The following is a 72,089-nucleotide window of genomic DNA, read 5'->3' as shown; positions in this document are numbered from 1 at the left end:
CCAAATCACGTAGCGCGTTCCAATCCAATTCATCTTCCCTATGCCCTTCTCACTAGGAAGACCGAGCCCACGATGTGAGTTTTCCGAGGGAGCATGACATCACAGTTTCACCCGTCGATGTGCGCCCCTTCCCGAGCACAAACCATGCAAATTACATACCCAACTTAAATGGCTGTATCTACTGGCTCCCCTGGAGTATGGACACAGTTGTAGTATCTTTTGAAAGAAGACACTTTGGGCTTCACTTCTCAAGTTTCAGAATTAATATATGTTGTTATTTTAAAGAAAAAAAAAAAAAAAAAACTACAATCTAAAAAAAATTAAAAAAAAGGTTCTGGACTTTGAGATGGGCTCATTCTGTTAGAAGACTTCTTATATAAGATAATATACAGTTTTACAACAGGAACGCTGCCCAGATTGCATAGTCCGTCGAAGAACGACAAAGTGTCATTCTTCCAGGTGAGATCTCATGTACATTTACATTTACATTTATGCATTTGGCAGACGCTTTTATCCAAAGCGACTTACAGTGCAATTATTACAGGGACAATCCCCCCGGAACAACCTGGAGTTAAGTGCCTTGCTCAAGGACAAAATGGTGGTGAACATGGGGTTAGAACCTGTGACCTTCTGATTAACAGGCCTCTGCTTTAGCCACTACGCCACCACCACTACGCTGTCATGGACAATTGACCCGAGCAGGCTGAACTGGATTCATCTGGGGATCGCTAATTCTTAAGGTATGAAGTCCCGTTTTTGATATTGCATGTTGTCATCTGCACTTCCGGCACAAATAAACAAATTGCTGTTTCTGGAGGACTGCTATCATGCAACAGAGATCGGCTATCAACATCGAACACTTAGACCTTAGAAAAGATGTATAATCTGTTATCATTAATCACATATTCATGCATGCATATATCAGAATGCAAATATATTAAACGTAAGCAGAGTGACTTCACTCCCGAGTGCAAGCAAATATGTATCAACGGGTTAATATAGCCTTCACTAAGCCTTGTGAAAGAATTTACTTCATTCAGTACAACATTCGATGAGGTTCCCAGAGCGCCTCCAAGGGCGCATTTATGCGATCCATAAAACACAGAATATAAAGTGCGATACTGCATCTTCAGGTCGTAAAGGTGGGACATGAACAGCTGGAACTGATCCATGCTCGAGAATCACATTCTGAAGATCCTGATTCATATCAACACACATTCACAAAGCAGTCTCGTGCAAGATGATTTGCACAAACATGCACACATTCTTGTATGTTTTGGGGCACACCTCCTTCAAAAACTAAACTGTCCACTGTATATTCAGGGATCTATGCCGGGAGTACATGAAGACTCATGTTCCTTTCACAGCCAACAACCAAACTCATGAAGCTGAGACATTATTCTTCTCACCCTATTCACTCCAGCTCGAGGAATAAGAGGGAGGAGAGCGAGAGAGAGGAGGAGGAGAAAAAAAAAAAAAAACACAATGAGCCACGTCTCTAGAATTCTAGACATCACACACATTCTCTAACCATGCAAGCTTCCCCCCTAAAGAAACATGACAGGATCAGGTCTATTTTCACGTCATTCCCGTTTGGGTCTCCTAACGCAATCTCCAGCCCCATCAGTCCACCTCAATTTTGCCATGCTTATCATTCCTCAAGGCCACTCCGCCGTTTTTTCCGCCACCTCACACTAGCTCATTCCATAGACGGCCTGTCCTATCCACCAATCGATTAATTTCCGGATGACACGCCCCTATTTCTCGGACATGGCTCCCTCCATAGGATTCAGGGGTTGCCGTCTAGGGCCATGGTTCACAGGGGAATGGCCAGAATTATACTTTCTTCAATATAGCTTCCTACACTCCAGACACTCTCTTCGTAAGTATTCCCATTGCTAGATATTTCATAATTGAATGTATTTAACAAATGTTCTCGACCTACAATCCCAGTCTCGATGCGGCTCAGTGGAGGGAAGAAAGAAATGACACCGAGACCCAAGCTTCAAATCCTTCCTTGCCATTCGTACAGCACTTCATCATACGGTCCAGCAAACAACCTTCCAACTCTACCCTCCAATGAAATGGTTCTTTACCCTATACGGGGTAAAATATATGTTTGAGTTCAGAAATAGGAAATACACTCGCAGAACCACTGCAGCCTCGTTCCGTGATGACACAGCAAGCTACATCTACAAAAGAAGTTTAAAATGGGCCTTTCTTATTCCACACCCATCATCACGGCCAGCGACATATGGGTTCCCTCCAGAAACTCAAACACTGCATGTCTTCCAGATAGAAATGGAAGTGCAATGTAGAGCAGCGTAGTTCTAGCGGGAATACTACCAGCTGTACATCATCACTTCATTAGCGGGGTAATTCCTAGCCAATCGCATGTAAGCCATTGCTTTATAAGTCTGCTCACAATCTATCACATTGCTGTTTCAGTGCGCTAAAACACAGGCAACCTCCGCCACCCCACTACCACCAGCAGAGCCCTGTCCCGCACGGGGGTAGGCTCCTCGCCCCTGCCTCTTATCTCCGGCAGGATATGACAGTTCCGGGCACAACTCCCTCGGACTGCCGGACGGGGCATACGCCAAAGAGAGAGACATTACTTTGTTTTACATTAATCAAATAAATGGCATCTTAAACTTCACTCAAGCCTGCATGTCTTCCCGATAGAACAAGGGATATGCTAAAATGCCTGTGGAAACGTGTTCAATTGATGGCTGATGAATTGTGGTACAGATGGCACAAGGAATACATGAGTAATTTGCAATGTCGTGAAAAATGGACACTAAAAAGAGGGAGATGTAGTCTTCCTTAAGAAGAACCAAGCTAGAAAGAACAATGGACAGCATAGTGAAAGCCACTCCTAGGAAAGATGGGAAGATAAGGAAAGCTGAAGTGAAAGTAATTCAACAAAGATCTACTAAAGACCTATCTCAGAATTGGTCTTCCTAATGCTCGATAGCTAACGGTTTATAATATAGTTTGGTATCTCAAAGACACCAGGCTGGTGTGTTTTGGGCCTGCCAGTTATTTGTTCTTGTTTAGTCAAGCGACCTCTTGTGGTCATATGAGGAATAACTGTGAGTAAGTGACCTCATCAGTAAGAGCCATTAGCTAGTGATGTCATAAGTGTGCTGTAATGAATCAGTAACTTAGTCAGAAGAAGCATGAAGCAGTTTTTGTACTGTGCAGTCTGTGATTTCAGGACAACTTGTGTTTAAATATATTGACAAGGCATTCCCTGTCAGTTATTTAATTTGTTATACTTTATGACTGCATTAAGTGTGTTTTGAATATTGATTTAATTGATTGAAAACATTTTGTTATGCTCACTTGTATCTCAGAAAAGCTATGGCAAATCTGTATGTAACTTATCAGAGCATATATTTGTATTTTCAGTTTCACACCATTCATGTGATAAAGATACACTCTCAACATCACTTTCATTTACTTTTAGAATTTACTTTTATTAAAAACATTTTAATGCACTTTTACTTAGGTTAAATGGACAGCATTACTTTCTTTTCATAAAAAAATGCATAATTTATTGAGAGATTTTTAAATGGTATGAGGACCTTCTTATCAGAGCATGCTACACAACTCCTTGTCTAAGCTCTTCTTCTATCCAGGCTGAACTATTGAAATGTTCTTCTGGCAGGCCTTCTAGCATGTACTGTCAAACCTCTGAAATTGATCCAGAATGTGGCAGCGAGTGTGGTCTTCAATGAGCCCAAGGGAGCGCACGTCACACCTCTCCATCAAATTGCACTGGCTGCAAATGGTTGCTCACGTTAAGTTCAAGGCATTGATGCTTGTTTTCAGAACAACTACTAGCTCCGCACTATCCCACTATCTAAACTCACTACTTTAGACTTATGTGCCCTCCAGAAGCCTGCAAGCCTGCATTCTATGAGATGGCACCTCGTGGTGCCATCTCATAGAGGCACAAAATCACTGTCCTGGACCTTTTTCTTGACTGTTCCCCACTGGTGGAATGACCTGCCTAATTCTACCCAAGCGGCTGTGTCTTTAGCCTCTTTCAAAAAACAGCTAAAGATATATATATTTTTCGTGAACACCTAACCCATTCACACTAACACACAACCTTCATGTTCTTAAAAACTACTCAAATAAGAGTTAAAGAGTAGCTAATTTAAAAATACTCATGAGTAGTGAGTATTCAGTACTGAGTTGCAAAACCTATGGCCCATTATAATGAACACTGTATGCCAAATTTTTAAATACATCACATATCTATGATAAACACTACATTAATCTGATTCCAAAATATAAAAGGGAGACATGACTACAGAAATGACAGTATTTAAAAGTTATTTTCAATACACTGATCAGCATTTTAAATCATAATGTATGAAACAATTACATAACATTCCCCTTAATGCAGACAGAGTGATATTGTTGTGCATAAAACATGTTCAAACAATGCAAGGAATGCAACAACAAAAAAAAATGTCATGTCCTGCACAATAGAAGAGGTAGAGCAGTCATGGGAAAAGTTGTTTGGTACAGGGGCTACATCAAGCTTAAAAAGGAATAATTCACCTAAAAATTTAAATTCTCTAATAATTTACTTAACCACATGCCATCCTGGATGTATATGACTTTCTTTCTTCTGCAGAACACAAAGTAGGATTTTTAGAAGAAAATTTCATCTCTTTTGGTTCATACAATGAAAGTGAATTGGTGCTAAAATATTGAAGCTCCAAAAATCACATAAATCAGCATAAAAGTAGTCTAATCCATGTGCCTCCAGTGTTTTAATCCATGTCTTCATAAGTGATATGATAGATGTGGTGAGAAACAGATCAATATTTAATTCCTTTTTTATTATTAATTCTCCCACCTGCCCAGTCAATCTCCACTTTAACTTTCACTTTCTTTTTGTGTTTTTGGTGATTCACATTCTTAATGCATATTGCCACCTACTGGGCAGAGAGAAGAATTTCTAGCAAAAAAAGGACTTAAATATTGATCAATATTGTTTTTTGACCCACACCTGTCATATAAATTCTGAAGTCATGGATTAAACCACTGGAGTTGTATGTTTTACTTTTATGCTGCTTTTAAGTTCTTTTTGGAGTGTCAACATTTTGGCACCCCATCACTTACACTTACACTTCTAAAAATCTTAATTTGTGTTCTGAAGAAAGTAAGTAATAGACAGATGGCATGAGGGTGAGTTTAAGAGAAAGTCTAGGTTAAGAATGTAACCTCCGTTCCCTGATGGAGGGAATGAGACGTTGTGTCGGAGAAGCAACACTAGGGGTCTCTCTTGAGCACCGAATATACCTCTGATCTATGAAAAAAGGCCAATGAGAAGTTGGCAGCTAGTATTTGCATACCCCGTCCCAGGGCATACGGGTATAAAGGCGAGGAAATACTAGAGTTAATTTAGGATTTTTCTGAGGAGTCGGAAATGGTCCGGCCACTACAGCGGCTCGGCTCAGCGACATGGCCGGGAAGACACAACGTCTCGTTCCCTCCATCAGTGAATGGAGGTTACATTCATAACCTAGACGTTCCCCGTCTGTCGCTCTCTTCAACGTTGTGTCGGAGAAGCCACACTAGGTGTCCAATTTAAATCACTCCATGCGCTGAGACGTGTACGTGTTCTGCTGACACAGGAGGTAGGTGTTTTACGTGCCAAGACGTACTCGTCAGAACCGGCCGGCCGGGGGACAGTCGTGGGGCTGAAGGCGGATCTGGGACCGTGTCCAGCATGCCTGGACTGTTGAGATCTGGTGGCAGAGTGCCATGAGAATGGCATTTGCGGGCCAGATGACCCAGAGACCTCCCGGTCCTCCACCGGGGGATGGAGTGGTCTTACCATGGGAGCCTTCCGGGTCCTCGAGGGGGTCCATGAGACGGGGGCGTCTGCTTCCTGCGGAGCGCTCCACGCGTGGGCTGAGAGCTGGGCCCATGTTGAGGCGGAGCAGCTTGTTGTTTCTTCGCAGGGGGATGCCCTCGGCGAGCAGACGGGGCATGGCCCATGCCCCGTCTGGGGCCCGGGGGTGGCCATCGCCCGAGTGACTGCGTTGTGACCTTCGTGGCTCTAAGGATGAGGTCGGTCGCTGAGCGCAGTTCCTGCAGCACGTCGGGATCAGGGCTATCCACGTTCAATTCTTTAAGTGCCCCTGTCTGGTGGACTTGCAGGAGGGCCATGGCATGCAGGGCGAAGCGGCATGTCCGGTGGCGCTGTAGGCCTTCGCTGTCAGCGAGGATGTTGTCCTACAGGCCTTGGAAGGGAGTACAGGGCGACCCCGCCAGGTGGTAGGGTTTCCGGGGCATAAGTGGAGCGCAACAGCCCTATCCACCGGGGGAAATCGCCGTGTACCCGTGGGCCGCTCCGCCGTCGAGGGTAGCGAGAGCGGATGAGCAATTGCCTTTGTGACAGGTGGTGAAAGGTGCTCTCCACAGTGATGTCAGCTCATCATGCACCTCCGGGAAAAAAGGGACCGGGGGGAGGCGCGGCCATGAGCGGCGCCCAGACCCCAGGAGCCAGTCATCCAGCCGTGATGGCTGTGGGGAGGACGGAGGGTTCCAGTCAAAGCCCACGCTGGCGGCGGCCCGGGAAAGCATGTCGGACATCTGAGTGTCAGCCTCAGCTTGGGCACGCTGGCCCGAAGGCGGCAGCCCAAGGGAGTCATCCGCGTCCACTCTCCGATGCAGCGGCGAGCTCATCTGCTTCGAGCTTGAGAGGATAGGCAGGCTGGCTGTGAGGCGAGCTGCTGTTGCCTCGAGCACGGACGGGTGGTCCGAGGGGGGGGTACCCGACGGAGCCGCACCTGCTGTCATCCCCAGATCGCTTCCAGCGCCACTCGCACTGTCCTCAATCCCATGGGAAGGAGCAATGCGGGGGGCGGTTGGAGTGGCTTGCTTTCGGTTGAAACCGACTACAAATCCCAAGAAGCCTTGCTCAATTTACAACTGTATGAAATTCCAAAGGATCCAACTCTCAACTCCTATTGGATGAGGCACTCAACAGAACCCACCTCAACTATGATGTCATCAGGTGAAGAAAGAAGGATCCACTTTCCTCTTCAATCAAGTTGACGTCACTGATTTCTTCGCCAGACCGACGAGAATTAGCAGCCACCCGCCGACAGAGCGAGGAAACGGCTTCCCGTCATCACCCGAGCCTCGAGGAACCGAGTCGGAGTCAAATGACGGATTAACACGCATTCTAAATGCATCCTCATGTGATCCAAGTAAGAGGTTAATGTCTGGGCAGAGATAGAATATTTAGGTGTGTTATTCTTGTGGATCAAGTTTATTGTTTGTACAGTTTACGGACCGCCGAGTCCGCTCAATGTTGCTAATAATACTCAAGCTATTGATGTAACAAACTGTTATCACAAAATAGAGTTTGCTGTGTTGTATTTACACCATCGCGGATGAGACCTGCACACTATGTTTAACCATTAAAGAACCAAAGGCTGTGGGATGGGTTACGCGTTCACCGTGAGCCGTTCACCGCGTCTCTGAGTGATAAACTAACAGTTGCCTTCTCTCCCACGATCAAGAAACCGGCTTCGGCGCCGCCACTTTCTCTCTCTCTCTCTCTCTCTCTCTGTCGTACTAACCACACACACACACGGACCCCTCACAAACATTTGCTAGTTGATAACTTTGTGATAAAGCTCAACTTTGTCCCCAAGTTATCGTAAAATCGAAGACACGGCGTACACGGGCAGACACATTAACCGGCTTCTCTCCGCCCACATTCGCGGCCATACTCTCTGGCAGGAAATCTCACGTGACGTACTCTCCACGAGAGTCACGTCTGCCATTTTGTGCGTGTCACTCCTCTCTCTCTCACACACACACACACACACACACTTACACATACCGTCCTCTCATGTGTTATAGGCTTATTTTGGTTACCATATCTAATCACGTCACTGTTTAATTTGTAGTTGTAGGTCGGATGTTTATTAACTGCATTGTATTAATTATTAATTGATATTACTGCATCAATAAACTTTGTAATATTTCAAAGAGAAGTGTTTTGGTTTGTTTTGCATACACATGTGTCAAAGGCTGGCAGGGGATGCCAGTGCTCGAATTCAACCCTTCGTTGTTCCCTTTTTAATCTTGATGATCTACGGACTTCAATTTTCCTAAGATAACAATCTAATATTGAGTCTGTTATACTGTCTGGTTATTAGTCCCTGATTCCAGGGTGGTGCCCCGTCGAAATTAATCCTAATTAATATTCTATTTATTTTGATAATTATCTTTGATGATTGTTGAATTTGAAGGATCAATAAGCTAGTGTTATGTCTAATCAATGTTTAATTAATTTTAATAATTAATTATTATCTTGGATAATAATTCATATTCTATTAAATTTGATGATTGTTGATTTAAAGGATTAAAAAGCTAACATTGATTCTAATCAATATTCTATTCATTTTAATAATTGATAGTTATCTATGATAATTATTAATTATTGCTAATAACCAAACCCGCTCCTAAACTGTGAGCCCTACATCTTGTATCTTTTAAGCTCGGCAATAGTTGAGTTCACATTCTAATGCATGATGCACGATTTTCTGAAGTTTGTGACTGGTGGAATGTTCTGCAAATGTTGATACTTTTCTATCTAAGCACAATTATAAATCATTTGACCATCACTACATTCCTGGTAATTTATTATACCAATTAACACTCTCTACATCAAGGATCGGTATTATTACAAAACGAACAATATTTTCAAAAAATATTATTATTATTTTATTCTATTACATTAATACTTTTAAAGCTACTCAAGTTTTTCAGCCAACAATAGTGAGCGGTTTACTAGTTTTCTTGATATTGTTGTTTTATTAATAGCCTTTATATGACACAGCCTGCTAGACAGTGCTCAAGTCGGTTACATGTACACTTCAAATCCAACATTTTGATGCAAATATTCTTTTTGTCCCACTGTTTAAATTCATTTTGGACATAAACGACTGCTTTTACATTAAATCTTCACCAAGACAGGCATTGGCGGAATTATAAAGTGTATTTAATCATTTAGGTGCAAACCGCATTAGCGCTCAAATATTAGTCAATCTGTCAATGAAACAGCACACAGCTACAGACATGAGGAAATAAAAAGTAAATCTTTTAGATTTTATCTAGATCAACCAACCAGTGGTGCTCTTGCTATTGTGATTGATGTAATGAATGTATAGATTCTAGATGTATAACATAGGCTGAATATAGAAAACTACTCAAAAGTTTGATTGAGGAAATCTCTTTTTTCCAATAAACATCTAGATTATTTTTTTGCCCAACCCTATTCATAACAATGCATTGCCCAGCCCTATTGATAACGTTGCATTAATCTCTCACAGCAGCCCAATAATCTCAGTGATATATATTTAAATTAAAGTCTACATTATAGACAGAGAATCTAATAAGCAGAAATATGAATTTACCTCTGTGGTTCTTCAAATTAGAGGCAGGATTAATGCTGATGTCTTTATTCAGCAAGTTAAACTCCCATGACACAGTCAAGCAATTTCCCTGCGAATAGCCTTTTCAGGTGCGGCCGGTTATGTTCAGCTGTAAACTGTGCTCCATCTCCAGATCCATAACAGTTGCCGCCAAATCTGCAGCTGCCATTCAAGTTTTTTTTACATTCGATTTGATTTGACGGGATTTGCGAGACTCTCCCTAGCCATCATGTTGAAAGATAAAAATAATATCAGGACAGGGAAGTAGCTAACACAGACGGTGGGAAAATAGCGCAGTAAAAGTACAGTTAAACTACTTAAAAAAGTAAAATTCTTGGGAAAAAGTAGTTAATTACAGTAACGTGAGTATTTGTAATTCATTACTTTACACCCCTGCTACTGGAGTGCATCTGTGTGCGTGCACACAGCACAGCAACTTTTGATAAGGTGTAGTTTACCCTTACAATACAGAACTAATGATCTAAATTCTTTCCACATTGAAAATTCTGTAACTACACACTGAACTAAGAATCGATACAGGACTTTAAAAAGCTGTAAAACAGCAGTGGTAACCATTAATAAAGTCTGAATTTGCTTTATTCAGCATTACACTGTATATTATTTGGCCTGTGGAATATTGTTCATGTTTTCCACCATAATATTTACTAGAAACTGGTTTCCAAACATCTCTTCTAATTGGCAGTTTCGTCCAAATCTGACTAGCATCCTTAAAGTGATAGTTCAGCTATAAATTAATATTATGCCATCATTTCCACACCTTGATGTTGTTCCAAACCTGTGTGACATTCTGTATTTGCTGGAACCCAAAATATGTTTGAGAGAATGTTAGAGACCACCATTTGCATTTTAAAATATGGAGGAAAACAAACATGCAGTAAAAGAACTGTAAATGGTGACTGACATCTCTTTAATTGTGTTGCATTGAAGAAAGTCATACAGGTTTAGAACAACAAGTTATGATAATAATAATAATAATTATAATAATAATTATTATTATTATTATTCTGCAATAAATATTAAATGCATATTATGTAATGGAATATTGGGGAGTTAATGTCCATTATGTTTGAAAGTAACTAGTTACTCACTAGCTACTTAAGTATTCTTTAATTGGAAATACATCATCTCAAGTATTATTAACATATTTACTTTTTCTTCTACTTGAGGAATAATTTTTCAAGTAATTGTACTTTTACTTGAGTACAGTTTATGTCTACTCTACCCACCTCTGGTTACAATTAGTCAAATGTCCTCTTGTCATTCAGATTCACAGTTTAGATTTCACCAAGCTTGAACTTTGGTACACACCATTGTACAAAATTTCTCTGCATGATCTTGCATTGTGGCCTCCTATGTTCGGAAGCATTTGAATGAGAGCTAATGGAGTGTGAAGTGTAGTGTGACCACCAATTTTGTGAGGGATTCAAATCAATCTCAAAACCCTCACCACTCAGGAACAACGAACAATTTGTGGTAAGTCATGGCATCGGCTCATGTTATTTGTTCATGCATTGCATGTCACATGTTTAAAATAGCCTCCTCCGTCAGTAGTGAGGGATTCACTTGTGATAAATGTAAGGAATTAGTCAGGCTGACGGAGAAGGTTAATGAGTCAGAGACTCGCATCCGAACGCTAGTAGAGGTCAGTGAGAAAGAGAAGCTGTTAGATAGTGTTTCGGATGAGGGCAGTACAGAGAGCAACACACACACCCTGCAGCAGGGCATTTGGTGACGTCTCGGCGGCATACTCGTTCAGCAAAGAGACACCACTCTCCCGCTCCTGTTAGGGTTTCCAATAAATTCTCCCCACTCAGTGATACACCCACTGAGAATCATATTGAAAGAGCCCTTGTTATCTGTGATTCTATTGTAAGGAACGTGGAAATAGAGACTCCAGCCACTATTGTTAATTGCATTTCGGGGGCCAGAGCGTCTGACATCAAATCAAATTTACAAGTGCTGGCTAATGCTAAACGTAGATTTTCTAAAATTGTTATCCATGTCGGCACTAACGATCGTGGTGATCGTGTTTATAGTAGATTAGTGTCACTGAATGGCTGGATGTCTGAGTGGTGTCTGCAGAATAAAATATGATTTATAGACAATTGGAAAAGTTTTTGGGGTAGACCTGACCTGCTAAAGAGAGACGGACTCCATCCCTCCAGGGAAGGTGCCGCTCTCCTCTCTAGTAATTTGGCTCATAGACTTAATAATGCCCAGGTCAGGAAGCAGACAAACTGGTTAATCTGAACGTCAGCTAGCTGCCTTGTGACGTCACACAGGTCACATAAACTACAACACATAGAGACTGTATCACCTAGATATCTCATAGAGACTGTGTCTGTTCCACGAACTACGAAACACAATACCCTCACTAAATCATTTAGAAAAAATTTGATTAAGGTCAAACTTGAACAAAACAAATAAATTAAAAATACACATCATATAAAAATAGGGCTACTAAACATTATATCTCTTTCTACCAAAGCACTAATTGTCAATGAAATGATTACAGATCATAGATTGGATGTGCTCTGTTTGACTGAAACCTGGCTTAAACCGGATGAATATATTAGTTTAAATGAATCTACTCCCCCAGGTTATTGTTATAAACATGAGCCTCGTCTGAAGGGTCGAGGAGGAGGTGTTGCTACAATTTACAGTGAAGTTTTTGGTGTTATTCAGAGGACAGAATATAAATGTAAGTCTTTTGAACTAATAATGCTTAAGGTGACACCGTCAAATACAAATATAAATAAAAATTCTCTGTCGTCCTTTACCCTTGCTACAGTGTATAGATCACCCGGGCCTAATTCAGATTTCCTTAGTGAATTTGCAAATTTTTTATCAGATCTTGTAGTTACTGTAGATAGAGCCTTAATTGTTGGTGACTTCAACATTCACATAGATAATGAAAATGATACATTGGGATTAGCATTTATCGATGTTCTCAACGCTCTTGGAGTCAGACAAAATGTAACAGGACCAACTCATCGCCATAATTATACGCTAGATTTAATTCTTTCATATGGAGTTGATGTTGATAATATAGAAATTCTGCAGCAGAGCGATGACATCTCGGATCATTACCTCGTCTCTTGCATGCTGCAATCAGCTAATGTTACTCAATCTACACCACGCTATCATTCATGTAGAACTATTCTTTCGACCACTAAAGATATCTTCACTAATACTCTTCCAGATCTATCTCATATACTCAATAAACCCCAAAGCCCAGAAGAACTTGATGAAATAACAAAAAATTTAAATGCAGTCTTCTCTAGCACCCTTGATGTTGTCGCCCCACTTCGATTAAAGAAAATTTAAGAAATAAGCCCTGCACCATGGTACAATGATCACACTCATGCTCTCAAGAGAGCAGTTCGGAAAATGGAGCGCATGTGGAAAAATACAAAATTAGAAGTATTTCAGGGTGCATGGAAGGATAGTGTCTGTAGCTACAAACACGCACTCAAAGCTGCCAGGTCAGCATATTTTAGTAAACTCATAGAAAATAACCACAACTATCCTAGATGTTTATTCAGTACTGTGGCTAAATTGGTTAGGAATAAAGCCTCAACCGAACCAGATATTACGTCACAGCTCAAGAGCAATAACTTCATGAATTTCTTTACAGATAAAATTGAAATAATCAGAAATAAAATTGGAATTATGCAATCATCTGTCATAGCACCTCAGAAAACAGTGTAGAATAATTTCTGTCATGTGCAACTTCAATCCTTCGCTACCATAGGTCATGAAGAGCTAACAAAACTTATCGAAACATGAAAAGCCACAACTTGTTTGTTAGATCCTATACCAACTAAGCTCTTAAAAGAGGTATCTCCTGTAATATCAGAACCTCTTTTTAATATCATTAACTCCTCGCTATGCTTAGGACATGTCCCAAGAAACTTTAAAATGGCAATTATCAAACCGCTAATTAAGAAGCCACAACTTAATCCTGGAGAACTTGCTAATTATAGACCGATTTCAAATCTCCCGTTTATGTCAAAAATACTAGAAAAGGTAGTATCCTCCCAAATATGTTCATTTCTACAGAGAAATAGTATATATGAAGAATTTCAATCAGGATTTAGGCCTCATCACAGTACAGAGACTGCACTTATCAGAGTTACAAATGACTTGCTCTTATCATCTGATCGCGGCTGCATTTCTCTTCTAGTGCTTTTAGATCTTAGTGCTGCATTCAACACGATAGATCACGACATTCTCTTGAATAGGCTAGAGAATTATGTTGGAATTTGTGGAGTGGCATTAGCATGGTTTAGGTCATATTTAGCAGACCGCTACCACTTTGTCTATGTAAATGAGGAATTGTCAAACCAAACAAAAGTAAAATATGGAGTGCCACAGGGATCAGTTTTAGGGCCTCTGCTTTTCTCCATGTATATGCTTCCCCTGGGAGATATTATCAGGAATCGTAGAATAAGTTTCCACTGCTATGCTGACGATACACAACTTTATATTTCTTCAAAACCTGATGAGATTTCACAATTCTCAAAATTAGCAGAGTGTATTAATGAAATAAAAGATTGGATGGCCAGAAATTTCCTTCTACTCAATTCTGACAAAACAGAGGTTCTAATTATTGGACCAAAAAACTCTAAAAATAAGCCACTAAAATATAATTTGACTCTAGATGGATGTACTGTTACATCATCTTCAACAGCGAAGAACTTAGGTGTTATATTTGATACCAATCTGTCCTTTGAAAATCAAATTACAAATGTTTGTAGAACAGCATTCTTCCACCTAAGAAATATTGCTAAATTAAGGCATATGCTCTCGGTTGCTGATGCCGAAAAACTAATTCATGCGTTCATGACCTCAAGACTAGATTATTGTAATGCATTACTGGGAGGATGTCCAGCAAGATCAATAAATAAACTTCAATTGGTTCAAAATGCAGCAGCCAGAGTGCTGACGAGAACCAAGAAATATGATCATATTAGCCCCATTTTATCGTCGTTACATTGGCTACCTGTTAAATTCTGTATTGATTTTAAAATTCTGTTAACTACGTACAAAGCTTTGAATGGTCTAGCTCCGCAGTACTTAAGTGATCTTCTACCACGCTATATTCCAACACGTTCATTAAGCTCGCAAAATTCTGGCCTATTAACAGTTCCTAGAATATCAAAATCCACTAAAGGAGGAAGATCCTTTTCATATTTGGCTCCTAAACTATGGAATAGTCTCCCAAACACTGTTCGAGATGCAGAAACACTCTCTCAATTTAAGTCTAGACAAAAGACTCATCTATTTAGCCAGGCATGCACCTAATTTATCCTCCAACCCACAATTAGGCTGCTTTAGTTGGGTCTGCCGGAACCAGAAACCAGAAACATTGAGCATGATCTCTAACTCTGCAATAAATGAAATGGCATCTACGCTTATATCTTTTTATTTGTTTCCCTGTCTCAACCTCGGGACTCCTATCCTGAGGTCACCAGAACCGGCTGGATCCAGCACCATTCCTGCTTCATGTTGGACTCCACTGCTACATGTCGCAGAATGATGATGACTAAATGCAGCCGGTGCCAGCCAAACATCACTTCAATCTATTATGACGGACTTCAGAGGATGAAATGATGCCAACTCCAACCTGCATCACCTCGGTCTATTTATGGACTATGATCTTGAAATGAAATGCTTAGACTAACTATTGCCAACAAAAGCCTTCATCAGCCAATTAACAAGGACAATTGCATCTATGTGAACTTCTGCAATTAATCAAGATGGACTTCAAAGACTTTGGTCATTAATCTTACAGTTCAAACACAATCGATGTTTAATCACTGACCCTTAACACTTAGTTTAATAATTTTAAACCATAATTTTACCTATACATAATTAATATTTACATTACATTCATAATGTTAGCCAGAGGGAACTGGCCCCCACAGTGAGTCTGGTTTCTCCCAAGGTTATTTTTCTCCATTAATCTACATCTTATGGAGTTTTGTGTTCCTTGCCACAGTCAGCCTACAGCTTGCTCACTGGGGTTATTAATACAATTATCATTTAATTATTTTTAAACACTATTAAAAATCTTATTTTATCTAAATTACACAATGATGATTAGTCGACTTTATAGACATTACAGTTTTATCGTCTGTTAATGCTGATATTCTGTAAAGCTGCTTTGAAACGATGTGTGTTGTGAAAGGCGCTATACAAATAAAATTGACTTGACTTGACTTGACCACCCCTTTACTGTCATGCAAATAAAAATGTAGTTAGTAGTGTCACAACTTTTAGTAAGTTACAATACTATTGCTTTGGCTACCCATAATAAAATTTAGAGATCTGACAAACATTCAACAAATTGTCCACTCGTTGTTTTCCCATGCAAATGACCTTTGTAATTTTCTGTACATTATTGCCAGTAGTTTGCAGCTCTTTACCGGCAGTAGCCAGAACTTGCAGCAAACTTTTGGCAACAAAAGACCGTTTGTCACTGCTGGCAACTATTTCAATGGCAAACTGGTGGCAACAATAAAGAATTTGGTACAAAGGTAATTTGCATTTGAAATTAATGAGTGGCAAGTTTGCAGCATGTTTGCCACAGGGGTTGTCTTTGTAAGAGTATCACTCAATCATCTCTAGCAAGCAGTGGGAATGACGCATACTACTCCTACTTGGGGAATTCACTCCCCGAAATAACTTCCCAGTGTGTATATGACCAGAGAGTTAAGAGACTTATTCGTTCCTGAACGGTATCTCTGGGAACGTGTCCAATTCTCAAAGCAGAATGGTGGTGGCGTAGTGGGCTAAAGTGCTGAGCTGGTAATCAAAAGGTCGCTGGTTCGATCCCCACAGCCACCATCATTGTGTCCTTGAGCAAGGCACTTAACTCCAGGTTGCTCCGGGGGGATTGTCCCTGCAATAAGTGCACTGTAAGTCGCTTTGGATAAAAGCGTCTGCTAAATGCATAAATGTAAATGTAAATGTAATTACCACTGAGTCATCCAGTTACAAAGAGCCAGATTCAGTATGTGTGTATGTGTCCCAATCTCATTCAGGTCTACATTTAAAGGTATCTTCTCTCTTGGATTCCTTCGTATCCCTAATAACACATGTTATTAGGGATACCATGTATCCAACCCTTTTCATAATGTATGGATATTATGTGCCATAACAATGCCTCAAATGATATTCTCTTATCTGAATGAATAAATAAATTATTAAGAGCGACAAGAAAGTATAGCCAGTTCCTATATTTTTTTTAATCTTCCTTTAATTGCTCCTCAAAAAACTATAGTGTGCTGTGCTCCCGGTGTTAAGATATGAAAATGTGAGCATCAGTGTATATCTGAATGAGGGAGAAAGAGAGTCACAGCAGGTGATAGATATACTGAGTAGTTTTTAGCAAGGAACCATTTTGGCCTTAAGTGTTCCCTGCTCGTTGCCGCTGAAAGAGTCTCTCCATTTTCAGCTGGAAAATAATAAGCTACAGCAGGAACCTGGGGAGTTAGAGGTTCGCTGGCAAACTCAGAATTATTTTTCCCCAAAATGCTGCACCCTGGGTGTTCAAAATAGCTGTAGCTCACCTGTGATATGTATGAAAGGTAGAGTAAAGAAAAGAAGAAAAGTCCTCATTTCTGAGGTCTGAAAAATTCCTGCTGTGTTTCAAATGTTATTAGTCTAAAGTCAAGCTGGCTTCATGTTCTGTAGTTGCAATGGCATATTTACCTAGATTACACATTTGTTTCTTTACCTAGTTTAAAATCTCTTAGACATAGGCCTACACATGCATATGCACACACGCGCGGGCACTCACTCACTCACACACACACACACACACACACACACACACACACACACACACACACACATGTTGGTCTACTTATCATTATGAGGACTTTCCATAGACATAATGACTTTTATACTGTACAAACTATAGATTCTATCCTCTAAACCTAACACAACCCCTAAACCTAACCCTCACAGAAAACTTTCTGCATTTTTACATTTTCAATAAAACATTGTTTAGTATGATTTTTAAGCGATTTGAATTATGGGGACACTAGAAATGTCCTCATAAATAACATTTATTGCATAATAACCTTGTAATTACCAGTTTGTAACTTACAAAATTGTCCTCGTAAATCACAAAAACACGCACACACACACACACACACACACACACACACACAAACACACAACAACAACAACAACCGGCATTCGCAACTAAGTGGCGGTGATGTCACCACGACGCTTGTGCCAGGCTATGTGCACGTTAAGGCCACGTGAAGTGTCGAACGCCCGCTGGCAGGGGGTCACAGGACAGATCCAACAGGTGACACGGGTCGAATGACTGAGATGACTGGCTGATGCACCACCTGTGCCCCCTACTGTGCCAACTTGCTGTGCTTTAGCCACCCTGCGTTCTGCTCGTTGTTGTGAGCGTCGCTCCTCTGCGCTCCGTTGTTGTTGGAGGGCAACTGCCTCCAACTGGCAAGCAGCATCCTTCACAAGCCTCCTCCAAAGATGCCGATCTTGACACTGCTGGTACCAGTCATCAGCAAGTCCACTCAGCTCCACATCCTCCTGTACCACATCACTCCATCTCTTCTCCAGCCCGTGCTGCGCCCGCTTAGCCCCTCTATCCGGCCGAACAAAAACTGTTTAGGCATGCAGTAGCCAGGCATGCAGGCTACATGACCCAGCCAACGCAACCTTGCCTGCCGGAGGAGCTCACCGATGGGACTTTGTCCACATCTTTCAAAAGATTTGTGAGCTCCTCAATCCAGCCTGGTTAAACCCAGGATGGATCTTAGGCAGGCCAGCCTAAATGTTTCTAAACGGCGATGATGTTCCATTAGGGGGGGTCCACGTTTCGCAAGCATAGAGAAGGGAGGGAATGACCGTGGCCGAGAATACCTGAAGCTTTGAGCAGAGCGACAAACCGGGTAGTGTTGAACACAGCGTTATGCAACCGATGAAAAGATAATGCCGCTCGACTGATTCTGAGTGAGACCTCTGCTGTCAAACCGGAGCTGGTCATAAGCACACTTCCCAGGTATGGAAAACACTCCACTCTCTCCACAACTGCCCCATCACCAACTGGGAGCTATGGGGTTGGAGTGTCCGATGGTACATAATACCCAGGAAGGTGCTTAGTTTTGGTTGGGCTGATGGTAAGGCCCCATCTCTTAGTGCCAAGCTCCAGTTTCATCAGCAGCGCCCCCAATTTCTCCTCTGAGTGAGCAGCAATCACCAGATCATCAGCATACATAATGTGGTTGACCAATAGGGAGCCATCCCTTGACTGCACCCGAGCATCGATCAACCTCCCAACTCCAAGGTGAACAGGGAATGGCTCAGACTCCCGACCACGTAGTTTTACCTGGGCCCGCTCGCCATCATGAAGGTCCTTAATGATAGCGAGCAGCGGGTCTGGGACTCCGAAAGTACGAAGAACAACCCAGAGCCCAGGCCTACTGATGGTATCATAGGCCTTGACCAGGTCAATAAAGCAGAGATGTAGGTCTTGCTGGAATTCCCTACACCTCTGCTGTAGCAGATGGACAGATAATATGGAATCTGTGCAAGACCGCCCCTTCCTGAAACCACACTGGGGCTCCGCAAGTCTCTCCTTAGCGTGCCTGGCAAGGCGATGTTGAATAATCCTTGCCAGGACCTTTCCCGGCACACTGAGGAGTGAGATGCCCCTATAGTTATTGCAATCTGAGCGGTCCCCTTTTTTAAAGAGAGGGACCACCAGGGCATCCTTCCAATCCTGCGGAACCCGCCCAGTGGTCCAGACTGTTGTTATGATGTCATATAGGGCAGTCTGTGCACAAACACCACCCTCCCTCAGCATTTCACTGGGGAGATTATCTCTGCCCGGTGCCTTTCCTGGTCTCAGGCTCTGGATCGCCTTCAGTACTTCCTCCAAAGATGGCACCTCAGCCAGCCACCCACAGGGAGCGACTTATTCCTCCAATATTTGTGGCACCGCAGCCCCAGCAAGGTCATCCTCACTTTGTCTCACAATGTTTTCCAGGCTCAGGGACTTCCCCTCCCCCAGGACCTCACAGAAATGCTCAGCAAATCTGCAAACCTGTTTCTGGGGGTCGGAGATTGGATCACGGTTCTTTCCCCTAATGATGGTAATAGGTGTGGTGCTGCAAGTAACTTTTTTGATGGAATTAAAGAGCAATTTTTGATCGTGCAGACTCCATCTCCTCAGCAACCCGCGACCACCAACCATCCTTGCAGCGCCTCACGGACCTCCGAGCAAAGGCGGCGGTAAGCCTCCTCATTCTCTGATGTGGGATGCTGTAGACGATGAGAGTGGGCCTGTCGCTTTTTCTCAGCCAGCCTGAACACCTCCTCCGTCAGCCAGGGTTCTGATGAGGTCTGGACTGTGTGCCCAAAACTGCCATTGCAGTTACATGAGCCACAGTCCTAAACCTCGCCCATTTTCCCTCGACATCCAGAGGAGTGGGGGATGATGCCAACCCCAGCTGCAAACGATGCTGAAATCCTCGCTTGCAACTTTCATCAGCTAGCCTAGACCAGGCCACTATGGGTTTGAAAGGGGTCCTGGGTTTACACCCACCACCGGAGTGGAAGAATGGCAGGCGCATCTTACAGATGACAAGTCGATGGACAGTGGGCAGATCAGCTCCACGGTAGGTCCTGGTGTTAAGGACATGGGCCCGCATCCGCTGTTCAGTCACTATGTAGTCCAGCAGATGTTCTTGCTTGGACCCGGCATGCATCCATGATGTTGTGTGGATGCTCCGATGCTGGAACAGTGTGTTGGTATTTACAAGCCCATGGGCTGCACAAAAATCTAGCAGCCTCCTGCCATTGATATTGAGCTGATCAGGCCCATGTCTTCCAATCACTCCTGACCAGGTGCTAGCATCATGACCAACTTGGGCATTGAAATCACCCAACACGAAATCACCCACTTTAGCCAACACCTGTGACAGGAGGTCATAGAAGGCATCTGACTCATCGGTCTTTCCCGCATCCCTCCACGGATGTTCGTCTTCGGTGGGGGCATAAATAACCACGACCACCACTCCTCGCCTCTGGTTGATGGGAAGGCGAACCCAAAGTAACCTGGGGCTCACAGCTTCCCACACCTCACCGCCACGCTCCCACGCTGCCTTCATTCTTTTGTTCAGAAGAAGAGCCACTCCCTGTTGTTTGGCAGTTGCCTGCCCCGAGTAGAGGACAGTCCACCCCTCATAGTGGCAAGAGCCAGAGCCGGTCCACCGGACCTCCTGAACACCACAAAGATCCAGTCCAGCTCCCGACAGAGGAGTAGCAGCCTCTCCTCCGCTGTGAGTGTTCGAAGATTCTACGTGGCCATCCGAAGTGGATTTTTGTTGTTTCTGGAGGAGCCCCGAGGGTGAGGATTCAGTCTCCTGGCTCTGCCTGATGGAGTTTGGCCAGGAGACATCATAGATGCCTGTCCCCCAGGGCCTCCGGCACTAGCTTAATCATAGATTTACTTCGTGGTTTAGTGGTAATCAGTTGAAGGTAGAGGGGTTACTAGCCCCTCGCACCCGTCCAGAGCCCCCATTTGGCCGCTGTAAAGCACCATGACAGAAAGGGGAGGGAACAGTCTTTATTGCCCCCCGGCGCTGCCCACAACATTCCCTGTCCAGCACCACACGGAGGTATGGGGGTTGTTTAGCCAGACGACACACACACACACACACACACACACACACATACAGACTGAGTGTTTTACTTACCCCCTACATCAATGCTCTACTCACTCAGAAGGCCAGAGCTCTTGTCCCAAGTAAGTACTCTGAAGTGTGCAGGGCATCACTGTATCATATTTGTGTGTACACCCCACATAACGACAAATATCACTGCCACTTCGTGAAACATATGAATGTTACTTTGACTATGTAGCAGCATTTTATTTTATTTCTTTATAATTATTCACATTTATTGATGCTAATAACAGACATGAACATATATCTGCTATTATGCATTGAATATTCATAATCTCCAGTTACATTTACATAGATATTTATATAGAAATGGATATAGATTCTGAACTTAATTCATTGTTTGATACATGACAAATCATGAATTCAGTCTCTGATTTTAAGTTCAAAGAAGGCACTTATGAAGATATAAGACCATAAAGACCAAATATTTATCCTAAAGAATTCTGAAACTTAAAACAATTAAATAAATGAATAAACAACGTGGTACCGTACATTGGACCATTTGAAACTGGACCATTTGAACATGTAGCATGGTACAGTGACTATATCTAATGATGATCATTTTCATGTACCATGGTATTTACAAGGTGGTATTTACAAAGTAAACCTATAAACTATTGTAATACACCATAGTATATTTTGTTACTCTTTTATCATGGTATTTACACAGTTAATTTATTTCTTTTATTTATTAGTATTCATTTGCCATGGTTTTTACAAGGTACTCCATGATACTTTATTATATATTTAATAATGGTAATATATAATATTGTGGTATTACCATAGCAAATGTGCAAAAACACAGTATTACTATGGTATATGTACAAAAACCATATTACCTCATTGTGCATTTTGATACCTTTGTGTTACTAGAATTTATTCATGTACAATGGTATTTACTAAGTACTCCATGGCACTTCAAATAATACCATGGTATTACCATAGTAATTGTTCAAAAAAAAATTATAATAATGCATTTTGTAACATAAACAAATTGATTCAAAGGAGAATTCGGCAGGTTTAACACATCTGAGATGAATGAGGACACAGTACTGTATAGTCCATAAGCCACTGGTTGCCACATTGCAAATGTTTGCATAAGGATTTATGTGTGCTTCCACTGAACTCATTTAATGTATACTGTGCACCTGCAACCGTTAAAAGCTTTCCCCATCTTTGAGGTCTGTCATGGGCTGTGTTACAGTACCCTAGCATGCTAATCCATCTTGGTTTCTGAGAGAAAGATGACGGACATAAATATAACCAGCAGCCTCCTGCTCTGCAAGCTTTTGACTAATGTGCATTTCCCTGAATACTGAATCAAAGGAAACAAACCTGGAATGTGCTTGGTCGCTACGGTGACAGGCTGTCAAGACAACGGCTCCTTCTGTGACTTTGTCTGTCTATAATGCAGCATGCAGTGCTGCTGTTTAAAGAACAGATGCAGCCAAAGACTTTTAACCTTCTCTGTTACCAGCTCTTGGCACATAATTCCCATTTCATTTATTTAATTCTGTATTCTAGAATAAATATGAAATATGAATAATTGCAAAAAAGTCCATGGTATTACCATGAATTTTTGGACATTGCAGTCTGTACTACCATGACTGATACACCATGATATTCTTTGAACTGTCCGGAAGTACTAAATAAGCACATCATATCAAAGAATGATGATATTACATCTGATGCCATCACTCTAACATGGTAACACGACGATAGGCTACATTTGTGAGGGGTTTAACTAACAGACAGGCTACTTAATTCATGGTATTAAATCATATGTGTTCTGTTTCATTTACAATAAAAAAATCAATAAAGATACAATTTTAAAAATATTCCATTGACTTGGAGGATACTCACATAGGAAATGTTCTGTACTGTTTATAATTGTTTTTCTATGTAAACATGCACTAGACATATTTATTTGACCATCAAGTTAAAGTTCGAGACTTGCTTTCTCTTCAATTCAAGTTTTATTAGGTGCCGTTCATTAGTCTGCTTTGTTTTTCCATTGTTTCTCTTTTTAAACACGTTAGATGTCACTATGTTTTTTCAGCTGATTCCATGGGAGTGCCATGTTTTTAGATGCCATGTCAGATTAAAGAGAATGTTGAAAAGCATCCTGCATTCTTTTATATGTGTTGCATTGCATCTAGCTGTTTTAGCACAATAATGCCTATGGTCTGAATGGCCCCTCAGCTGTTTGTGAATACAAGAAAGGTCCTGTGTTAACAATCCCTTACTTTGATAGGATTGTCAGTATTTAAATGTAACCGACTGCAATGGTATCATCCTAATATTTGCATCAATTGTGACTGGTCTTGTCATTGCATATACTATATTTAACAATTTTTATATCCAGCTTTACACTACTCTTTGACAATATGTTGATTCATGTATGCAGCTGATAGTGAAAACAAGACTTTATTTATTGTATGCAGAATGAAATCCTAAAATCTACATGTTTTTCTTAAATTTTAACACAATTTTTGTGTGCTTTGCAAGTATGTTTATATCCTTTAGTAGATGCAAATTTAGTCTCTTCATCTCACAGTAGTGCCTTAATATGCTTTGTGTGTTATTGTTCTTTGTTTTTGTCATTGAGTTGTATAAGTAATGAACATTTTTATAAATCTATTAATTGAGCATATATATTATTTATTTATATATATTATAGCAATAAAAATTAATATATTATACAGGCCTGGTTGTTTATAAGTCAGTCGAGATAATATGAAAAGAAGTCTATATTACCTCAAATAAGCCCAAGAGCCAATGACTGGGCTTTAATAGAAGTGAGATATGGGCTAAATTATTAATTTCCTTTTAACAAAGCTCCTCGCACCAACACAAGTCTGCTTTCAAAAGCAACATTTCTCCTATGGTCAGTGAGTTAGTGCAAGTATTTTCCAAACCACAGTCATGGCCAGATGCCATGATACAGATTCTGCCAATAATCTAATATTTTATAATTTAATAGAACTATGCACAATGACCTATATGAATTAAAATCCACAAGGGAAGAGATTTTGCCCAACCTGTTTTTCACATATACTGTATAATCCACTGACATGCAATACCTTTTTGCTTACACACACAAATCTCTAATCCCATCTAAAATGTACACCCTGTCTATAATCTGTGGGGACACAAACACTTTCAATTGATGGTGGCACCATTATAGAGGGTTGTGGTTTGGCATTATACATGACAGGATTTGATAGGGACCAAACAAACTTTGGTGTGATTTGTGTAAAAATGAATAAAATGTATTGATGCTGTAGTGTTAATTTCACCAGGAAATTTCTGCTATGTGTTCACATAAAAATACTTTTCCAAAAATGTAAGTATGGCAACGTGATGGGTTGAATTTAAAAGTTCTCATGAAGTTCTCATTTCTGTTTTTTTTTTTATTTTTAAGGGAAAGCATGCAAAATGACAGTTATGTTGTTATTTACTCACCGACTTACTGACTTTCTTCTGTGGAACACCAAAGAAAAAATTTACACTCTTTTTATATAATGAAAGGTATATATGCCATTCTATCTCCTTTTGTGTTCTAAGAAAGAATATATTATATGGATTTGGAACATCATGAAAGTGAGCCAATGCTAAAAGATATTAAAGAGAATTTCTGTTCTTTCGCAGAACTATTTTGTAACCTCAGAAGTGCCCCTATTGAGAAGTACAGTACAGTGCTTAAATGCAGGTGGTGGTACTGTTTTCTGATTGGCTGTGCCTTTGATGCCAAGTGATGTGTGTTATTGTGATCTGTCAAGTTGAAGGCCAAACAATCACCATGGAGTCTGTGTATAAATCTATATTGACTCTCAATAAAGACTGCTCTATTGGATTTTGAACTGACATTTGGCATATTGGAAACTGTTCTCAATGGCATTTGTTATGACGTTCATGCTGTGCATGAACACACACACACACACACACACACAAACACACACACACTAGGTCACGTTTACGGCTTATCAGTGATGGGATTCTAGCAACCAACAAAAGAGGTTTAAGCTCTCCTAACATGAAATGGATCTAACGGCCTCTTAGGACTGTGAGCTCAGCTTCCATTAAAGTTTCATTCTTATTGCGGTTTTTTATGTCACCTAAATCTTCTCACTACTTAGTTTCTGCCGACCCCTGGCAGACAACTCTACAATAGGGTGGCTTTGAAATGAATTAATATGTAGCTAAGTCTCACTATTACAGACTATCAAGAGAGACTGCTGACCTTTACCTTTCATTACATCTCTTCCCTCATTACTTCCGTTCGACACATGCACCATTCACGCTCCATGTGTATCACCCTCCTCTGCTTATCCTTTCTTTCCAACATCTTCTGTTGTTTCTTTGAATAAAAATAAGGGCAGATGAAAGAAATAGCATGCGCCTTTTTAATATGACCTAAAGATTAAGCATGAAATTAAAGTTGACAAATACATTTGTATGTACACACTTAATACCACTGTTTATTATTCATATTATACCATATACTGTAGGCCTATATATTTAATGGACAATTTGCATGATACATCACTATGTGGGTGGTGACAAAGTGAAAATCAAAACAAGATGGAGTAAAGACTGATCCTGTGTGAATCTAAATACATTGACATGTATGACACATCGTCAAAAGCATATCATAATGTTCAAATAATTTTTTTTTATTCCTGAAAAGTTTCAAAACAATTGACAGGACTTTTTTTCAAATACAAAAAAAAAAAAAAAAGTTCAAATACACACTTGTGCACACATATACACATATTCCACTGTCTTTATAGTTTGTAACTTCATAAAATCCTCCTTTCATGATCATGTGGAGAAAGGTGGCATAATCGAATCGGTAACACTTCAAAATAAGGTTGTAATAATTAACATTAACTTCATTAGTTAAATTTAGCTAACAGTGAAAAATACTTTTACAAAACGGATTAATCTTAGTTACTGTTAATTTCAGCATATACTATTAATTTATTTTCAATAAAAGTTGTATACGTAAACAATTCTTAATGCATAATGAACTAAGTAACAGTGAAGTGTTGTATTTTGATAAATGAACATTAAACAATATCAGAAAATGCTGTGGGGGAAAAAAAAATATTCTAATCGTTACTTGACAAGGACGGACTTAGCATTAGGCAAAGGTAGGTATCGCTTAGGGCCCCCCAAGAAGCCAATGGCCCCCAAAAAATACAAATAATAGAAACAGAATCAGAATCAGCTTTATTGATAAGTGTTCTCTTGTACACCAGGATTTTTTTTTTTTTTGTGATATGAGAAACAAGTGCACACAGAAAATTACAGTGAGACTCATAATATAAAACAAGGTAAGATTATAAATAGGCATACAAATAATAGGGCATATAACAGAATGGTGTATATACATGTGCAAATGGTAATGTGTAGGCAAGGTAGGGGTATGTAAAACAGTTAAAGGATGGGAAAGGAGGAGGCGAGAACCGGCTTGACGATATAAATCATAGTTTAATGGAAAACTTAAAAGACAACACAAACACACATGACGGACATGTCCGCTAACGATCTCTCTCTCCCGCACAGCCCTCTGCAGTCGACCTTTAAACCTCACGGAGGCATAATTAGCCTAATACGGGACCGGGTGTGTAGGATCACGACCCGGCCCCGCCCTCCGCCCTGCCACAGGGTATGTACAGTAATTTAATTAAATATGTAAATTTACATACAATGGCGGCCAAACATTTGGAATAATGTACAGATTTTGCTTTTTCGGCATGAAATTGATATTTTAATTCACCAAAGTGGCATTCAACTGATTGCAAAGTGTAGTCAGGGCATTACTGATGTTAAAAAACGTCTCGAGTTACTTAAATGTAACCCTTGTTCTCTGATAAAAGCGGAACGAGATGCTGCACTGAAAAGCGCTTTAGGAACAACTTTAGGTGCGACCAGCTGTGAATATGTGTGCAAAACGTCATTGAACATTGAACGGAATTTATAGCCTCTGCTGGTGTAATCATTGGATGCACCTGTGACAGGGCTATAAATAGATGCGTCACAGGTGCATCGTCAGGTATTTTGTCTGAAGAGCAGTCCTGGGGCATCCCAGTGCAGCAATGAAGCGCAGCATCTCGTTCCGCTTTTATCAGGGAACAAGGGTTAACCTCAAGTAGCCCGAGACGTTCCCTTTCAAAAAGCTACACTTATGATGCTGCGCTGATTTAGCGCTTTGGGAACGAGAATACCCACGCTGCTGCACGGTGGCTGTCCAGACCCCCTATGGTTGTGTAGTGTGCTCACAAGAGCGTGAGAGGTCTCAGACATGAGCAAAATCTAAGCAGGCTGGCAAGACAAACAGAGCCTGTAGATCCCCAATTCTTTTTAGAGAGGTGATTGCCATAAGAAAAACCATCCTGAGAGTCAGAAGTTTATCAGACGCTGACTCTAGAGGTTCAAATGGGGTCTCAACCTGACCCTCAAGGACTATTGCTAAGTCCCATGAAGGGGTCCTAGTCCTAGCAGGATGCCTCAGTCATATAGCTCCACGAGTGAAGCGAGCGAGTAGAGGATGTCCATCCAACGGCACCCCGTCAATCAAGGCATGGCAAGCCGAAATGGCAGCCACATAGACCCTGAGAGTGGCGGGGCATGTGCCTGTTGACAATTTTTCCTGCAGAAAGTCCATAACTGAAGCAATCTGGCAGTTAACTGGATCTGCATTATGTGCATTTCACCATCTTTCAAAGACACCCCATTTATTGTCGTAACTTCTGGTAGAGGGAGCCCTAGCACTTAGAATGTTCTCAATAACTTCAGGTGAAAACCCATGTCCCTCAGTTGGTACCCTTCAGGGGCCAAACATGAAGGTTCCACAGATCGAGCCCAAGGCAAGCCGTTGAGGAGAGATATTAGCTCCTAGACCCATACCCTGCGCAGCGCTATCATTAAGAGGCAGGACCCTTGCTGGCCAACTCTGGCCAAGACTCCCGGGAGCAGAGAAACCAGTGGGAAAGCATACAGGCGCATTCTGGGCCATGTATGCGCCATCGCGTCCAGACCCAGGGGGGCTGGGTGACTCAGAGAGAAGTAGAGGGGAAATTAGGCTGTCTGTTGGGAGGCGAAGAGGTCCACTTCTGCTCTTGTAAAATCTCACCCAGATTTGTTCCACTACCTCGGGGTGGAGTTTCCACTCCCCCATCAGTATTTTCTGTCTGGACAGTAAATCTGCTCCCATTCAGACATCCAGGGATATAAGCTGCTCTGATTAACATGAGCTTGCCCTGGGCCCAAAGGAGAATCTGCCGTGCCAGTCTGTTGAGCTGGCGTGAACATAGACCTCCTTGATGGTTTATGTAAGAGACTACCGCTGTGTTTTCCACCCGCACCAAGACATGATAGCCTCTGGAGGAAGTTTTTCAGTGCCAGAAATACAGCCATCAACTTGAGACAGTTAATGTGACAATCGAGCTGACGACCCTCCCATTCTCCTTGAGCTGGACAACCACTTAAAGCCGCTACCCAGCCCGTCAGGGAGGCGTCTGTCGTTAGCAACCTGCAATGGCAAGACGCACCTAGAGTGGGACCCAAAGTGAGGAACCGGAGTCTGAACCACAAAGAAAGGGTACATAGCACATAGCACATAACACTTATCAGCCTAGGGGATTGGCCCCTGGATGAAATCCCCTGGCTTTGAGCCACAACTGAAATGGTCTCATGTGCAAAAAGGCCAAAAGGGATCACAGAGGACACAGTTGCCATGAGACCTAGTAGTTGTTGATACTGATGAACAGTGCAACCTTGACCTAGCCTGACTTTGCTCAGGGTGTTCTGAATGGACTCGATTCGAGCGGGAGACAATTGTGCCCGCATTGTGATCGAATTCCATATGATCCCCAGATAGGTAGTTTTCTGAGTGGGAGAGAGGACGCTTTTCTTGGCGTTGAGCCTCAACCCCAGAGAAACCAGATAAGCTAAAACGATATCCCTGTGCTGTAATGCCAGTTCTTATGACTGTGCTAGTATCAGCCAGTCGTCTATGTAATTCAGAACGCCAATGCCCCGGAATTGCAAAGGAGCCAGTGATGCGTCCATACATTCCCTGAATGTGCGGGGTGATAAGGCTAGACCGAATGGAAGAACCCAATATTGGAAAGCTTCGCCCCCGAAAGCGAACCTCAAAAACTTCCTGTGTTGTGGCAGACTTTCTATATGAAAGTACACGTTCATGAAATCGATTGTGACCAACCAATAGTGATGTTGAATTTGTGACACGACCGTCTTGATAGTTAGTATCTTGAACTTGAACGCCCTCGGAGTGATTCAACCCTTGAAGGTCAAAGATCGGACGCAACCCCCCACCCTTCTTGGGAACCAGGAAGTATTTGCTGTAAAAACCTGACTCTTTCTCTGGAAGGGGAACACATTCTATGGCCTCTTTTTCTAAGAGATTTTGCATTTCTTTCCTCAGTAGACATGCCTGCTCCAGTTTTACAGTAGTGGGGACCATTGAAACACGGAGGGCAGCGAGCGAATTAAATTCTGTAGCCTTTTTCTTCTGTTCTTAGGACCCACATAGAAATACCTGGCAGAAGTTTCCATGCTGCCAGGTTCTCTGAAATGGATATTCATTTTGACACTTCCTGTTGAGGGGATGTCGAGTGTTCCGCGTCCTGGACTAAGGCAGGAAGCAACGGTACACCCAACTTTTCATTGGATCCCGAAACACCAGAGGCAGCGGGAATGGAGAGGTTTCTTGGAGGTACTGGGAGGGCCGAAGTGGATGATACACGCGCCCCGTCCCGAGGGGTGCTACCCACACAAGGCTGTGTGAAAAACCGTCAAACTGCCCTGAGGTCTTGCTTTGGGGGCTTCTGAGGGCGATGAACCGGCCCCCAGTCTTTACGAGGGGGAGCACGATTCGCCACGCTTTGTATTTGAGCCTCCCGTCTAGAAGGATTGGGGCGGGGCTGGGTGGCCGATGGCCCCTCCCCCTGAGTGTGGCGAGGAAGGAATTGCCCGAAGGCTTCCTCGTGACTTTTTGCCTCCTGGAACCTGGTGATAACTATATTCATAGCGTCACCAAATAAGCCAGAAAGCAAAACCGGGGCATCGAGAAGGAAAGTTTTGTCCTTGTCTCTGATGCCCGATAGGTTAAGCCATAAGTGTTTCTCCGTGCTGATTAAAGCAGACATAGACCGGCCAATGGCACGGGCCTTCTGCTTGGTCGTGCAGAGAGACAGATCCGTGGCTCGACAAAGCTCAGAAAGCCTCTTCGTCGACCGTTGTGCCTACACTCAGGTCCTTTAACAGATTAGCCTAGTGCGCCTGTAAAACTGCCATAGTGTGCAGGGCAGCACCAGCCTGACCTGATGGCTGATAAGCTTTCCCCACAAGTGTGGAGGTAGTCTTGCACAGTTTTTGGGTAAAGTGGGTCTCTTTAGCGATGATGCCGAGCCAGGCAAGAGATAACCCACAAGTGTCTCTTCTACCGGCGGCATCACTGAATACCCCTGAGCCTCTGCACCCACGATAGTCAAATATGTCAACGTCGCGGGCACGAAGACACAGGAAGTATAAGGATTCCTCCATGAATGAGAATACTTGTTATGGAGGTAACAGAAGAAAGGAAGGGATTGATATAGCATTACATTCCCTCCTTTTTTATTTATTTTTGGCCACTAGACAGAAATTTGTCTTCTAGTTTGGAGCATTTGGGGGTCTGTTTGTTCAAGTAATTCCTCAGCCGCTTTATTATTGTGCGTGGAATGTACAGAGGCTGTCGTCCACCCAGCCCCACCCCCGGACACAGCAATGACAAGGCTTGGTCTGCCTCCTCCTGGGGCAGTCACTTGCAGGTTCACTGCCTGGCCCTTGAGGGGGGGCCCGTAGGAACCTTGGGCACGTAACCAGGCAAGTGTCGCTGACAGAGGGTGCTTGCAGGTCCCTGACCCTCTTGATGGAAGTGAACGGAGTCAGGAGGGCCATCTCCAGGGGAGGACACATAGCTCAACTGATTCTAGAAGCTCAAAGGGGGTTCCCCGAGGGCCCACAGGGAGCATGGAGAGAACCTGTGAGGGGAACAGGCATGGCCTGGAAGGATTCAGCCAGGTCGTGCTCCACTAAGGGCTTAGCGTCCACTGCATCATGGTGGGCCGGTATACTGGCTACAACACCTTCAAGGTGGAGGGGGACAGCCACCCCTCCAACCTCCTGTGCAGGAATGAGAGCACTGACCCGACTGCGCACTTCTGCAGGTCTTCTGATCGGGAAGAGCACCAGTTGCGAACAAACGCTGCATTAGACCATAGAGCTGCCTGGTAGAGGGAGCTCTAGCTTGGTTGATTGATTGTGTCTATGACAGCAGGTGGTAGAACACTTCAACGACAAGATCTTCCACGACTCATCCAAAGGCCAGACGTGGAGGTTCCAGAGATCTGGGCGTGTATGCCAGAGGGTTCCCCATCACAGAGAAAGGAGGTCCTTCCTCAGAGGAATATGCGAGGACGGTAAGGATGAGTGGGCCAATAGGGGGTCTCCCTGACCTTGCACAGCACCTGTGCATGTAGGCTCACTGGGAAAATGCTTACTTGCGCAGCCCCTGGGGCCAGCTGTGTGCCAGCACGGCTGTCCTGAGGCGAGCCTCCGACAAGGAGTACCGGAGCGGGCAGTGGGAGTTATCCCTCTTGGGAAGCAAACAAGTCTACCTGTGCTTTGCCGTATTGGACCCAAACCAGCTGGACCACCTGGGGGTGGAGCCTCGACTCTCCGTTGAGTGTGGCCTGTCATGACAGCGTGTCCGCTTTCATGTTGAGGCTGCCCGGGATATGAGTGATACACAGCGACTCTTTGCGATTTATGTACGCTACCGATGTGGTTATCTCTGAATGGATCAAGACGTGCTTGCCCTGAATCAGTGGGAGAAACCTGCGCAGGACAAGAAATACAACCAGCAACTCTAGGCAGTTGATGTGCCAACGCAGTCATGGTCCTGTCCAGGAACCGGCGGCTGCGTGCTCATTGCACACGGCGCCCCAACCCAGTTTGGAGGCATCTGTGGTGATCACGATACATCTGGACACTTGCAAGGGGGACTCCTGTCAGCAGAAAATAGAGGTATGTCCAAGGGCAGAATAAGTGACTGCAGAGAGGGGTAAAAAAAAAAAAAAAAAAAAAAAAACACAATATGTGCCAGTATGTGTACATCTTGGGATTCAAGTCTGAAGTCAGTGCTGAAGCAGTCTCATATGCACCAAACTGAGCAGCGTGGCCACCGCAAAGTATGCCATATGTCCCAAGAGCCTCTGAAACTGCTGCAGTGGAAACGCTGTGCCTTGTCTGAACGAATTTAGGCAGTTCAGCACCGGCTGCGTGCGCTCGCTTGTGAGGCGTGCTGTCATTGAGACTGAGTCGAACTCCATTCCGAGAAAAGAGATGCTCTGAGCCAGGAAGATCTTGCTCTTTTCCTACTTGACCTGGAGCCCTAGGCGGCTGAGGTGCTCGAGCACCCTGTGGGTGCACAGTGACTCTCAAGATTGATCTAGGATCAGCTAGCCGTTAAAGTAATTGAGTACGAGGATGCACACTTCCCTTAGCAGGGCAAGAGCTGCCTCTGCAACCTTCTCAAAGGTGCAAGGGGACAGGGACAAGCCGAAGGGGAGGACCTGGTACTCGTATGTTGGGCCGTCGCATGCAATCACGTCCTCAGCGTCAGACGCAGCAACGCTCTCTGATGCAGCGCCGATATTCTCATCCACCTTGGGGGTCCGAAGGAGACATCAGACTGGCTGTAGGGTGAGCCTGTCTTGCATCGTGCTGGGTGGTGGGTGGTTTGTGGGGATGGGTGGTTTGTGGGTATTCACCCGGCGAAACCCCACCCGCTGTATTCCCCAGATCGCGTTCATCACCAGCCGCGCCAGCCTCAATCCAGTAGGAAGAAGGCGCGGCGCGGGGGGGCAGCTTAAGTGGCTTTCCCTCGGAGAAAGGAAAGCCGTGATCGAAACGTTGCCATGTTAATTTCTTGCAATGAGAACATGAACCATTCATAAACGCTGACTCAGGAACCATCCAGGAACAACATGGTCGCATCCAGGAACAACACAAAGGTGGAAAGGCATCTTTAAAAAGACGTTCAACGCCAATTTGTTACTCTTTTAGAGAAAATACTATTTTAGAGGGTGTTTGCTCTTTTAGAAGTGTTGTCAAAGCACCCAGGGGTGTAGACTGCACTGGCGTGCAGAGAAGAGAAAGCCGCTGGTAACACACCATAAGATCCAACAGCAAAAGCTCTGTAGAGGTGCTTAGTGGAACAGTAGCTTGCTGAACATACTATCGCTCGACCTATTGACCTTTTCTCAAAGCTCAGAGGCAACTGAGGCTCTCAAGAGAGACCCCTAGTGTCACTTCATCGACACAATCTCAAGTGAGTGACAGAAGGGGAAAGAGGAACTTTAAAAAAACCATTCAAAAGTGACATGTCAGAGAGCTGCGAGTTTCAAACTAGACTGTTCATGTCATGCGCTATAAAGTTTAAACTTAACAATAGTTTGACTATTGACAGGTTGCCTTTATCTGTTGGGAGGTTTTTCCTACATTGCAGAGACAAAATGTCCCCAAAAGGATAGTAAAACCTGAAATCACCTACATTGGGACCACTTAAAGGTCCTCACAAAAAATTGCTTAATAAACACACTAAAATAATGTCTTTGTCTAAATTAAATTGTGTATAGAAGTGCAAAGTCCTCTTTAATAAAACAGAAAAATAATAAGAAAAAAAAGTAATGAAGTCAATGTTTCTTTGTTTACAAGAATAGAAAAAAACTGAAGATTTGCAGTCAGCATATTTTGCAGCCATACTGTCAATGCTACACTAATTTCCATGGTCCAGGAGTCTCCCGATTGTCCAACACTCTTTTTTTTTAAATGTGCATCAAAGTTTGGCATATCTTCTATTATACATGGTTATTAAACCATAACATTCAAAACACCTGCCACTATAAATGACAACCACCCTGCAAGGCAACACCTTTTATATTGATTTCCTTTGTAATTCACAGACTCTCAAGTTGATGGCTGATATTCCAAGAGCTCGTATTACTCTCGTGTCGACAGATGCCTTTAAAAATGATTCTGTAAAAAAGCATCTGCATAATATTCTAGCAAGGGAGACAGCAGTAAAATCTATATTTTATAAATGTGATTTGATTTGCATTCAGACAGAAGAATATGGAACAGTATACAATCTAATCCATATCTGTTATATTACAGTCTAAAATGGATGATGATTGGTCAGATATATAGAAGAACCTTGAATGTGTTTTATTATGTGACACTGTAGGGTTTCTTGGTTCGGGTTTGGGGAATGTACAATTAATATTAATGATTGTAATCAATGATTAATCATACGGTTTGAACCAGATACCAATACATTCTAAATTGCCCCAAAACAGGGGTTATATAGCCCAAAATTCTGCTTCAGATATATATAGATACTTAAACAACAAATTATAATTAATTAGGAATATACATCGTATGCAGACAGGCTGTATTAATTTTCAGAACATCTTAATGGAATTAACCCGTACCGCAACTAACCAGTTCGTCCAGCAAACCACTTTGCTAAATACTCGTGATCAATTCTCCAGAAGGTTTATTCTTAGTATAAGCTTACTTAATCAAAGCACGTTAACTTACTTTGATAATATCAGCTCGTAGCTTTAGATCGCACATTAAAGAGGCTTTGCTTTATGACCAACAAACACAGACAATCAAGCGTATAATTGGGTTTAATACAAGGAACTAGGATATATCACTACACTTAAACAAACATAGAACACATTTAACAACAAACATTTAACATAGAACAAACAAAGTAAAACAGTAAGGAAAAATAAGAGATTTGTTACAACAGTTAAACCTTAAGAGCCAGCAAGGGACTTACACACTTTAACGCATTTGAATTTAGATGGGATAATACTTGAAGAATGGACCTTTGTGTCGCTGAACAAGACTGCGTGTGTGCGTGAATGTCCTCGTTGCGTCCGTGAGATGGAGGATTTCTCTTGGTGCTTCTCGAGCGTGGATCGCTCGTGGGAAGTTCAAAGCATCTTAGGAGTAATGGTTGAAACTGGGAGAGAGTCCTTTCACCCGGAGGATATTGGACTGCTCCAAAAATGTAGAGTGTTGAGCTTTGTCCGGAGATAAGAAAAAGACTGAGATAAACACCAAATAAAACAAAAGACATGTGTGACGAGAGTTTGAAAAGAAAAAGCAAGAGAGCTTGAAGAGAGATAAAAGCGAGGAGAGAAGACAAAAGAGAACGATTCAACACCAGATCCGGACTTTTAAGGTAGGGAGGTCACACCTCCTTTGGGAGGAATGACCCAATGAGGCTCCTCAGTTTTGGCGCGAGAAGGTTCCCTTTGTCTTGTCAAGGCTACTCATTTGCCTAATTTATGACAGTGTCCTGGATGTGGTTTGAATCACTCAAAAGATGGTAAAACATAGCAGAATACATTATAATGTAACCTTATATATATATTCAGCTAGGGCGAGTCGTAAGGTTTAATTTTATTTCCTTAAAAATAAGCCATTTCTTGATTTTAAATTGTATGAGTGTATAGATTTTCAGTGTGTAGATGGCGATATCACAAGTGTCTCTGGAGAGGCTCTTTGGGTTGTAAAAACGTCAAGAAGCATTCTAACTCCCAGACTTGCTGGCGCTACCTGGTGATTTAGATGGAGAGTCACAGGGTGTGGGGGTTTTAGGATCCTTCGTAAAAATGTGTGCATTGCATTCAGAATTAATGAGTTCATGATTTTCCGTTCATACTCTACAACACCATCACCCTGCTATATAGATAGTATTCCGATGAAGTCATGACAAGCGTCGTCGCCCTATTGTCTGGAGTCACAGATGTAAAAAGTTTGTCTGGCGGTGTGGAGTGCGAAAGAGTATTGCTAAATAATGCCAAATAAACTTAAGTGTAGTATTTAAAGTTTTATGTACATTTTCAAGTGTATATAATATAAAAACAGGAACGTTATTTTGATTTTTAAATTGTAACATATATGTTTTATACTAGTTTCTGTAAGAACTGACAAAGAACACAGGGGAACACAGGGATTAAATATACAAGGGGCAAACAAGGAAACAAGGAACACCTGTGACTAATAATCATTAGAACCAATGAAACAAAGACAATGAAAAGAACTAAAAAACCCTTAGTCAGCCCTGACAGTGACTGGGGAACAGCATCCATTGCCGGGAGCACTGGCAGCGGCAGGGGAATGACAACCATGGCCGTGAGTGCTGTAGGAAATTTGGTATTATAAATGTAGATGGGAACAGTTAAATTGCCCACATTCCAACACCATTATATGTAAAGAAACAGTATGTGTGAGCTAGGAATTAATTTAAACTGTCCTTATTCTACTTCATTATGTAAGGGAATTTATAATGGAATTAGTCGTGTTCGACAACCATTATAAATTAGATAAATGACAAATAACTTGAATATTTGTGTGAATAAAATTGTCCACTATTAAAATCATAACACATCTCTTTGTATCCACTCACAATTTCTACTGTAAAGAATTAGCTTTAATAAGCTAATTATGATTAATACTCTTATTGGAGTAATATTATTCTCATGGCTTATTGAAAATAATATTTAGGTACAGCTTTGAAGCGAAATCTTTTAAAAACAGGGATGAGATTATTTATCAAAATATACCACAGTCAAATTATCCTTGAATACAGACAATCTTTATTGCTATTCTAAACACAAAACGAATCTAACACATACAACATGAAAACAGGTTGGTGAGTAGTGACAGAATGTGAAACAAATTATGAATACAGTGAAAATGAACTTTATGGAGTCTGTTGACAATGCCTTAACAACCATTTATCCTTCTTTGAGTCTAAATCGATTTGCAATCGGATTACCCAAAGTATTTAACTAATACACCAGCACTTTGAGCAAAAGTCTGGAGATATACTTGCGTGTTGTTGTTTTTCCTCACGTTGCGTTCTTTGGTGTTTGAAGAAAGTTAGTTCTGTCGATGTTTTGGACTCTGATTATTGCAGAAAAATATTGACTGGATGAAAAAAAGGCCTTCTTCAAGAAGGACTCGCAACTCCCACTGGGTGTATGAAATGTAGAGCTGAGAGGCTTCCCCAGGACTTCAAGTCCAGAGCTTCCTTTGCCTCTACACGGAGGATCTGGAAGTAGCGAGTGATGAGTTCAGCAGAAGAGAGGTATGAGAAGAGAGAAATTCTTCCAGTTTGGTGTAGGGCTGCAACTAATGATTATTTTGATAAACAGTTAATCTAATGATTATTAAAATGATTATTTGACTATGCTGCGATTAATGTGATGATCAATCATTAGCTCGTAACCGATTATTCAGCTTGTGCTCCGACTTAAATGGTTGTTTTAAATGTGCTTACTAACAACAAAGAGGATAAAATCATCTTTTAAAAATACCTCTAAAATGATATTCACTGAATTAAAGGGAAACATACTTTTTATTAAGTTTAATTCAGTACAGAAAAAGTGTTTTTGTCTGGTTTTCCATTGAAAATTGTCTAAAAATCCTCAAAACAAGATAAATTTGCTTAAGAAGCAACATATAAGATATTTAAACTTGCTTTAAGAGAATATATCTTAAACATGAGTGTATTTTGTATGTACGTGTATTTTTTCACTTGGTTATACTTCTGCGAGTGGAGTAAAGACAAAATATACTTATATTCAAGATCTATTCACCAAAAGCAAGTAAAAATATCTTATTTGCTGCTTCTCTGGTGAATGCATCTTTTTTTTAAAAGGGTTTTTAGATATTTTTTAATATTTGTATATTTAATATTATATTCAGCATTCTCAGATTACAATTTTTGTGGACAATATAATTTTTTTCTTAGCAGCACGAGAAGGATCAAATCTTCTGCGGTATAGTTGCTAAAAAATTTACATTGTTTTAAATTAGTTTGATATTTTTATTGGAAAACAAGCCAAAACAAACGTATAAACGTATTTTGTTGCAGTGTATAATGGGGCGAAGGCTACCCTCTCTCACCTAATTGTTCACTTCAATCCATCTTTAACTCACAAAAAAAAAAAAAAAACTCTTATTAATAAAGCTGCTTATTACCTATTTTCTTCACGATAAGAAACACACAGTGACATATATATTATGATTCAATAAGTTGTGAGCCAATACATTCTAATCTAGCTGCATTAAGCGTGCATGCTCGAGGGATGAGCGTCCCCACGACAGATTGTGTCTCAACCGGGTGTAGGTTCAGTCTCAATATCATTGACTAATCGTTTCAGCCCTAGTTTGGAGACATTAGAACTGAAATTTCCGCACCCCCAAAGGTGTCCTGCACCAATCAGAAGTGACTTTTCAGAGGCGCATGGTCGACTGGTCTGAGCCTTTTCACAATTGATTTACAAAACTTTGTTTGGGTGATTCTTGGGACATCCCGCTCAAAGTCGATGTTTAATCATTAACTTTTATATCTTGAAAATGGTGCAAGAGACATGACATGCATTGTCATCAACATCCTCTACATAACCAAGCAAGTGTTTACATATTAAATATGACATTCTTTCATGAATATTATACATGTAATGAACAAAACATGAAATCCCTGATTACCAATCATACTGGTTAATTCATTGGTTTTACAACATGGATAATACATTACACGTTATGAGAAACCTGATTGTTGGGGTATATTAACAAGTTAAGATTACAAGATAAAAGAATATAATCATCGATTTGATAGTTATAAGTGATTACAAATCACTACACATATTTTAAAAGTCTATAATCATTAATTTGTCAGTTATAAAAGTAATCCCAGATCATAGTAATTTTCAGAATTATCTAGCAAGGATAGGTCTGGTATATATTTCGGTCCAAATTTATTCTGTACATTTTAGAGGGTTAACTTCACCAAAGTACAACATTCATGGATTCCCTTTTAGCTGATGTTTGCAGAATATTGAGGATCTCATGACTAATAATTGTCCAGAATAAAGAGTCATAGACTTGGTGTTGTTTATTCATTGTAATTCAGGCGGATCACTCAAGGGTAGCCTGTTTACTCTGTCCTTTATTGCTGGTGACCTCTGCAACCAGGGGCATCTTTGCAAAGATGTTCTCAAGTCATGTGTGATCTAGACAAGTCTCTTTTGTTAGTTTATTGGCCAGAAGTGAGTGTCAGCTAGCTTAGTTGACAGATTAATTTATGACGTTGTGAAAATTCTTCTGCATGGATAATCCTACAGTGCAGTCAGCGACTGGAGAGCAGGAGCCCTTTTCTTCTTCAGGACGGCTGAGGAGGCTTCAGGCGCTGGCTCTGGGACAGACAAGGCTTCTGGCGCTGGGATGGACAAGGCTTCAGGCTCTGGCGCTGGGATGGACGAGGCTTCAGGCACTGGCGCTGGGACAGACGAGGCTTCAGGTGCTGGGACGGACGAGGTTTCAGGAACTGGCTCTGGGACAGACTAGGCTTTAGGTGCTGGGATAGATGAGGCTTCAGGCGCTGGGAAGGATAAGACATCAGGCACTGGGATGGACGAGGTGTCAGGCAATGGCTCTGGGATGGACGAGGCATCAGGTGCTGGGACAGACGAGGCTTCAGGAGCTAGGACGGACGGACTTATATATATATATATAAACAATAATGCATCAAGCATTATAATTTTTTTCTTAGCAGCACGAGAAGGATCACATCCACCAATTAAGTTTATCTTCATATTTATCTTCTCAAAACTGTATAATAGCTCGTAAATATTATCCAACATTTCTATGTACATTTTAATGCTTTCCGAGGTCACAATGATTATTGCAATTTGTTTTTTCATTGGTACCAGCAAAACGTACTGTTTACCCCTTGTCTACAGACAATATGGTGGCGGCGGTGTGTAGGTGACATAATGCATGCTATTATAGATAGTATTTGATTAAGCAAACTTTGATTTGTGGAGATTTATGTTACTCCTAATGATTGGTGTGGCTAAAGAATATGATTCATGCAGGTTGATACAAATTCACATACAGTAAGCTACTGATACTACACACTAAAATTGTGTAGCTATTTCATTGTGGATGGAAAAGTACATACAGCAATTAATTCAATTCCTTGAATCTGACTGGACAAGCAACATTCCAATATAGTCCAACAGCACTGGAACACTACTATTTGTATCTCTATGCTTCTCTGTGTTGTAGTGGTGGGAATTTTTATTCATCATTCATTTTGATTTCTTTCATTGATTCGTTCAGTGACCATTTCTGGAGATTACATATTTACTCCAGTAGGTGGCGACACATGAGGGTCTGTTATATACATTAAGTTCACCAAATAAATGGAAGTGAATTAAACTGATTCATTAACTTAAAAAATTCATTCAAAAACACTGATTTGTAAATTAAATGGAAAACATCTCGGGTTACGTATTCTAACCACTGTTCCCTGAAAAAAGCGGAACGAGATGCATGAGAAAAGCGTTTTGGGAACAATCCTACATGTTTGTGACCAGCTGAAATATGTTTGTAACACGTCAATGAACATTGACCGGAATTTATAGCCTCGGTTGGTGTAATCCTTGGATGCACATGTAACCGGGCTATAAATGGACGCACCACCAGCGTGGCATCAGATATTTTTTCTGAAGAGCAGTCCTGGGGCATCCCAGTGTGGCAAAGAAGCGCAGCATCTCGTTCCACTTTTTTCAGGGAACAAGGGTTACAATACGTAACCCGAGATGTTCCCTTTACAAAAAGCTTCACTAGGATGCTGCGCTGTGAAAAGCGCTTTGGGAACGAGAATACCCACACCGCCGCACTGAGGCTGTCCGGTCCCCTACGGTTGCGCCCCCTTGTTGTGGCCCCCATGGCAGATGAATAATTGACCTGACTTATGCCACTGGCTAGAGCGGTGGACGTAGGTTTGAAGGGCACGGACTGGACAGTGTCTGTGAAGTCTTTCCTGCTCTGGCGTTAAAAACGGCGGGGAGTAGAAAGCTTCAAGAATGACTGGATGAAATTTTGAAAAAGGCACCTTAGGAAGGTAGTCAGGATGAGGGTGCAAAATAGCTTTAGCCATACCTGGGGCAAATTCTAAACAGGCCGGCAAAACAGACAGAGCCTGTAGATCCCCAATCTTCTTTAGAGAGGTGATCACCATAAGAAAGACCATCTTGAGAGTCAGAAGTCTGTCAGACTCTGACTCTAGAGGCTCAAAGGGGGTCTCAACCAGACCCTCCAGGACTATTGCTAAGTCCCAAGAAGGAGTCCTGGTCCTAACAGGAGGCCTCAGTCGCCTCAGTCGCATGGCTCCTTGAATGAAGCGAGCGAGTAGAGGATGCCTCACCAAAGGTACCCCGTCCATCAAGGCGTGGCAAGCCGATATGGCAGCCACATAAACCCTGAGAGTAGCGGGGCATAGGCCTGCAGACAGTTTTTCCTGCAGAAAGTCCAGAACTGAAACAATGGCATTTAACTGGATCTGCATCATGTGAACTGCACCATCTTTCAAAGAAACCCCACTTATTGGCGTAGATTCTTCTAGTGGAGGGAGCCCTAGCACTTAGAATGGTCTCGATAACCTCAGGTGAAAGCCCTGTGTCCCTCAGTTGTTACCCTTCAGGGGCCAAACATGAAGTTTCCACAATCCGGGCCAGGGATGAAATATTGTCCCATGTGCTTGAGACAGAAAGTCCCTCCTGAATCGGCCAAGGCAAGCCATCGAGGAGAGATATTAGCTCCGAGAACCATACCCTGTTCGGCCGGTGCGGCGCTATCAGTAAGAGGCAAGACCCTTGCTGGCGAACTCTGGCCAAGACTCCCGGGAGCAGAGAAACCAGGGAAATGCATACAGGCGCATTCTGGGCCATGTATGCGCCATCGCATCCAGACACAGGGGGGCTGGATGACTCAGAGAGAAGTAGAGGGGCATTGTGCTGTCTCTAGAGAGGCAAAGAGGTCCTTTTCTGCCCTGTAAAATCTCACCTATCTTCTGTCGGGACAATAAATCTGCTCCCACATTTAGGCGTCCAGGGATATAAATCGCCCTGAGTGACAGGAACTTGCCCTGGGCCCAAAGGAGAATCCGACGTGCCGGCAGATTTAGGTGGCGAGAACGTAGACCTCCTTGATGATTTATGTAGGAGACTGCTGCTGTGTTGTCCACCCACTCAAGGACATGGCAGCCTCCCAGATGTCGGAGGAACTATTTCAGGGCCAGAAATACCGCCATCAGCTCGAGGCAGTTGATGTGCCAACCGAGATGGTGACCCTCCCATTCCCCTTGGGCTGGACAACCACTCAAGACCGTACCCCGGCCCGTCAGAGAGGCGTCTGTCGTTAGCATTCTGTGATGACATGGCACACCCAGAGTGGGACCCAAGGTAAGAAACCGGGGTCTGAACCACATAGAAAGGGAACAAAGTGCTCGGCGCTTAACCCTTATTTGCCTTAGGGGACTGGCCCTTGGATGAAATCCCCTGGCTTTTAGCCACAGCTGAAACAGTCTCATTTGGAGCAGGCCCAAAGGAATCACCATGGACGCAGACACCATGAGACCTAGTATTTGTTGGTACTGGTGAACAGTGCAACCTTGACCTAGCCTGAGTTTTCTCAGGGAGTTCTGAATGGATATGATACGAGCGGGAGACAACTGTGCCCGCATCGTGATCAAATTCCATATAACCCCCAGATAGGTAATTCCCTGGGTAGGAGAAAGAACGCTCTTCTTGACATTGAGAGAACCCAGATGAGCCAAGACAATATCCCTGTGCTGAACTGCCAGTTCTTGAGACTGAGCTATGATCAGCCAGTCGTCTATGTAATTCAGAATGCGGATGCCCTGGAGTCGCAAAGGAGCCAGTGCTGCATCCATGCATTTCGTGAATGTGCGGGGTGATAGGGCTAGGCCGATTGAAAGAACCCAATACTGGAAGGCTTTGACCCCGAAAGCGAACCTCAGGAACTTCCTGTGCTGTGGCAGAATTCCAATATGGAAATATGTGTCCATGAGATCGATCTTGATCAGCCAATCGTAATGTTGGATCTGAGACACGACCGTCTTGACACTTAGCATCTTGAACTTAAACACCCTGACCGAATGGTTCAAGCCTCGAAGAGCTAAAATCGGATGCTTCCTGTTGAAGGGATGCTGAGTGTTCCGTGTCCTGGATAAAGGTAGGAAGCAACGGTACACCCTACTCTTTGTTGGAAGCCACTGTCACCCGAAACACCAAAGGCGGTGGGAGTGAAGAGGTTTCGTGAAGGTATCAGGAGTACCGAAGTTGATGGTACACATGCCCCGTCCCGAGAGGAACTACCCCCACAAGGCTGGGTACAAGACCGTCAGGGTTTCTATCTTTTAGAAATCACAACCCTGAGGTCCTGCTTGGGGGGCTACTGAGGGCAATTAGCCTGTCCCCAGTATTTACGAGGGGGAGCACAACTCGCACACTCTGCTTCTGAGCCTCCCTCCTAGCAGAGTCAGGGCAGGACTGGGTGGCCGATGGCCCCGCCCCCTGAGTGCGGTGAGGAAAAAACTGGAGATAACCATATTAATGGTGTCTCCAAAGAGACCAGAAGCCGAAACCGGGGCATCGAGTAGGAAAACTCTGTCCTTATCCTTGATGCCCGAAAGGTTAAGCCATAAATGCCTCTCCGGGCTGACAAAATGGACATAGACCGACCAATAGCACGGGCTGTCTGCCGCTTGATAAGCCCTCCATACTAGCATGAAGGTAGTCCTGCATGGCTTAGTGGGAAGAGCGGGTTTCTTGAGTGATTATACCGAACCCGGCGAGAGATAACCCGCAAGTGTCTCTTCGACCGGCGGCATCATTGAATACCCTCCCGCCTCAGCACCCACGATAGTCGAATATAACGACGTCGAGGGCACGTAAACGCGAGAGGTATAAGGCATCCTCCACGAACAAGAAAGCTTGTCGTGGAGGTCATCAAATGAAGGGAAGGGACTGATGAGGCGTTCCCTTCCCCTGGCCACCAGACAGAAATCTGTCCTCTAATTTGGAGCATTTGGGGGTCTCTTGATCGCGTGGCCAGTCTAACTGTAGTCTAGCCACCGCACGAGTAACCACAATCGAGTAAGTCCTCCGAAGATTTTGAGTCGTGTTTGGAGTGCTCGGATGTGGGTAATTCAAAGTCCGCAGACTCAAGAGAATCACGGTCCCCCTCATGAAATGAAGAGGTGCCGGAGCGCGCTTCAAGATCACAGGAAGGACCAGCCGGCTCTGGGGAGAGAGCGAGTGAAAGGGACGAACCCGTCTCTCGCTCCTCAACCAGATCCATACAAGAGCCCCACAAATGAAGTGTGGGTGCTGGCTCTCGGAAGTAAGCAAGATGAGCGTGAAGCATTTTGACCGAAATTAGGTCGCAATGCATGCACCTGCCCTGCCCCAATGCAAGAGAAGCATGCTCTTCCCCCAATCAAACAAAACAAAACTGATGCGTGTCCCTGACAGTCATAGAATGTTGACAGGGAAACATGCATCGTTTGTTTTGCTTCTCTGACATTTTTCCACCTTTTTCTTTTCTTATATATATATATATAAAGGGGGAAAGGAGAAAAGGTTCACTGCGCACTGCCTAAAAAATTCTAAATCCTAGCAGAGGAAAGAAAGTTTCTGACAGGCTTGTGAGACACACACACAGAGAATGCTCTGAAGAAAAGGATCTGATGGCATGCCTGTGGCGTGTCCATTTATAGCCCGGTCACAGGTGCATCCAATGATTACACCAACCGAGGCTATAAATTCCGGTCAATGTTCATTGACGAGTTACACACATATTTCAGCTGGTCACAAACTTGTAGGATTGTTCCCAAAGCACTTTTCTCAGCGCAGCATCCTAGTGAAGTTTTTTGTAAAGGGAACCACTAATTAAAAACTAGAAACCAAGTTAGATTATATAAGCGATATTAGACTATCAACCATGCTGTTGTTCTGCTATCAGCTGTTATTACCAACACAGTCATTGTCGTATACAAAACAACAGTACACTTGCCTGACTATGTAGTAAGGCACTACACCACATAGAGTAGCCCACTTTAAACCATCTGGCTCCTTTGGCATGCTATTTCCAACATTCAATGATTTCGGATGCACTTATACTAGGTTATTTAATCCATACTAAATTATAGTACAAAGCACTACATTCAGCAAGATTGTTAGTAATCAACATGCAATGCATCCATTGTTTTGTTTGATTGTTTTGTGCATGTGTGTAATAACACCATTAAAGAATGTGTAAACCAAGGTCTACCTCTTGATTTGCTGTAAAATTATTATTATATGAGAGGTGTTATGTTCTGGATAATATGCAGGAATGGAGAATATGCAGCTATGCAACAAAAGACTGTAACAAATCCAGACACTGATTTAACATGATAAACAATATGAGTCAGTGATCTAGAGAAATCTTCATAGGTTTCACCTTCAAGTCAGACAATCAAGATTACACCGAGATCCCTTGATGTAAAGCTACAATTTCCAGAGGGGACACTGTTTTTCATTATTCATGGTGTGTACACTTTGTGAATGGAAGTTAAAAAAAAGAGTGCTTATGACAGGGAGAGAATCCATGAACAAAAGAGATTGAAAGACAGTCCTTTTACTTATATATATTGTAGTGATCCTAATTTTGATAATTTGATAAGGTGGTCAGCTTGTCTATCTTTTTCACATCAGTTGGAAACCACAGTCTGAAAGCATTCCTGTCCATTAGCACAATCTAAAACCACTGAATTGATCCCACTGCTGTCCTGCTCATGCTGAGACAGCACTAACTCTCTCACACCCTCAGCGCACCCACACACACATATGCAGACCTTCTAAAATCACCCTTTTTTGCCTCTCTCTCTCTCTCTCTCTCATGCACACACGTTAATAATGTCTCCTGGTAGTCTGCACCTGAGGCCCTGGCCTACCGTTTTGTGTAAGACTTGATTGCTCCCTGAGTGGTTTCACTGTGAGCCGGCTCTGGAGCTATGAGCTAAGACAGGAAATGCTGCTGGTTGCTTATTTTGGCCCTGTTGTGGCAGACAGGTGCAATCTAATAGGAGCTAATGGACTGCTATTGTGCCACTTCCTGTTGGAGAATTCCCCTGAGAAAGGCAGGTCCAGGGAACTTATCTGTAGGGGTTTAGATAAAGGAAGTGAGCTCAATGCCACTGAAACGCTGCAGATAACACACTTCCAGCGCACATTCATACACATGGAAAAAGGCATGCAGTCACAAACACTAGAAGAGGCTTACACATACACACTGATAAAGCATTGAAATGTAAGCCAGGCAACAATTTTGCAGCAGTCCCACACACACACATGAACTACTCATCAAATGTTAAAGTGTAAGTTCATCCACAATCTCATGTATACACACACAACAAAAAGAGAAAATGTTTTCCATGATACCATACTCAGCAATCACCTCATTTGCTAAGAATAGAGATACCCTAATGCCTATTTTAGGGAACCTAAAATGTGTAACATCAGTCTAAAGGATTTCACAGCTCTGGAAAAGCAAATATTTCTGTGGGTGGGTGGATAAGCAGAAGTCCCGTTTGAAATCATCGTAGCACGAAAAACTCACAATCAAATCACAATGCCAGCAACAGAGTAGAAAATTCAGACACCAGAGGGAGTCCATTTTGTCCCTATACAAAACGCTTTCTTTGAATACAAGTCTTTCTTCTGTGCTGACCACATTCATGGAATCTGTTTTTTTTTTATTAAACAACAGAGCACTCAAACACTCAATTAAACTATTTTGCCTCTAATGGAGATGTGCTTGCTGCCGCATGCTTGTTTCTTTTCCTTGGATCTTAAAAAATCATAGAATTTATACAACATAACCACACACTGCATGGCAAAAACTACATACCTTGTTGACATGTCCACAGTTTATGATGAGACCATCAAGGGGTTGAAGGTTTCTGCCTCAGGGTGGATAAATTTGTTAACTCTGCTAAATAAATCCAGCTTAACCTGGTCTAAGCTGTTAATGCTGGTTAGTGCTGGTCTAGCTGGTGGACCAGCTAGACTGGTGAAGTAGGCTGTCCTTCAGTTGAAGCTGGTTTAGCTAATTAAAAAGCCTGGTAGGGTCACCAGCATACCAGAACACAAAACACACTTTAAGCTGGTGACCAGCAATGCTGGATTTGTTTAGCAGAGAACTACAAGAAATGATCAAGTATTGATTGATTTCTTTTACAAGGGGGGGAAAACCACTGACACTAAACTGGTTCTGTTTCAGCAGAAAATATACACAGCTTGCCACCACTGCCTTAACAGAGACAGTAAACAGCTCTCCATAAATGTGTTTATGGTGATGTCTGTGCTAGACTTCATAAGGAAGCCTTCTGAAATCTTGAATTCTTACAATGAGAGAAGCCAGTAACTCAAACCATGGGATCTGTGTACATCGCATTTCCAAAATATATGAAAATATGAAAAGGTATCCTCCTTGTGTTGAAGTGTGATTGTCAACAATATGTGTTGTTTTAGTAGTCAAAAATGTGTCAGGATGACACTTGTACTAAGACAATTTGATAAACGTGGCCCCATATCCAAATATCTCTCATGCAGTGACTTCACTTACAAATTATTAAAATCACTTTTCCTTATTTATTCTTAAATTTAACTTACATATTAGCATTATATATGTAATCTAATTCATTGACTGACTGGGCAGTGAGGCAGCTGACTTAGCCTTTGGACGCAGCCAAAACTAACATTCCCTTTCAAAAAGCTACACTTATGATGCTGCACTGAATTAGCGAATTGGGAATAACTTTAGGTGTGACCAGCTGTGCAACACATCAATAAACATTGACCGGAATTTATAGCCTCTGCCGGTGACATCACTGGATGCACCTGTAGCAGGGCTATAAATAGATGCGTCACAGGTGCATCGTCAGATCTTTTGTCTTCAGATCACTCTGTGTGTGTGTGCTTCATGAGCCTGTCAGAAACGTTCTACTTTCCTCTGTTAGGAGTTAGAATTGTTAGGCAGTGCGCAGAAACCTTTCTCTTTCTCTTTTCTTTAAAAAAAAAAGAAGAAAAAGAATGACTGATAAACAAAGTAAGCGGTGTGTGTTCTCATGTTTATGCTTTATGGCTAAAACGGACACAAACCAGTTTAAAAAAAGGGAAGGGAACGCTACATCAGTCCCTTTCTTTTTTTATGACCTCCATAACGAGCATTTTCATTCATTGAAGAATCCGTATACTTCCCGCGTCGTCGTGCCCTCGACGTTGACATATTCGACTATCGTGGGTGCTGAGGCTCGGGGGTATTCGGTGATGCCACTGGTAGAAGGGACACTTGCGGGTTATCCCTCGCCTGGCTCAGCATCATCGCTAAAGAGACCTACTCTCCCCACAAAGCCTTGCAGGACCACCACGGTCGACGAAGAGGCTTTTTCCGAGCTTCGTCGAGTCACCCAACCCCACCCCGGTCCTTCTAGACGGCAGGCTCAAAAACAAAGCGTCGCCCTCAGCAGCCCCCAAAGCAAGACCTCAGGGCAGTTATTTCTAAAAAGGAAAAAAACATTCATGGATTCCCTTTTAGCTGATGTTTGCAGAATATTGAGGGTCTCATGACTAATTATTGTCCAGAATAAAGAGTCATAGACTTGGTGTTGTTTTATTCATTGTAATTCAGGCGGATCACTCAAGGGTAGCCTGTTCACTCTGTCCTTTATTGGTTGTGGCCTCTGCACCCAGGGGCATCTTTGCAAAGATGTTCTCAAGTCATGTGTGATCTAGACAAGTCTCTTTTGTTAGTTTATTGGCCAGAAGTGAGTGTCAGCTAGGTTCCTTGATGCCTTAGTTGACAGATTAATTTATGAAAAGGTTGGGTTTTTTCTAGATTCAAATCATATTGCTGTGATTCTTCTGCACGGATTATCCTACAGTGCAGTCAGCGACTGGAGAGCAGGAGCCCTTTTCTTCTTCAGGACGGCTGAGGAGGCTTCAGGCGCTGGCTCTGGGACAGATGAGGCTTCTGGCGCTGGGATGGACGAGGCTTCAGGCACTGGTTCTGGGACAGATGAGGCTCTAGGTGCTGGGACGGACGAGGTTTCAGGAACTGGCTCTGGGACAGACTAGGCTTCAGGTGCTGGGACAGACGAGGCTTCAGGCACTGGGACAGACGAGGCTTCAAGCACTGGTTCTGGGACAGAAGAGGCTTCAGGCGCTGGGAGGGACGAGGTTTCAGGCAATGGCTCTGGGATGGACGAGGCATCAGGTTCTAGGACAGATGAGGCTTCAGGAGCTGGGACGGACAGGCTTCAAAATGCTGGCTCTGGGATGGACGAGGAATCAGGCACTGGCTCTGGGATGGACGAGGCATCAGGCACTGGCTCTGGGATGGACGAGGCTTCAGGCACTGGCTCTGGGATGGGCTCATTGACTGTAGCAGGTGTGGGCACTGGCTTGTTTACTTTGGCAGCCATGGATGCTGACCGTGGTGGGAGAATGTTACCCTCCCTCATTTTAAAAGCAAACTGAAAAGAGTCCTGTGACTAATAATCATAAGACCCAATGAAACAAAGACAATGCAAAGAACTACAAAACCCATATTCAAACGAAAGATATGAAATTATCAATAAACATACATAGGGACACCTTCTGGTTGACAGGGTAATCATTACAATATACACGTTTTTTTTTTTTTTTTTTTTTATGTAGTACTGCCCTTCAAAAGCTGCTTAACACAAAATGTACTCTAATATGCACAAATCATCCTGTTCAAAATTTTGCATCTCTTTGGTTATTCTGTTGCCTTCTTGAACATCAATGAATGTTTGCACCTTTTGTAATAGTTTTGTATGAGTCCATCAATTGTCCTAAGTGTCAAAATCTGGATGTCAATATCATAAAGCCACGGTTGGTAAGAACTCATATGTGTAGAATTTGCTGGGAAACCAAAAGTTGGGGGATTTTTCTTAAGAAAAGTGGGTATAGTATGTATATATATATATAAACAATAATGCATCAAGCATTAATATTTTTTAACTTAGCAGCACGAGAAGGATCACATCCACCAATTAAGTTTATCTCCATATATATCTTCTCAAAACTATGTAATAACTCGTAAATATTATCCAACATTTCTATGTACATTATAATGCTTTTCGAGGTCACAGTGTTTGCAATGTATTTGTTTTTTCATTGGTACCAGCAAAACATAATGTTTACCCCATGTCTACAGACAATATGGTGGCGGTGGTGTGTTTATGACATAATGCATGCTGTTATAGATAGTATTTGATTAAGCAAACTTTGATTTGTAGAGATTTATGTTACTCCTAACGATGGGTGTGGCTCAAGAATATGATTCATGCAGGTTGATACAAATTCACATACAGTAAGCTACTAATACAACACACTAAAAGTGTGTAGCTATTTCATTGTGGATGGAAAAGTACATACAGCAATTAATTCCATTCCTCGAATCTGACTGGACAAGCAACATTCCAATATAGTCCAACAGCACTGGAACACTTTACTATTTGTATCTCTATGCTTCTCTGTGTTGTAGTGGTGGGAATTTTAATTCATCATTCATTTTGATTTCTTTCACTGATTCGTTCAGTGACCATTTCTGGAGATTACATATTTACTCCAGTAGGTGGCGACACATGAGGGTCTGTTATATACATTAGGTTCACCACCAAATAAATGGAAGTGAATTAGACCGATTCATTAACTTAAAATATTCATTCAAAAACACTGATTTGTAAATTAATGGAAAACCACTAATTAAAAACTAGAAACCAAGTTAGATTTGTACTAAAAACTTGTTAAGGCTGGCTTTTTTCTGAGCTATTTTCACCGTCGGAGAAGAAATGCACAAACGAACTGAACAATTTATGCATGCAAGAAAAATTATTGATGAACAAAAATGGTTTTGCACCCAACCTTGTGGGGGTAGCCCCCTTGGGATGGGTCACGTGAATCATCCACCTGTACCCACCCGACACCCCCACGAAACCGCTCCATTCCCGCCGCCTCTGGTGTTTCGGGAGTTAGTGGTTTCCAGCGAAATGCTGGGTGTTCAGTTGCTTCCTGCCTTAGTCCAGAACATGGGACACTTGACATCCCCTCAACAGGAAGTGTCAGAAGTGATACCCATCTCAGAGAACCTGGCAGCATGGAAACTACTGCCAGGTGGTTCTATGTGGGTCCTGAGAAAAGTAGAAAAAGGCTACAGAATTTAATTTGTTCGCCATCCTCCGCGTTTCAACGGTGTGGTTCCCACTACCGTGAAACCGGAGCAAGCATGTTTACTGTGGAAAGAACTTTAAAATCCATAGTAAAGGGGCCATAGAACATGTTCCCCTTCCAGAGAGAGAGTCAGGTTACTACAGCAGATACTTCCTGGTTCCCAAGAAGGATGGGGGGTTGCGTCTGATCTTTGACCTTCGAGGCTTGAATCGCTCCAAGGGCGTTCAAGTTCAAGATGCTAACTGTCAAGACGGTTGTGTCTCAAATCCAACATCGCGTCTGGTTGGTCACGATCGATCTCATGGACGCGTACTTTCATATAGAAAGTCTGCCACAACACAGGAAGTTCTTGAAGTTCGCTTTCGGGGACGAAGCTTTCCAATATCGGGTTCTTCCATTTGGTCTAGCCTTATCACCCCGCACATTCACGGAATTCATGGATGCAGCACTGGCTCCTTTGCGACTCTGGGGCGTCCGCATTCTGAATTACATAGACGACTGGCTCATACTAGCACAGTCACAAGAACTGGTATTACAGCACAGGGATATCATCTTAGCTCATCTGGTTTCTCTTGGGTTGAGGCTCAACGCCAAGAAAAGCGTCCTCTCTCCCACTCAGAAAACTACCTATCTGAGGATCGTATGGAATTCGATCACAATGTGGGCACAAATGTCTCCATTCAGAACACACTGAGCAAAGACAGGCTAGGCCAAGGTTGCACTGTTCGTCAGTATCAACGACTATTAGGTCTCATGGCAACTGCATCCTCGGTGATCCCTTTAGGCCTTTTTGCACATGAGACCCTTTCAGTTGTGGCTCAAAACAGGGGATTCCATCCAAGGGCCAATCCCTTAAGCTGATAAGGGCTACGTACGCTTTCTATGTGGTTCAGACCCTGGTTCCTCACTTTGGTCCCACTCTAGGTGCATCTTGCGTCGCAGGTTGCTAACGACAGACGCCTCCGTGACAAGATGGGTAGCGGTTGTAAGTTGTCGGGAATGGGAGGATCGTCAGCTCGATTGTCACAATAACTGTCTCGAGTTGATGGCTGTATTTCTGGCCCTGAAATACTTCCTCCAGAGGCTGCCATGTCTTGGTGCGGGTAGACAACACAGCGGTAGTCTCTTACATAAACCATCAAGGAGGTCTACTTTCACGACCAGCTGAACACACTGGCACGGCAGATTCTCATTTGGGCCCAGGGCAAGGTCCTGTACATCAGAGCAGCTTGTATCCCTGGATGCCTGAATGGGAGCAGATTTACTGTTCAGACAGAAAATACCGACGGGAGTGGAACAAATCTGGTTGAGATTTTACAAGAGCAGAAGTGGACCTCTTCGCCTCCCAACAGACAGCACAATTTCCCCTCTACTTCTCTCTGAGTCACCCAGCCCCCCCTGGGTCTGGACGTGATGGCACATATATGGCCCAGAATGCGCCTGTATGCCGGGTATTTCATCCCCGGTTCGATCTGTGGAACCTTCGTGTTTGGCCCCTGAAGGGTACCAACTGAGGGACACTGGGTTTTCACCTGAAGTTATCGAGACCATTCTAAGTGCTAGGGCTCCCTCTACCAGAAGAAGTTACGGCAATAAATGGGGTGTCTTTGAAAGATGGTGCAGTGCACATAATGCAGATCCAGTTAACTGCCAGATTGCTTCAGTTCTGGACTTTCTGCAGGAACAATTGTCAGCAGGCACTTGCCTCGCCCTCTCAGGGTCTATGTGGCCACCATTTCGGCTTGCCACGCCTTTATTGACGAGGTGCCGTTGGGGGGACATCCTCTACTCGCTTGCTTCATTTGTGGAGCTATGCAACTAAGACCTCCTGCTAGGACCAGGACCCCCTTCATGGGACTTAGCAATAGTCCTTGAGGGTCTGGTTGAGTCCTCCTTCGAACATTTAGAGTCAGCGTCTGATAAACTTCTGACTCTCAGGATGGTTTTTCTTATGGCAATCATCTCTCTAAAAATAATTGGGGATCTACAGGCTCTGTCTGTCTTGCCAACCTGCTTAGATTTTGCCCCTTGAATGGCTAAATCAATTTTGCACCCTCACCCTGACTACCTGCCTAAGGTTCCTTTCTCTTGAAGCCTTCTGCTCCCTGCCGTTTACAATGCCGGAGCAGGAAAGACTTCACAGACTTTGTACAGTCTGTGCCCTTCAGACTTATGTCCACCGCACTAGCCAGTGGCATAAGTCAGGGCAACTATTCGTTTGCCTTGGGGGCCACAACAGGGGGGTGGCCGCCACCAAGCAGACTATGTCGCATTGGCTGAGGGACACTATTGCCCTGGCCTACGAGTCGCTCGGTCAAGCTTTGCCAGTAGGTATCAGGGCTCACTCTACCAGAGTACCACCTCCTCTGAAGCCTTGGCTAGAGGTGTCCCTCTGCATCATGTTTGTGATGCGGCAGGCTGGTGCTCTCCGTACACATTTATTCGATTTTATAGTTTCCAATGTTCATGCCACTCCGGGCTGTTATGTCCTTGAGTCAACATCACAAGCTCATGTCTGAGACCTCTCATGCTTTTGTGAGCACACTACACAACCGTAAGGGGTCCGGACATCCATAGTGCGGTGGCGTGGGTATTCTTGTTCCCAAAGCGCTAACCCAGCGCAGCATCATAAGTGTAGCTTTTTGAAAGGGAATGTCTTGGGTTACTTGGCTAACCCTTGTTCCCTGATAAAAGCGGAACGAGATGCTGTGCTTCATTGCCACACTGGGATGCCCCAGGACTGCTCTTCAGACAAAATACCTGACGATGCACCTGTGACACATCTATTTATATCCCTGCTACAGGTGCATCCAATTATGTCACCGGCAGAGGCTAAAATTCCAGTCAATGTTCATTGATGTGTTGCATACATATTCACAGCTGGTCACACCTAAAGTTATTCCCAAAGCGCTAACTCAGTGCAGCTTCTCGTTCCGCTTTTATCAGGGAACAAGGGTTACAGTCAAGTAACCAGAGAAGTTTTGTGCTAGAGGTTAGTGCCGTAGAATAATAAAAAAAAAACATTGCTGTGTGAATGCAACAGGTCATTATTATGTAGATAGTGACACAGAGGCTGTGTGTAACAGGAAATGAATCAATTTAAAAAGGCACACAAATGTTTTATCCGTGAAGAAAAAACATGTTTCAGACAGATATTTAACATGACGCATGACATGCATAAGAAGAAGAAGACTCCAGTCACATCAGTGGCATAGCAACAGCTAATTTTAGATGCTATTCACTGCATACAAGAAAAAACTAAAAAGTACCAAAGTTCGAGTTCACATAGTGAAAAAATATTTAATGAATAAAGGATCTACATGCCACAGTTTGACCTCTTGTTTCAATACAAATACTACAAACTTCACAACTGCATGGTTTTTAGTGTTGTGTGAGAGGAAACAGAAGCCCTGGAGTACAACATCGGATGTTCTTACCAAAATTCATTGTGGGGTTTGAAATTATTTTACATTCTGAAAGCCTAATGTGACCACACCTTAATGATGTTGCATTGGTTGTTTAGAATGACACATATCTACTAAGTGCAACTTAAATTGCATTATAGATGTTTCGGAGGCAGTTTAAATTTAGGCCTTTCACTGTCCTAAGAAAAATAAAGAGTAATCGTGTTAAATATTTCCTCTCTTCCCACAGCTGACCTGTAGGGCAAAGTCACAGAAAAGAAAAGTGAGACACTGATTATGTGAGACAGAGGGGTTTGAAAATCAACCTGAGCATCAGGAGCATTTGCGTCATTAACCTCTCCTTCCACCTAGGGAGATAAAAAGGAAATAGCAAAAAGAAAGGAAGTTGCCATGGTAACAGCAAATCTGAATACGGGAGCGTCTTTATTTAAAGTGACATATTAATAAACTGTAACCTCCCAAGGGCCAGTAATCAGGCTTCAATTAAGTTTTCTCTCCTTCTTTCTCTCTCTCTGTCACTTCTTGCGTTCATTTTGCCAGGGCTTCTGCTCCACGTCTTTGTCTTTGGTCTGCGTACACGTGTTTAATAATGCATCATGGCGGGGGTCCTCAGACACTTGGCATTAGCTGGGAAAGGCATAACTGTTTTATCGATTGGCTTGATGAAGTATTTCAACTACAGGTCATGAGCCAGGGGACGATACGGATCTACTGTCATTTCCACCTCTGAGGTGAGAGAGAGAAAGAAGTAGAATACAAAATTATGTGGACTAGGGCTAGAGAACGAGACAGCAATAAAAGAAAATTAGAAGAGTAAGAGTCACAACAACAAAAACATTAAATAATTTTGCTGTGTGATAACTACTCATCAAAGGGAAAAGCCATTTGATGTGTACTGTACAGACTGTTTCAATAAGAAATAAGTCAACAAAGGAGAATAAAATTAGCTTGTGAGGTGATTTCATAAGGTCTTTAAGGTCTAGATGGGGGTGAAGCAAAAAGGATAAGGAGAGAATATGAAAGGCAAGACCAGTAAGAAGAGAAAGACAAGGCCCATAAAAGTGGATTGATCGACCAATGTACTGTCCTTTCAACCTCACTATGATCTGTGTAGCTTTATGGCATATTACCTTCAGCAGAGTTTCAATAGAAGCACTCATAAAGAGGTATAAAGCCCTTTCACTACAGCATCCATTTGTCAGTATGGAGTGATAATCAGAAAAACCTTAATAAGGAGTCATTAAATGGCAGCAATGGAGACTAAATCTGACTCAAGTAGCTGATGGGGCCGATAGTCTTCGGTGCTCAGTAGCATTTTGGATACAATGGTCTTCTTACAGCACACTTGTGCAAATCTCTCTATAATCAATGATGATTACAGCACTGATTTAAACCAAAGATTTACTGCTCTCTTGTAAAATGTCCTAGCCTTGGGTAGAGCACCTCAAACTCTGCTGCAAATGTCAACTGCAATATAGCCTAGCGTCCTTGTCCTCTGATAGAAGAGGAACTTTGAAAAAGCAAGAAAATGTTAATGGCTGTTTGACTTTGAACTAAACATGCATATGTATAAAACAATTTGTAGGTACACTGACATGTGAATATTTGAGAATTAAGAACATTTAGGGGGTTGTTCATAAAGAATGTGTTCGTATTGCGTGCAAAATCCGGGAAACTGCAAATGGAAGGGAATATAATTCAGATGTCTTGAGACATGCTGTTAAAATTTTAAATATTTATAACATGACACAGCACGAGATGCAAAAAACAGTAAAAAAAAAAAAAAAAAAAAAGCCAAAAACTTCCATCTAGTGCATGTTTACATAGAAAAGCAATTCAAAACATCATGGCTGGAGACAAGAATGTGTGTACAGCCCCTTACTGCTGATTGTGATTAAGTACAAATCTGTTCTCAAGTCCAACACCTGAAAGGCCTCTGTAGCGAATTATGTTTGTTCAGTGTTATTGTGAGAAAACAATGCCTGTCAGAAGTTGGACAATCAGAAAAATGAGAGAAAGAAATACAAACACTGGCAGATTTGTTCTTTGGCATGACCATTATTCAATCTTTTCATTCTTCAGAATAGGTGGTGTACATGTGGTACACAAGAGGTGGTACACATGTATAAAAATCCAAGCCCTGCTCATTGTGTTGAAGATGAAAAGGCAATTTATATTCATATTTAGACATGGTTGGACTATTTATCTGAATACTGGGCCGATTGGTAATACTGAGATGGAAACTAGTTTAAGTTCTAGAATCTATTCTCATCCTTGAGACGGGCAGTCAGAATGGACATAAGGAAATAAAGAACTATACATGATACATGTTTTCAGCCATTTTGTGTAAATTATTATTTGAAATATTTGCATATTCAATTTAACAAAAATGTAATATTTACAAAAAATAAAAAAGAGACTACTTAGACTACCTGAGAAGTGATAGCTGTGAACATCTTATAGTGAGGCCCCTGTGAACAAGATGTAAGGCTCCAGATTAACTGTAATGTATATAGTAATTGACAGGTTTAAATTTAACATTTAGCAGTGATATTGAACACATCCTTTCTTTGTATGTCTCCCTCTGTTTCTCTCTCTCATTTTCTCTCCCTGTCTGTAAATCTGTTGTAATCAAATGTTGTGAATATGTTGTAATGAAAAGTTGTAGTCTGTTAGGTAAAGTTTTCTAGGCATAGGGGTTTGGCAATTTAAGCTCCACACAAAGTCTGTCTCTCCTCTCTCTGCCCTCAGTATTTATGACACTGTGTAATTTAGGGTGACGGTGAGGAAAGAGAGATAAGATGAATGGAGCGGCAGTGTCTTGAACGGCGATATCTAAATGAACGAGGGTGCAGGTGTGCTGTGGTATGAAGAGGATATTAAAGGCAGACAGATCTGACAACACATCACACTGAAATAAATTTTACAAATATACACTCTGTTATTTAGATTAGCACACAGGTACTTTCTAGAATCTCTCCAGCAGAGATGAAAAGTGTTACAGAAGCACACACACACACACACACACACACACACACACACAAAAGTGGGATCATCACCTAAAATGACTGGAATAGATGAAGACGTTAAAAAAGTTCAAAGGTCCCTGCAGTGCAGGAAAGGTGTCATTTTAGGATGCTCTAGTTTGGGAAAATATTTTGTTACACATAAATCAGGGAAATTTTCAAAATAGCTGAAATGTTACCAATAGCCTTTAACATACACTATGATGTCATCTTGGTTACAGATGTAACCCTTGTTAGAGCAGATGCATTGGGAACACCCCAGGTGGTCATGAGGTCTGAAGCTAAAATGCTTAAGCTATGCCCAATAAAAAGCAACGTCATGTGCTCTTTATAAGCATTCATTTGGCACAATCTCCTTAGATGTTCAAAGATTTTTGTCTAAACCTGTGTTGTTCAAACAACTTATGACAAAGGGAGGATTATGCTCACCAAGGAAATATACGATAATGAGAGGAGGAAGTAATAAAATTGTATTGCAAAAGATACAGCAAGAAATGGTTAAGTGGCAACCATCCATCCATTTTCCCTGTTCCCGGCAGCCAGAATCAGCATAGGCTGCCTCCAGTCCCTCTTCCCATGGGACAGTAAGTTCAATCATTATGACTTTCCTAGCTGATGCCAACCATAACACCATGTCTGGCCTTGAGGAGGTAATGGTGATCTCAGAAGGAAATTTTAGCTGCTGGCCCAGGTCAGCCACCATTGACCAATCACTACCATGTGCCAGGTTTGACCTTTTCTCCCTCCGTGCCATGCTTTGTGGGGTTTTTACCAAACTCAATGTACTTCTTCTGAGGAGCCTGATGGCCTTTGACCTTTATTCTACACACCTCAAGGATCTCTGCCAGCTTTCGCAGAACCTGATCATGCCTCCACATGTACCATCCTTGTGTGTACAGTTATACTTCCAGACACAAAATGTGCAGAGAGGACCCTTTCAATTGTCAATAAGTGGAAGATGGACTGTGGTGAGATTCAAACGATGCTATAAAAATTAGCTATTCTGATGAATAAAATGTATAGTTCCGACTATAACATTTCTATAGAATGAGCTGTGACCGCACATATTAATGTGGCAAGTTGCTACTTCACTTGGCAACTGTAAACAGCCTATAGTTAGGATGATACATGATACTACTTGGAGGAAGAATTGGTTATTCCGACTATTATTGATATTGATTTTAACTGTAATGGACCATGACTGTTATTGATATTAAATTGAACTGTATTGGACCGTGTTGAAGTTTCCGCCGCACTGGATTATTGTGGATTATTTGTTCATTTTAAAATTTACAGCCTGTCTACATTGAACATGAGCCACGTATTGCATCAAAATCAGATAGATCTGATTAAAATCTATGAAGCTGTCTACACTGGAAGTGTCAGTTGTGGAGCATTACAAAGCACCAACAGTAAATGGATGCCCCGTTCCAATGCTGACATGCTGTAAAGCTACTCCCACCTTTTTATTATACCGTCTGTCTGAAATTATTTACTTACAAAATATCATTTAATTTGAATCTTTCTGCCATGAATTAAGTTTTATACACACAGTATTTAACTTCTCACTGCTACAAGGCCAGGTCATGATGTTTCTGGTCTTTGGTCAAATTATTTAAAAAAAAACTTTTGTTTCTTACCACATTTGGCGCAGTTTTAGCAACAATAACATGACATTAACCTTTTCATGAGTAGTGTCTAAATTCTCCTGCAGCACCCCTGAAAGTGAGTTATTTTTCCACATGGCACTACACAGTGAGTAGAGGGGGGCAGAGTGTACACAAGTTTTTTTTTTTTTTTAAATGTTTTATTTCATGTAATTAAACAAAAATTAAAAATACTGTATATACTATAGTAAACATATGAACAAATGGGTTATGTCTGCTGTACTGTATTTGTTTTATTTAATTTGTTTATCTATAGCTATAAAAAAAAGAACAAATAATATCAGCAGTGTGGTTTGCCTGCACACTATTTGACATCTAAGACAAAATGTAAACTGACGTGGCTGTATGTGTGGCGGGGCAGTGGTTGGGCAAAAATTACACTAATGTACAAAATGAAGCAAGATAAAGAGCAGACTACGCCACCCCGTTTCTATGAACGGGGAAATTTCATAAGACACACAGGTTCACTACCACAGAGTACAAGAGATGTGGATATGAATACAAAACAATTTTTATTTTCACAACAATAATAATTTAAAATGTATAAGAACTGTTAACAAGAGTTTACACTGCTTCAGTGGGCACCAGACCAAAAATGAAAATAAAGAGGGAAAACTTTCAGGCTGAGGCTTACCAGTAGGGCGGCTAGCTGCGCAGTGAGTATCCTAAGACCACACCACTCACCCAATTATCCTCCACACCAACACAACCACACTCACACACGCTAAGTGAGGGAAATGCAAGTGCCAACGGCAAAACACTCTGTGAAGGAAACACCACCACAAAAAGGACAAGGACAGCTAGCTTCCCTACACAGGGGGCCTCCAGTTCCGGAAACAAACAAAAAACAATATATTTCACAATTAATCAACAGACACTCAGTTATCCACAATTTATAGTAAAACAGGTTCAAACCCTAAAGAAGGTCAATAACTGGTGAATTACTGGCCACAGAAGTTTGACAGACTTGCAAGTAAGACCTGAACACAAACAATGGAGCAGCCCACTACTATAAGGTAAAAATAATAAAAAAATAACAAACAAAATAAGTCAAACAATACAAAATGAAAATGACAATTAATTATACTTCAAACAAATTAAATAAAAAAACAAAGAAAGCAACCAAATTAACAAACAAACAAACTGTTGGTGGCAATATCACAAAAGGTGGGGCTAAGGTACAACATTAGTAAATCTCACGCTGAGTGACGGCCCTGAGACTAGCCACCCTTCACCAAGACCACCAGCATTAGCATAAAGCTATCTACAAAACAAACAAAAGAAAACAAATCAAAAGGGACGTATCACAAAAAAACTAATAGTCACACCGTAGTATAAATGGCAGCAGAACAAACAGTGCAGTTTAACAATGTTGTCTAGGGAGCATTTGCCCCGCAGTCCACAGTGACGAACTGCTCCTGAGCAGATTAACGCACTAAAAATAAACAAAATTAATGAATGAAAAATACTCAACCTCATCATGCTCAAGTGGTTAAATATACATACCCGGTAGTAGAGCGCTAGACCCACAGATTATTCAGATACTCACAGCTTCGTTCATAATAAGCAAACCGCCACTGTACATGTGTTCCATCTGAATGTACACAGATCTGCAATACGATAGAAGCATTCGGTTACCGGGGGTCACACCAGAACAAACATTAGTCCATTGAAATAGACATACCTGAGGTAAAAGACAGCCTGCACCCCAAAAGCAAAGTCTCACCAATCCTGGCCAGAACCTGGCTACAACCAATACACCACCACTTTAATAGTGTGTGTGTGCACTAGCAGTAACATTAGCCAAACAGCTAGGTACATACCTCCCACAGAGCTGCGCGCGCACACGCCAAAAGCGAATCTGATGATGATGCATACCCAGGTGGCCTGAACTCCGCCTTAAATAGGTCAGGGACAGCAGCCCATAGGCTGTCACACCCATCAGTCATGTAACAACCACAAATAATAGGGTGGGTTCTAACCCACCTTGCCATATATGCATCGGATGATCGCGCTCACCAGTGGTGTAGTTGGGGCCATACCCATGTACAGTATGAGCAATATGCTTAGTTCCCTTTCAAAAAGCTACACTTATGATGCTGCGCTGAATTAGCGCTTTGGGAACAACTTTAGGTGTGACCAGCTGTGAATATGTGTGCAACACATCAATGAAAATTGACCAGAATTTATTTTCTCTGCCGGTGACATCATTGGATGCACCTGTAGCAGGGCTATATATAGATGCATCACAGGTGCATCGTCAGATCTTTTGTCTTCAGATCACTCTGTGTGTGTGTGCTTCATGAGCCTGTCAGAAACTTTCTACTTTCCTCTGTTAGGAGTTAGAATTGTTAGGCAGTGCACAGAAACCTTTCTCTTTTCTTTTAAAAAAAAAGAAGGAAAAGAATGACTGATAAACAAAGCAAGCAGTGTGTTCTCATGTTTACGCTCTATGGCTGAAACGGACACACACCAGTTTTGCTTTGTGTGTTTGGGGGAAGAGCATGCTGCTCTTGCGTTGCGGCAGGGTGGGTGCAGGCATTGCGATCTGTTTACAGTCAAAATGCTTCAATCTCGTCTTGCTTACTTCCAAGAGCCAGCACCCACTCTTTCATCGTGGGGCTCTCGCATAGATCTGGCTGAGGAGCGAGAGATGGGTCCGTCACTATCACTCACTCTCTCTCCCCAGATCCAGCTGATCCTTCTCGTAAGCCTGAAGCATGCCTCGGCGCATCTTCGGTTCATGAGGAGGGTGCTGAACCTCTGTACATTCCACGCACAATAAAAAAGAGGCTGAGGAATTACACAAGGTGGTTACTCGGGCTGTGGCCAAACTATAGTTAGACTGGACACGCGAACAAGAGACCCCACACCCCCCAAACGCTACAAACTAGAAGACAGATTTCTGTCTGGTGACCAAAAATAAATACAAAAATATAAAAAGGGAAGGGAACGCTATATCTGTCCCTTCCTTTCGTCTATGACCTCCATAACGAGTGTTCTCATTCAAGGAGGAATCCTTATACTTCCTGTGTCTTCGTGCCCTCGACGTCGACATATTCGACTATCGTGGGTGCAGAGGCTTGTGGGTATTCAGTGATGCTGCTGGTAGAGGGACACTTGCGGGTTATCTCTCGCCTGGCTCTGCATCATCTCTAAAGAGACCCACTCTTCCCAAAAACTGTGCAGGACCACCTCCACGCTTGTGGGCAAGGCTTATCAGGCAGCAGGTCAGGCTGCTGCTGCCCTGCACACTATGGCAGTGTTACAGGCATACTAGGCTAATCTTTTGAAGGACCTGAGTGCGGGCACCACGGTCGACGAAGAGGCTTTCTCTGAGCTTCGTCGAGCCATGGATCTGTCTCCCTGCATGACCAAACAGACGACCTGCGTAATTGGCCGATCTATGTCTGCTTTAGTCAGCATGGAGAGACACTTATGGCTTAACGTATCGGGCATCAGAGACAAGGACAAAACTTTCCTTCTCGATGCCCTGGTTTCGCCTTCTGGCTTATTTGGTGATGCTATGAATATAGTTATCACCAGGTTCCAGGAGGCAATTCCTTCCTCGCCACACCACCACCCTGCTCCGCCCTGGTCCTTCTAGACGGGAGGCTCAAAAACAAAGCCAGCTTTGTGGGGATAGCCCCCCCTTGGGACAGGTCACATGAAACATCCACCTGTACCCTCCCAATACCCCATGAAACTGTTCCATTCAAGCCGCCTATGGTGTTTCAGGACTTACTGGTTTCCAGCAAAATGTTGGGTGTTCCGTTGCTTCCTGCCTTAGTCCAGGACACGGGACACTTGACATCCCCTCAACAGGAAGTGTCAGAATCAATACCCATCTCAGAGAACCTGGCAGCGTGGAAACTACCGCCAGGTGGTTCTATGTGGGTCCTAAGAACAGTAGAAAAAGCCTACAGAATTTAATTTGTTCGCCATCCTCCGCATTTCAACAGCGTGGTTCCCACTACCGTGAAACCGGAGCAAGCATGTTTACTGTGGAAATAACTGCAAAATCTCTTGGTTTAAGGGGCCATAGAACATGTTCTCCTTCCAGGTTCCCAAGAAGGATGGGGGGTTGCGTCCGATCTTTGACCTTCGAGGCTTGAATCGCTCCAAGGACGTTCAAGTTCAAGATGCTAACCGTCAAGACGGTTGTGTCTCAAATCCAACATCGCAATTGGTTGGTCACGATCAATCTCATGGACGCGTACTTTCATATAGAAAGTCTGCCACAACACAGGAAGTTCTTGAGGTTCGCTTTCGGGGACGAAGCTTTCCAATATCGGGTTCTTCCATTCGGTCTAGCCTTATCACCCCGCACATTCATGGAAAGCATGGATGCAGCACTGGCTCCTTTGCGAGGCATCGGCATTCTGAATTACATAGATGACTGGCTGATACTAGCACAGCCACAAGAACTGGCATTACAGCACAGGGATATCGTCATAGCTCATCTGGTTTCTCTGGGGTTGAGGCTCAACGCCAAGAAAAGCGTCCTCTCTCCCACTCAGAAAAGACCTATCTGGGGATCGTATGGAATTCGATCACAATGCGGGCACAATTGTCTCCCGTTCTAATTGAGTCCATTCAGAACACCCTGAGCAAAGTCAGGATAGGCCAAGTTTGCACTGTTCGTCAGTATCAACGACTACTAGGTCTCATGACAGCTGCATCCTCTGCAATCCCTTTGGGCCTTTTTGCACATAAGACCATTTCAGTTGTGGCTCAAAGCCAGGAGATTTAATCCGCGTGCTATGTACCCTTTCTATATGGTTCAGACCCCAGTTCCTCATTTTGGGTCCAAGTCTAGGTGTGTCTTGCCGTCGCTGTTTGCTAACGACAGATGCCTCCCTGACGGGCTGGGTAACGGTCTTAAGTGGTCATCCAGCTCAAGGGGAATGGGAGTGTCATCAGCTTGATTGTCACATTAACTGTCTCGAGTTGATGGCTGTATTTCTAGCCCTGAAATACATCCTCCAGAGGCTGCCATTTCTTGATGCGGGTGGACAACACAGTGGTAGTCTCTACATAAACCATCAAGGAGGTCTACGTTCACGCCAGCTCAACAGACTGGCGTGGCAGATTCTCCTTTGGGCCCAGGGCAAGCTCCTGTTAATCAGAGCAGCTTGTATCCCTGGATGCCTGAATGGGAGCAGATTTAATGTCCAGACTGAAAATACTGATGGGGAGTGGAAACCCCCCCCCCAAGGTAGTGGAACAAATATGGGTGAGATTTTACAGGGCAGAATTGGACCTCTTTGCCTCTCAACAGACAGTGTAATGTCCCCTCTACTTCTCTCTGAGTCACCCAGCCCCCTGGGTCTGGACGTGATGGTGCATACATGGCTCAGAATGTGTTTGTATGTGTTTCCCCCAGTTTCTCTGCTCCTGGGAGTCTTGGCCAGAGTTCGCCAGTAAGGGTCCTGCCTCTTACTCATAGCACCATGCTGGTCGAACAGGGTATGGTTCTCGGAGATAATGTCTCTCCTCAACGGCTCGCCTTGAGCAATTCCGGACAGGAGGGACCTTCTGTCTCAGGCTCAGGGGACAATATTTCATCCCCGGTCCGAGCTGTGGAACCTTCATGTTTGGCCACTGAAGGGACACTGGGTTTTCACCTGAGGTTATCGAGACCATTTTAAGTGCTAGGGCTCCCCTACCAGAAGAATCTACGCCAATAACTGGGGTGTCTTTGAAAGATGGGGCAGTGCACATAAAGCACATCCAGTTAACTGCCAGATTTTCTTCAGTTCTGGACTTTCTGCAGGGAAAAATTGTCAGCAGGCATATGCCCCGCCACTCTCAGGGTCTATGTGGCCACCATTTCAGCTTGCCACGCCTTGATGGACGGGGTGCCGTTGGGGAGACATCGTCTACTCGCTCGCTTCATTCGTGGAGCTATGTGACTGAGGCCTCCTGCTAGGACCAGGACCCCTTCATGGGACTTAGCAATAAAGATAAGAGGGTCTGGTTGAGACCCCCTTCATTCCTCTAGAGCATCTGATAAACTTCTGACTCTCTAGATGGTTTTTCTTATGGTGATTACCTCTCTAAAGAGAATTGGGGATCTACAGGCTCTGTCTGTCTTGAGAGCCTGCATTGATTTTGCCCCATGAATGGCTAAAGCAATTTTGCACCCTCATCATGACTACCTGCCTAAGGTGCCTTTCTCAACCTTATATCCGGTCACTCTCGAAGCCTTCTGTTCAACGCCATTTACAACGCTGCAGCAGGAAAGAATTCACAGACTTTGTCCAGTCCGTGCCCTTCAGATTATGTCCACCGCACTAGCTAGTGGCATCTGTCTCTGTCGTTGAATGAATAAGATCATGTGAGGAGACTTCGAGTGATATTAGACTCCTCGTTACTTTTCAATAAGCAGATCAGTGCAGTTGTTTTTTCCACCTTAGATCTATCGATAAAATAAAACATTTTATTTTCCATAAAGACTTGGAAATTGTGATCCACTCACTTATCACTTCAAGGTTAGACTATTGTAACTCATTGTACATTGGTCTGCCCCAAACTGTGTTATCCTGCCTATAGCTGGTTCAAAACACTGCAGATAGGCTTTTATCAGGGTCAAGAAAGAGGGATCACATTTCTCTGGGTTTAGCGTCTCTAAACTGGCTTCTTGTGAAATTCAGGGTCGATTTTACTTACTCCCCCACCAAAGTCCTCAGGTCTTTTGATCAACTTCTATTGATGGTTCCTCATTCAAAAGGTGACCGTGCCTTTCCATGTGAGGTCAGCTTCATCATTAGCCATTTTTAAATCTTCTTTAAAAACATATTTTTATTCTGTAGCTTTTGAATAGACATTGAATAGTTTGAAATGGATGAATACATGATGATGTATTTAAATGTTTTTATATATTTTATTATGTTTTATTTTTCACTTTTAACCAATCTGCTTTATATCTCTGTCATTTTGTTTGTTTGATTAGTAAAGCACTTTGGGTCAACTTCTGTTGTTTTTAAATGTGCTATAAATAATGGATGACTTGACTTGAGTATGTATGTTAATGTAGCACCCCTACCCTCTCCTTTAATGGGCGGAGCATCGGGTTCTAATGATGTGTCTCTCGACTAAAATAATCTACTTCCTTCCCCTTTCCTCTCTGATCATTTTTACTTAACTGAAAATGTTATATGATAGTCTTTCTGTAGTAAAATTAAAGTAAATCACAAAAAAGCTGAAATCTTATCAATTAACAAGTAATTTTATTTAACATAAAATAAGATTAAAGAAATAAAATATTGTAAATAAAAAGTGGAAGAATTAAATAAAATCTCCAAATGTCCTTTTTGTATGTTCTTTCAACCAAAATCAAATTTACTTCTCAGATTAGAAATTCCAAAACACCTGATACTGAAATATCGGCACAACATTTTTACAGATTAAACACAGTAATGAAATGCTCATTTAAGGTATGTTACTATAACAACAGAAATCAAAATGTAAAATGCACTCAATGTACATCACATGAATAAACTAGACAACAAATAAATAGCATGGGCCCACACACACTCTTAGTTTCAATACAGCAAACCTGTTGCAAACTTGAGTCGTTGCTTGGGAGCGGTGTGGCCGTTGAAACCCACAAATGGCCTCTTCTCTCGAATGAGCAAAATAAAACAAGTGTAACTGTGTTATCCCGTGTCAACACACGCTATCCATCCATCACTTTAGGAATTCCGTGTGCGTCTCAAGTCTCACCAGCCGTCCGCCGAAAGACGATGAATCGCGCAATGCCAGAGTAATTCTAAATCATGAGGGGATTTAGAATGCTATCTGGTTCCTCCATCCTGTAGTCTTTCTTTCTGCGTGATTAATAATAGGGGTCCAGCCGCACGTAAAAGTCTCTCACTCTCCATAAACGATAGGGAGATTACAGCGTGTCTAGCAGCAGTAACTTATGCAAGTCTGTGTAAACTCTTAGTTAGAGTATAACAAATTAAATTAATGGAATCAACATTCCTAAACGCTTTCTACATTCGTTGTAGAACCTTTGGCCCCTTAGGCAGTGGTTATTTATATATTTCGTTCTAAATATTGAGGGAAAATTAAAATCCGACATCACTTTTCGATCTATCTCTATCATCTCTCTCCTCCTTTAGTCCCAATCAGAACTCTCAGAGCCTACCCATGGGCGGGAGCAAGTCAAACAATGAACAATCAAAATTAAAAGAACATACATGCTGGTCAAAACCACGTCTTCTGAGAATTTTCTACTGCCAACTGGTATACGTGTTTTAAGTCTTTTTTCACCCTCTGATTAAGTTCCAAATTGCACATCTACAGGAAGTCAAGCCTCTCTTCCAAATAGTAGATAATAGGGTGAATACCCAGTTGTTTCATTTTATTACAGTTATACACATGTACCAATTGACTGATACTTTGACTCTATTTATTTTTCTTGGTTGGATCTAGTGTTCCCAGCATGAAAAGAAGAGTGCGGTTAAACCGCTCAGGCTGTGGGTCTCCCTGGGGATTTTAAGGGGATGTTCTGGACTTATGAATCCCCAAGATTCCCAGCAACTCTTTGATAAGCTTGTTTTCAAAATCACGATCTTGTTCGGAATGAATGCGGGCTGGCAGACCATAATGCATGAAACATTTCTCAACTAGGATTTTGGCTACAGTCTATGATTTCTGGTCTTTGGCTGGATACGCTTGAGCGTAGCGAGTGAAATGATCTGTGATCACCAGGACATTGAAAATATGCATAGAGTCTGGTTCAATGGAAAGGAAGTCTTTGCGAACCAGGTCCATTGGTCCACTACTTGTGATATGACTCAGGTAAGCAGATGCATCGTCCACAATTTTTAACGTACAGCTCCACTTCTGTAGCAATACGAGGCCAGTAGAAATGGTTTCTACAAAGTTCTGTAGTCTTCTCAATTCCAATATGGCCAGACTCATCATGAAGAGAAAATAATACTTGAGATCTGTATTTTTTAGGGAGAACTAACGGTTGAATCTCCTTTCCACAGGGGCTTTTAGTAACTATGTACAAGAGATTGTGGCAAATGACTAACTTGTCTCCCTGTTGTCCCAACAGAGATTCAGAAAGAGTTGAGTCCTTTATAGCCCTAAGAACATTCCATTTGTTTAATTTTTGTCTCACAGTGAGTTGCTGTTTGTGTGAAATAAAATCTGCACCTAAACATGGCTGCATACATGGGAAGATAGTGTTTAGATGTGATGCCTTTGTATATATAAGCAGTGAACTGTTATTGTGGTACTTTGGTGACAATTTGGAAGTTTGTAAAATAAAATAAGCATATCATGTGCTTGAAAAGACTCTTTGAGCTGTTTGTGCCATGAATGACAACCGCTACTAATGCAAACAATTGCCTCTGCAGGGGCCAGTTATTAACCATCACTAATGTGTGACAGTATGTATGAAAGGGTTAACAATTATCTAATAAGTAAATGCTTATATAATTGGATTTCCATGGAAAATGCAGTAGGATAGCTCCCTTCCGTTAGCTGAAAATCTGCGACTGCTTCTGTGTAGTTAAAAAAAAGGTTTCTATTTGGGACGATACTCCACTAGAAATTCATAAACTATGTGGCTGTGTGCATAGTGTATATTGCAAGTGCATAGTATTTAGTGTAACATTTCAGACAGAGCTAATGATGTATATGTGTTCAGATGAGTGTTGGGGATAAATGGAGAAACACACAGGCTCTGTCCTCAGAGAAAAATGAACTGCAGACGCAGTCATGAATGTGCAAGTGGTAGATAATTTATTTCAAACTAGAACAGCTGGTTGTTTTTCATTTTGTTAGGAATCAAACATTGCTCAGCTTATGTATAAAACAGCATTACAATATCAAGGTGTGGTGGTACGTACTGTTGGTACGTACTGTTGTGTCTCTAATTAAATTAATGCGCTTGGGTCACCGAGGATCCAATTAGGAACTGTGTGCTACCGTATAAAAGGGGACTCTAGTCCTATGTGTGTGATTGCTGTTTGTGTGATTGCCATCTGTGTGGTGCGTCATTGCCCGGGGACCGCCCCTTCTGGTTTTCTCATCTGTTTCCGCTTGGAGGTACGTGTTGTTTGGCTAACTAGTTAAAACACAGATGCGCGATCTTTTGTAATAATTATTTGGTTTGTAGTTGTGAGAATAGTTCGCTGCTGTGGGCTGTTGGTGGCTGCTATTTCCCCCTTTCATGCCTCTCGCGCAGTCCCGTGCTTTGATGTGGTAACCTTCTGTGACGTGGTAACCTTCTGTGTGTGCGCGCGTAATGTGGATGTGCGCCTGGGTATGAAATGAAGGTACGTGAAACTACCGCTATTGTGCAGCGCTCCTTTTTATACCGCAATTATATGTTTTATGTTTACATTTTAGGTGAAATAGACTGTTCTGCGACGCTGCTGTTTTGTGTTTTGTATTTTGTATATACTCTCTCCTGTGACAAACTTTCTCGTCAACACGTATGGGGTCGATCTATGCGTTCTGTGTGACGCCTGCCCGCCAGCATTTGTGCTTGTGATTTGATGGGTTCTTTGCTTCAACTAGTCCTTCAATTTGTTTGTGATTTACTTTAATTGCTTTTGGTATATTTATTTTTCTTTAATTTTCAGTGTATTCCTTTTTTATGACTGTTGTTTTTCATTTGGCTTGTTTTCTTGTAGGGGTTTTTTTGCTTTATCTCTGTTTTGCTTTCAGGTGTTGTTAGAGGGACAGTGAGGTGAACATACACCCAGCTTCAGTACCAGTTGTGAACCCCATTAGTGTATTATTGTTTTCTTGATTTCTGGTTTATTAATTTAAATGTTTATTATTGTTTTTTTGTAATTATTAAGTGTCCAATGTTGAGACCAGTGTGGTAACTTTGCTTTCTTTATAGGAGCCGAGGCTTCAGGGCAGGCTACTAATAGGCCCTCACGTGCAGTGGTGGAGGTTTTGTCACGGAGTGCTGTGCCTTCATGTTTGACCTTATTGAAGTGCGTGTGTTGACATCTGTGCACAGGGTGGTAAGAGTGATTATAGGAGCCTTGTGCTCCCTAAAATAGAGTACCTGCCATTGTTAAGCCTCGGTCTTCTTTTTGGTTCCTTTTAAAAGTTGTGAATGTTGAAGGATGAATTGGTGACCTAGTTTCTTAATGTTGTTTTTAAGATTGTCGTTGATTACTTAAGTAAAGCTTTTGTATTATTTTGTATCCACGTCTCCGGCCCTCCTTTCAAAAACCCACGTTCCTGTGTGTCCTTTTGTAGGTGGTTAGATTCACCAGTATTAATATTTCCCTGGTCAAACAGAGTGGCGTAGTCTGGCATATGTAGAGGTAGTTTTCCTCTGACGGTCCCGCTACAAAGGGATATATAATAATGCAGTTCTATCACACACTGAATATAGCCAACAAATAACGACTTAAACAATAATGACAAAGCAAACCAAAACTGAACTGTAAGGTAATGATTACAGTTTGAAAAATATGATGTATAATATACTGTATGGACAAATGGTTTCTTGTTTGACTTATACACTCTTAACAGGTCTATAGGTGTCTTGCTGGCACTCTATTTCTGCTCCTCCATTTGTGCATCCTCCATTCACATCTGCTAAAATAAGATAAATGCCAAATGATATCAGGATATATTCTGGCAAAATTTTCTTAAGGAAATGAACCATTGAATAAGAAACTTTTTGGAAGCAATAACTATTGGAAATTGTGTTTGGTGCCACTTGTGGTACAGAAAATACACAACACACATGTAGGCCTATAGACCCCTTTTCAGTTAGTAAACTGTGGTGTAATCTATATTACATGTTACCACTAGAGGGCAACACGGGCATGTATAGGGGAAGTACGGTGGGAGCAAGGGTGTTATTGTGACAGCCTGTTAATAAAGCGGCTCAGTGAACACTCAAGGCATCGGTCTTTATTTGTAAAAGAACCCAACACAACATGGTGTCAGAAGTGGCTGTGCTTTGAGAAAAAAAAGTCAGCTTTGCGCCCGGCTAGCGATTTATGAGTGAGGAAGAACAAGAGAGAGAAGCCTCAGCAGCGGGAGCAGCCGCGGCGGCAGGTCCAGTAATGGCGGCGGCAAACTTCACCATCAAACCACCGGAGCCGTTTGATTTTGCAAAGCCCCAAGAGTGGGAAAGGTGGAGCAGACGGTTCGAGCGTTTTAGACTGGCAAGTAACCTGAATAGCTCTTCGGAAGCAAACCAAGTCAATACTCTGGTTTATTGCATGGGAGACGAGGCTGACGACGTGCTAAGAGGGCTCGAGCTAACAGCCATGCAGCGCCAGCAATACAATGCAGTCAAAACAGCTTTCGACAGACATTTTGTCCCAAGAAAGAATGTGATTTACGAGAGGGCAAAATTTAATAAGGGAGTGCAACAGCCATCAGAACCTGTGGACACATTTATTACAGCTCTTTATGCACTAGCAGAAAACTGTGAGTACGGTGCTCTTCATGAT

Source organism: Xyrauchen texanus, chromosome 18, assembly GCF_025860055.1.
Source record: "Xyrauchen texanus isolate HMW12.3.18 chromosome 18, RBS_HiC_50CHRs, whole genome shotgun sequence".
In the NCBI taxonomy this organism is placed as follows: domain Eukaryota; kingdom Metazoa; phylum Chordata; class Actinopteri; order Cypriniformes; family Catostomidae; genus Xyrauchen; species Xyrauchen texanus.
Note: the sequence above shows the minus strand (reverse complement) of the source record.